We start from the raw sequence: 71,774 nt of genomic DNA, 5'->3' as shown, positions 1-71,774 counted from the left end.
GCACCTGCCAAATCATTTTGCAGAAAAGGAGGCTGGTGTGGTCCTCCTGCCAGTAGCTGCCACCTCCTCCTCCTTGGCAGGGAAGGTCCCCTACCTGTCCAGCATTTCTACTTGAAACCAGTAGACAAATGCATCATAGGAACATATGAAGCTGCCTTATACTGAATCAGACCATTGCTCTATCTAGCTCAGTATTGTCTACATTGACTGTTGAGGATTTCTGGCAGGGGGATCTTATCAAGCCCTACCTAGAGATGCCAGGGATTGAACCTGGGACCTTTTGCTTGCAAGACAGATCCTCTACCTCTAAGCTATGGCCCTTCCACTTTGTCTTCCCCACTGGACCACCACTGCATATCTCCTGCAGAAGAGAACGGTAATGATGATTAATAGTAATAATTAATAGTAATGGTAATAATAGTGGAGGTACCTGCTTCCAGGCTCTGGGGAAAGGAGAGAAACTGGGGCGTGTCTAATGAAGCCCTTGAGGGCCAAGGAGTGTCGTGAGAAGCTCTGGGCTGGAGGGACTGTGAGGCCGACAAAAGGAACAGGGCTTTCAGGAGGAGGGAAGTGACTGGAATAGCAAGTGAGGGACGGGCGTCTTTGAAGGGGACTCTAGTGCTGCCTCCGCGACTGTGTGTCTTTGCTCTGACCTACTTAACGGTGTCATAATCTGATGCAGAAACTTCCTCTAGATGCTAAATATAAGTGGCATTTCCATTGGCTTCCCAACGTTGTTACTCACTTCTAATCCATACCCCCACCCACCCACATACACACACACACACACACCCTCCTACTATGAAACTGCCAACCTGTGGGAAGCAGGGAGAGCAGCCCCCCTCTTACTCCCCAGGGAAAAAACAAGGGATTGGGTGCAAGCAGAAGGGGGAAGAGGGCAGAGAACTGCTTTTACTCAAAACAACATGTGACATAGGAAGCTCTTTTGGAGGTGCTCCTACTCCTCAGTGGTGCCCTGCCTTCCCTCCTTTGCTTGCCAAGGGGCTGGGGAGGGGGAACAGGCAACTTCATTCTTGAAGGAGTGGTTTGCTGTCAATGAAGGATGGGAGCCCTGGAGGTCAGCCCAGCTGATTGGAGCAAGCCAACTGGACCACCAGGTCCCCACTAGTTCAAAGAAGGCAGCCAAGAGTGGGGTGGAACTAATTCTCCAAGGGAAGGGCTTTTAGTGGCCAAGTCGTGACCCTGGGGCTGTTTCAAAGGAACTTGCCATTTCCAGCACAGGAGGAGAAGTATAGATGAGTGAGATTAGTAAATATGTCAAAGCTATGGGGAGCCACTTGCTTGTGGTGGTGGAGACTCCTTGAGTCTGGCATCATGGCTTTTCACTCCCCTCCAGGCTTTTCACACTCAGCCTCTTTGTGCAACATCCCTCAGCTTATAGGGTGAGAAATGCTAGGCTCAAATATGTTGGATGGCAAGGAAAAAATATGATAGGTATAAAAAGGAGAACTCCCTGGATGACAAGATCCAGGTTTGGAGCAAGTACTCTTTGGTCAGAGCTCCCACAGATATTTAGTCACAAAATATGCAGCAAAGTAAAGCATTGAAATATAGGTTGTTAGACTTTTAAAATATGCCCTTGTGAGTTCCAAAAACTTCCATCTTCCCCTAGCATAGAAAAAGGCCACGGTGAGTAAGTTAAAAATGGTTTACTTACAAACTCTTCAAAGACCAGTTTCATGTGTTTTTCCATACATCAGTCAGAAAACACAGGCAGTACAACTTGCTTTAGGTACAGTGGTGAAGGTTCCTAAATTATAGTTATATGAACACAGAATGGCTTGGAGCTTGGAGCAGCCAGTTCAGACCTCTTTTCACGCTGAGCTTCTCAGGTTGAATGAAGGAGAACAATAGGCTTGATTATCTTCTTCCTAAGATGAGGGGGAGTGACTTAGCTAAGTCTGCAGGACAGTCTATGGCACTGACCCCTTTATAAATTAATTAGACTTAAGCATGTTGGTTATATGAGGCTGGTTATCCCGCAAAATCCTCACCTGGTCATGAAACTATGGTTGGAGGCAGCAATTGCTGGAAGCCACTGGAGGGAAGAGTGCTCTGTTGCTTTAATCCTGCTTGAGGGTTTCCTAGAAGAAGCATCTGGTAGGCCACTGTGAGAACAGGATGGAACTATTGACCTACTCCAGCAGGCTCTTCTTAAGCTCTTAAATGTTCTGGGTCTCCCTCTCTGAGCAAATGGCTTGCTCTCCACCTTGCGTGTCTCTCCAGGTGCCTGTGAGTCTGGAAGGATGCCACTCTCTGCTCCAAGGGGGAAAGGATGTTGTGGGATGCAAGCAGCACATTTATTGGAGCCTCCTGACTTGGCCTGGCCAATACACAGAGGGGCTCATCACTGCCTTGCAATTAGCAAAGTACTGGTGCCACACCGAGGTGATCAATTTGTTCCGCTGTTGAGCCAGGCCTCTGGAGTGCTGGTATTTAAGGAGAGAGAAAGGCCTGGCAGGCAATTCCAGTTCTGCCCTGCCCCTGGAATAGGGACAAGCTCGTAAAGTTGGCTGCTATTCAGAAGTTTGTCTCCAACAACCGGGCTTGTGGGATGGAGGGCAGGGGAACAGAGACAGGGGGAACTTCCACATTTTCCAGAATTCCCTCTCATCTTCCCTGCAGCTTCCTAGTCAAAACAACAGCCACAGTGCTGTTTGCTCCCCCCCCCCCACTTCCTCTTTCAAGATGCATCTTCCCCTTGCCCATCCCCTCATCCCTTCTAAATATAACACTGTCTCTGCTTCTGGGCTGACACTCCAGGAGGATGTCATGCCATCAGTCATCCTTCAACTCCTCAAAGGGGCGTGGGTGGGTGGGTGACTTAACCACCACCTGGGGCAGGAGCTCTTTGCAATCTGAAGCCTGAATTCCTGCAACTCTCTAACACCTAAAAAGAAGAAGTGACAAATTCACCCATCTTGTGGAGGGAAGCTTCCTCTTCAAGGGCTAAGGTGTGCTGTACTTCCACACTGGCTTTGTGGGGCTTGCCTCCTTCACCCTCTACTTAATCCAACAAGGTTCTTCCGTTATTTCCCCTTTTTGTTGAATTGTCATCACTAGAGTGCACCAAATATTTGCCCATTTTGGTTTTCAGATTTTTTATTTAAAAAACACTCATTGCTTTTGCCTGTTTTATCACACTACGCATTGTAAACACTACCTCAAGAACTTGGCTTCAGTGTCGGGGTGTAAATATTCAAAATAAATAACAAAGAGAACATGCTGTACCATCTTTAAATTAACATTCAGGAATGAAAAACGACAAAAAGCTCTTTAGTTAAGTTGCCAGCTAGGGAGTTGTTTTGTTCCGGATGTCAGGGTATTTGAAGCACACTATTGTTTGGGGCTGCTGTTCATGTGGGTTGAGGAGTCCATGGCTGAGGAGTCCACATGGCAAGTGCCCACTTCACTCCATTTGCAGCGCTGTCAAGTGCTTTCTGGATCCCTTGAGCACAAAAATCAGATCCTACTTCCAATCTGTTCCTCCTGATAAAAGGAAGCATTTTCCTCCACCCGAAACGGCAAAGAGGCTCTTGAAATTCTACTCATTGCGGAAGGGTTGAAAGGGTGGCGTCCTTTCAGACATTGACCTGTGCTCTTCCTGCTTCACCTTCCTGCCAAGGAAGTTACTATGGCAACAAACCAAGTCAGATCAAACAATGTTTAAATGACATCACCAAGTGGCTTCAGCCTAATCAAAGAGCAGGCTTTGTCCCCACAGAGCAGGCATGAATAGAGTGGATGAAAGGGGCAGGTCAGGAAGATGGAGCCAGGCAAAAATCAAGCAAATCTAGAAATACGCTTAACCTCACAACACCAGAAAGGCTGTCAGTAACATTTACCCTAAAGTTTACATAAAAATGGATTACATGTACGCCTCACTTAACAGAAGATCTACACAACACACACAACACAGTGTGTTGTCGCCCATCGCTTGCCCTATTTCTAGTAACTTCATGCATGAACTGAGCTCTGGTTGGGGCCAGTTGGGGCTCATGGCTTCTGTGACCTCCTTGCTAGCTGGAAGACGTTCCTGGAGTGGGGTGTGGGTGAGTGATTTAACTGCCTCGCAATGACTGTATTTGCAAAACGTTAGGCACTCTGTTGGGCTTCGGACACCCCCCCCCCCCAAAAAAAATCTGGGTCTCACTCACCTGAATTTCACTGTTGAGACTGAATAAGCTGGCTTTGCCTTCCAAAATTTGCATTTTCAGAAAATTTAAAACTGCATGTGTGTGAATTTAAGTGTTCCATTTCATAGGCACGACTGCCTGGTTAGTTTTCATGCATTGCACCTGCCACTCTCATTAATGAATAACCTCAGGCGCCCACTCTTGCCTTTTGTGAACTGATTCATTTATACTCTTGGCAAGGATGACATCTGAAGGTGATGAGTTCCAAAGTATAAGGTAAAGGACATGAAGCTGTGTGTGATCTGCAACATAAAAATATGTCTGGTGCCTTATAGGAAAAGTCCTTGATTTTTATCTCATTTTTAATGATGTTAAAAGTTTTGTGTTAACCTAGTTGGTTGGTTATATAAAGCAACACATGACAATAGAGAAAATGCAAGGCATTTTGGTGTTGTGCACAACGCAACCAGCTGCCAGTATAAATGGGACAGCATTGAGCCCATCACCCGAGAGGCAGTTCACAAGAGGAGGAGAGCAGCATCAGCAGCAACATCAGGGCTGGGTGGAGGCAGCTTGGGTTTGTAGTTTGGTAAAGAAGACCCATGAATTCCCCCCATCTGCTCAGCAATTCAGCAAATAGCTACTGCCTTGCTATAAAAGCTATTGAAATCCCACTGAGTAAAAAGGTGATACAACACTACCTTCTGCATGGATCCACCAGCTTGAACCACTTGCTAATGTGCCAATTTAGTTGTGTCAAAAGTCATGTTCAGGTGGCTAATTGCAGGTTAAACAAACAGTGATATTGCCCATTCTCCATAAAAAGTGCCTCTTGGGTCAGGTCAAAGGATGCCCATCTAGTCCAGCACCCTGTATTCATAGTGTCCAACCAGATGTCCCAATGGGAAACCAGCAAGCAGGACCTGAGCACAAGAGCAACACTCTTTCCTCCTTTGGTTTCCAGCAACTGGTATTCACAACCATGACTACTGCCAATTGCGGAAGTAGAGCATAGCCATGATGACTAGTGGCCACATATAACGGTAGCTTTATCCTCCATGCAGCTCTGCTATTATAGACAGAATTGTGTGTGTGTGTGTGTGTGTGTGTGTGTGTGTGTGGTTTATAAGAGAATTGTCCATCTGTATGTACTACATACTCCCAATTTTATTTAACTGGATACAAAAGAAGGAGCAAGTAATTTCTCCAAAGTGCTGTTCCCACAAACCCACCATATTTGTTTTACTGCTTAGGAAATGTATTCAGCCAGACCATTGATCCATCAAGTATTGTCTATTTTACACTGAACAGCACCATCTCTCCAGGGACAAGAATCTTCCTCAGTTCTACCTGGAGATGCCAGGGATTGAACCAAAGACCCATTACATGCAAAGCCATATGATCGACCGCTGAGCTATGGAACTTTCCCAATCATAAGATCTCTTTAAAAGTTTCAATGACATCAATAAGCCATATGATCGACCGCTGAGCTATGGAACTTTCCCAATCATAAGATCTCTTTAAAAGTTTCAATGACATCAATAAGCAAGAAGTTGAAGATGGGGAAATCCCTCCCTTAAACCATACTTCTGAACGCTGTCTAATGAGGTACCTCTGTGTTTTTCCTTTAAGATTGGAGACTATTCTAGGAAAAGCTGTACTTAATGTTCTCAAAAATGGGGATCAGATTTGACTTCTGTGCCCCAGAATCTTAGCTGTGACCTGACACCTCCAGCAGCTAGTAGAGACTAATTGAATTTGTCTGCATGTAATCTCCATGGAAAGGAATGGTGCCATGGCTCAGGTGGCAGAACACCTGCTTTACATGCAGAAAGTCAACCCCTAAAATCTCCTGGCAGGGGTGAGAAAAACCCTGCCTGAAACCCTGGAGAGCCACTGCTAGTAATTGTAGACCAGTGTTTACCAAATTTGGGTCTCCAGGTGTTTGTTTGTTTTTTGGACTACAATTCCCATCATTCCTGACCACTGGTCCTGCTAGCTAGGGATAATGGGAGTTACAGTCCAAAAACAGCTGGATACCCAAGTTTGGGAAACACTGGTGTAGACAGTGCTGAGCTAGATGGACCTGTGGTCTGACTGAGGCAGCTTCCTCTGTTCCACCTCAAGACTGAGATTCACAGGGGACTTGTCCCTGGCGCTAGCTCCTTAGAGGCCTTGATGGAGCTCATTCCTCATGCAAATACCCAAGAAATGCTGTGGGCAGATAAGAAGCAGGAATCCAAGTAGAGACCTGAACATCAACACATTCATGCAGAAGGAGACACCACTGAGCTGTTCTCAATACGGAGCAGGGTGTGTTCCCACCCCCCACCCCCAGTTGCCATTGGGGATTGAGCCTGGCCCTTTATCCTTGCCAAGTAAATGGGCCACCACCCTTCTCCCAAGCAGCCAGAGAGGTAAGCTATGATCATTTTAGAACGCTGTTTCCACTTCTCAGTGCCACAATGGCTGGAGGAAATACCACAAGGGTTTCAGCTGGCTTTCTTGGGGGGGGCATTAATTTGCAAACATAAATTGTTTGTTACTGCCCGCTGGGAATGGCAACATTTATTTCCTGCTAAGGATTCAGTCCTTCCAGCTCAGGCTGCCTTGTCCAACCCCTCTTCCCTACCGGGCGAACTCACTCTTAAATTCAGTACTGTACAGTCCAAGAAAGAAAATAACAGGCTGGTTTTCTGTTAAAATATGAATTTTATTTGTTTGCTTCAGTTGGGTTTTGAGTGTGTGTGGAGTGAGTGCCAGAGTGATGTTTTTGGGCAAAGGAGGGGCTGCACGATCATCTGAAGTCACGTGTTCTTTGGGGAGCAGAGGGTAAGGAGGAGAAGGCTCCAGTTGGAAAGATCTTCATCCACCTTTTCTGATTCACCTCAAGCATTCCATTGGGTTGTCATCATTAGTAGCAGTAGTATTTCTTCCCCTCCTGCTTTTTTTATTTTACATTTTAATTGCTTTAACTTATTGAAAAAGCTAGTAGCTGGTGGGGAGGGGGGGGGATGCAAGACTGCAAATCCTGCCAGTTAAAACCAACTGTACAAGTCAACAGCAAATGCTGAAAAATACAATTCATAAATACAAACAGGCATTTAAATGTGGGCACCAAAAGTGCCCAGAACACCAATCTCAGACAGGAGAGAAAGAAATCACAGTTTTCATGAGTACATCCCTTAAGACGGCAGCTAACAGCCAGTTCAGTAAATAAAATACAACAAAATAAAGGAAATGTGGTTGTTTTTTTTCCCTAGTCACAAATTATTTACAGATGTGGTCTGAGGAGTAGTCAGAGGATTGTCATGCATTCAACTGCTGCTGGCTCGCTTCTCTCTCTTAGCTGTGGAAAGATAGTCCCATAAGATGAGAGAGGAAACAAGAGGAGGCCAGAAGGGAGCAGGTGCAACATAAGGCAGAGTTGGATTGGGACCTCCAGGATGTCCTGGCTGCCATGTTGATATGGATTGCCTTGGTGTTTCCCTTTCTCAGCACCTTTAAAATTGCAGCTCATCAGCTGGCAAAAGGCTGCACTGCGCATTGCATCTGATGAGCCTGCAATGGTGGCCCCTCTTTCCCCAATAATTCCTCCTCTGAAAGCTGCGCTAAAGGACTGCCAACCCTAGTATACTACACTGGATACAAGGGTGGGGTGGGGTTGCTTAAGGCCCATGGGTTGCATTCAGCATGCCAAGACCTCAGCACCAGATTTAGGCCAGTGCAGGCAGTTTCCCTTGCACAGGGTGCCGAGCTGAGGAAGTTAATAATAATAATGCCTACATTTATACAGGGGCCTACTGAGAAGATCCATTATAAGCAACTGCACCAAAAGGAACAATTGTGAAAATAAGAAATGGTGGGGGGGGGGTTGTCCTTCCTCAAGGTGCCACATTACTAATGTCCCCGTCCCCCCGCAATACCATCTCGCTCCCTTAGACACTGCCCCCTTTTCTTGAAATATTTGAGTCTCACAGTGTGAGGAAGAGGAGTAAGTTGCCACTGGCTAGCTCATGTAAGAGCCTTGGTTGAGCACAACCTCCAAGGCCTGATCTGTTTCTGATGCTTAACATGTTCTTTTTAAAAAAACTTGTTTTCACAAGATCAGACTCTGCACTTTGAATTTGTAACCTTCCATGCTCACTTAGGGATTTATCTTATTTTTAAGCTTGCATCGTCCAAGGTTACACCATCCGTCTTCCATATAAAAGAAAAAAGGTAGGTCTACCTGTGAGAATCTAGTACACTGCGAAAATCCAACTAACTCCTACTCAGAGTAGACCCACTACTCTGTAGATGGGAATAGCTAAATAAAGTCCATTGATTTGAATACACCTTCACTAAGAAGGAGTTATGCTGGATATAACCCACAGTGCACTGCAATTTATTATTATTATTATTATTATTATTATTATTATTATTATTATTAATGTATGTGTGAGAAAACCTCAGAAGAGGTGGAAAGAGTGACAAAGGCAAGGTCCAAAAGCATATTCTTATAGAGGGAGAATACTGATTTCAAGGTGGAAGGGTACTGAAGATCCAACGCCCCCTAGGAAGAATAACAGAGCTTGCTCCATCCAGGCATACCGGTACATTCCACCATCAGTTTTATGGGATCCATAAGTTGCTGGCTGGGTCAGAATAATGGGAACAGAACATGGTAAAAGGGAGGAAGCTGGATGTTGCAAGGGGAGCCTTCCAATGATGCTTAGAATATAAAAAGGTAAGCCTGTTGGATCAGGCCAAAGGGGGCCCATCTAGTCCAGCATCCTGTTCTCACAATGAGCAGCCAACAGGAAATCTGCAAGCAGGACATAAGCACAGGGCCGGCCAGCCCATGAGGTATGAGTGAAGCAGCCACCTTGGGTGGCTGAATAAATGGTGTCCCTCCCACCAGTGGAGAAGCAGCACTGGTAGCTACACTGGTTTCTGGCAAGATCTCACCAAAATCTTGTGAGATCTTGCAACAACTCTACGATAGACGAGACTCTTAATCTCAGGGTTGTGGGTTTTAGCCCCATGTTGGGCAAAAGATTCCTGTATTGCAGGGGGTTGGGCTAGATGACACTTGTGGGTCCTTCCAACTCTACAATATGATTCTAAGAACTCACCAGAAACTTTTGCTGCTGCTAGTATCGCTTCTCTGATGGTGGTTGGGTGGGAAGCTCTTCTGCTTCCCAGGTAAGGGCAGTGAGGTGGCATGGCCGTACATTATCATTTCACCTTGGGTGAAATACAATGGCCCACCTGATTGCAACACAGCTCTCCCCTCCTGGAGTTTCCAGCAACTGGTAGTAAGAAGGATTACTGCCTCAGTCTGGAAAGGCAGAGCACAGCTAGTAACCACTAATAGACTCATCCTCCATGAATTCTTCTTATCCTCTTTTACAGCCATCCAAGTTGGTGGCCATCCCTGCCTCCTGTGGGAGGGCGTTCCATAGCACACAACCAGGGCTGTCTTAAGCATATGCGGCACCAAGGTGCAAAGATCCACCCGGTGTCCCCCGCCAGGTTGCCCAGTCCCAGGCGTGCAGGAGGGTGGAGCCGGCCGGCCGCCTCAGTGTCTTGCTGGTTCAGTCACTCCCGAACTCACGGCACAGAGCTGCCCACAGCAGAAGAGCCCACTGCAGCGCTCCGACCAATGGGCGGGCTCTTCCCTGGACTCAACTCTCAGGCCCCGGACTCTCGGCCTGGCGCCCCTGAGAGCCTGGCGCCTGGGTGCCCCGCACCCCTAGCGCCTATGGGTAAGATGGCACTGCACACAACCAAAGAGGAAGGATATGAACCTCAGCCCATGATGAGAAGAAACTTGTCATGGATTTTGGGGCGTGAGAAGCAGATCCTCTGAGAATCCTAGCATGAAACGCTTCTGATCGGAGAAAGAAAGGAACACAGAAACAAGGCTATGTTTGAACAAGGTTGTCTAGCCCAGCCCACTGCCTCCCCCCATGAGACATGATCTTTATGAACTGCCCCATGAACTCCCCACACTTGTACCTGGATCAGAGGGTGCCACAAGTATGGGATGAACACAGGCTGGGGTAAGAATAATTCAGAAATCAAACAGACTGGTTTCCAGAATTTTCTTGTAATGTAGCACTTTATGGGAAGAGTTTGCTAAGTTTGTATACCACCCTTCATCCAACGACCACAGGGTGGTTCACAACATAAAAAAATACAAGAGAAGAACACAAAATACAGAAATGGAATTGAAACCAAAACAAATCAATAACTCCCCTCTGACAGACACATTTCAAAGGCCGTACGTTGTTAATCAGCTGAAGAGCTGGTTATAGAGAAACATTTTTTACCCCGTGTCTAATGATATGCAATGAGGATGCCAGGCAAGCCTCCCTGGGGAGAGCATTCCCCAAACGGGGAGCCACTGCAGAAAAGGCCCTCTGGATACCTTGTGGAGGGGGCACACAAAGAAGGACCTCAGGTGATGGTCACAGGGTCTGTGTTGGTTCATATGGGGAGAGGCAGTCCTGGAGGCATTGTGGTCCATTTAATACTTTATAGGTCAAAACCAGCACTTTGAATTGAGCCTGGAAACTAATTGGCAGCCAGTGCCGTCAGGCCAGGATTGGCGTTATATGGTCAAACTGCCTTGCCCTGGTGAGCAACCTGACTGCTGAATTCTGCACCAGCTAAAGTTTCTGAACCTCCAGTCCAGGTAAGATTTTGAAGGCTTGGGGAATGAGAGACTACCCTTTTTATGGCCAAACAACCACTTCCTACCCTTCTTAGACATGAAGTGTGGAAGACTTAGGCAGCAATTTTCACCTGCTAGGATTTCTGCTGTGCCTTGAGGGTTTTTGAAAGTCACGTTGTGTTCCTAGCTAGGACTACCAGAGGGCTTGTGCATGGTACTTGTAAAAGGGCAGCATCAGTGGAAAGAGTGACCCTCCCAGGCACCAGATTTTCTTTACAGGTGCCAGCTGCTCCACCCAACCCTACCCCACCGTGTCATTGGCCCAGGAAGCAAACCGCTATTGAACCATGACTGCAAATATGGTTCTTTTCTCCTCTGCTTTTCCTCCTGCCAAAAGTAGGGCCCTGTGCTCTCATTGCTCCATTCTAATTTCAGATTTTGTAGATTTACTACACAAACACACAGGGAAAGCATTCCAAAAAGCCTGACATTTCTCCAGCCACAAAGACAAAGCATTTTCTTTCCCCCTGCCTGCACCACCCCCAAGCCAGCTGGTAGCATTTGGCTGCCTGAGAAATAACAAGGTCAAACATTAAATATTTATACCTTGCAGTTATCAATATCATACCAAGTCATGGCCTCCTTCCAGAACACCACCTGTCACCATTTAGCTTCACATTCACAAAACGGGTGTATAAGCTTTCATGAATGTTGCTGCTGCCATTGCCAGCACCCTAGGCCAGAGGCAAAAATTAAGACATCTTTGTTACCTTAGAGGCATCAGCCACTAGAAAGGCCACCTCAATATGGACTCTTTATCTTTATGCTGAATGGGAAAAGGTGGCCTGGTGCTATGACTGACGCCCCCAGCAAAACTTTACTTGCTTTGGAAGGTGGGCTACTCTTTACTGTTGGGTAACCAGCTTCATAGGGATGCAGGTGGCACTGTGGGTTAAATCACAGAGCTTAGGGCTTGGCGATCAGAAGGTCGGCAGTTCGAATCCCCATGATGGGGTGAGCTCCTGCCAACCTAGCAGTTCAAAAGCACGTCAAAGTGCAAGTAGATCAATAGGTACTGCCCAGGTGGGAAGGTAAATGGCGTTTCCGTGCACTGCTCTGGTTCACCAGAAGCAGCTTAGTCATGCTCGACACATGACCCGGAAGCTGTACACCGGCTCCCTCGGCCAGTAAAGCAAGATGAGCGCCACAACCCCAGAGTCGTCCATGACTGGACCTAACAGTCAGGGGTCCCTTTACCTTTACCTTTAACCAGCTTCATATAACCAGTCAAATTAGTGCATGAAGGGGTTAAAACCATTGAGTAAGTTGTCTTGCCAGGCTTAACTAATGACATTTCCATTCACCCTGGGAAGAAATAGTTAACCCAGTCCTTTGCTCTCTCTCTCTCTCTTGATCTCTCTCTGGAATTCAGTTCTAGAGGTCATAGAATCATAGAATGATAGAATCTTTGAGTTGGAAGGAACCCCAAGGGTCATCTAGTCCAACCCCCTGCAATGCAGGAATCTCAGCTAAAGCATCCATGACAGGTGGCCATTCAAGCTAAGTATGCTCCCTCCTCCATGTGACAGCCCTTAAGATATTTGAAGATGGCTATCATATCTCCTCTCAGTCTCCTCTTTTCCAGGCTAAACATACCCAGATCCGTCAAGCGCTCCTCATAAGGTTTAGTTTCCAGATCATCTTGGTTGCCCTCCTCTGCACACGTTCCAGCTTGTCAACATCTTTCTTAAATTGTGGTGCCCAGAATTGGACACAGTATTCTAAGTGTGGTCTGACTAAGGCAAAATAGAGTGATACTATTATTTTCCTTGATCTGGACACTACATGTCTGTTGGTGCAGCCTAGAATAGCATTAGATTTTTTTGCTGCTACATCACACTGTTGACTCATGTTAAGTTTATGGTCCACCAAGACCCTGAGATCTTTTTCACATGTACTGCTAGTAAGCCATGTGTCCCCCATCCTATATTTGTGCATCTGGTTCTTCCTGCCTAAGTGAATACATTTGTCCCTATTGAAATTCATTTTGTTAGCTTGCACCCACTTCTCCAACCTGTTAAGGTCATTTTGAATTCTGATTCTGTCTTCTGTGGCATTAGCTACCCCTCCCAGTTTGGTGTCATTTGTGAATTTGATGAGCATCCCCTCAATTCTTTCATCCAATTTATTAATAAAGACATTGAACAACAACGGGCCAGAACCCTGCAGCACCCCACTTGTCTCTTTTTTCCAGGATGGCAAGGAACCATTAATCAGTACTCTTTGGGTTCAGTTAGTCAACAGCTACAAATCCACATAACAGTTACTTTGTTCAACACACATTTTACCTCACAAGAATATCAGATCTGTTTGCGAGGTCTGGTCACAAGCTCTGGTCACAAGCTCCCAGGATCTGCACTGAGCTAAGTTTGATTGCTGCTGGTTGCTAATTCTTCCCGCATAGAATCATAGAGTTAGAAGAGACCACAAGGGCCATCCAGTCCAACCCCCTGCCATCAAAGCATTCCTGACAGATGGGTGTCAAGCCTCCGCTTAAAGACCTCCAAAGAAGGAGACTCCACCACACTCCTTGGCAGCAAATTCCACTGTCGAACAGCTCTTACTGTCAGGAAGTTCTTCCTAATGTTTTGGTGGAATCTTCTTTCTTGTAGTTTGAATCCATTGCCCCGTGTCTGCTTCTCTGGAGCAGCAGAAAACAACCTTTCTCCCTCCTCTATATGACATCCTTTTATATATTTGAACATGGCTATCATACCACCCCTCAACCTTCTCTTCTCCAGGCTATACATACCCAGCTCCCTAAGCCGTTCCTCATAAGGCATCGTTTCAGCCTGGCTTTCTCTCAGCTGTAACTCCTCCCGGTCAGATCCTGTGTCCCCACAGAGCAATCAACCACACACACCCTCAGGCTCCAAAAGACACAAGCTCACTCTCTTCAGTCTCCCCCAGCAATCCTTGTCCTTGTTTGCAAGGTCTGGTCGCAAGCTCACAGGTCTGAGCTGGTTGCTCCAGTACTTGTCTTTTACCAACCTATTTTGCTACAGACCAGTCTGCCCATGCAATGTTTTACTGCCGATAAAGCTTTTCCTGACTGCTGTATGGAAAAGCACATAAAACTGACTTTTGAAACTTTTAAAAGGGAACAATTTGGGGGTTCACCAGATTAGCACATTTACCGGTAAAAGGTTTTACAGCCTATATTTCCATAATTTTCTTTGCTGCATGTTTTGCAATTTCTAAATCTCTGCTGAAGTTCTCTCACCAAAGAGTACTTGCCTCAAACTTGAGTCTTGGCTGCCGGGATTCCAACATTTACATATTCCTTTCTTTAGGCCTCCTTGTTTTTTTTTGTCTTTTTCATTTGATCTACAGTCTATTCCTGGCCCTCTTTCTTGCCCCTTGCCCCTTCCTCACCGCTCTGCCCTTCTGTTGCTTCCACATCACAATAGAGCCTCACTTCTAATTCTTGTCATCTTATAAATAAGCTGTCCTCCCTCCCTCCCTTTAACTTCAATTTTAGCTGTTTTTATGAAGAAGTGGCTTGATATTTATGGCACGTTCTACACTCAGAGCTCTCTTTCATTGGCCTCTTTACATATACACTCCATCTTCATGTGAGTGTGAGTGTGTGTAAACCAGAGTTCTCTTAACGATTTGACATCTTCATAACAGGAATAAGGAATAAGAGGAGAGGTCCTCTTGTGGATCAGGAATTGGTTAAGTAGCAGGAAGCAGAGAACCTCCTCCTCGCTCTTCACACCAACCCATGGATCCTCCTCAGGCTTGGCTTGCTTTATGTTGGAATGACTGAAGTGTTGTGGTGGTACCCCCAGCTTCCTTTTTCTTTCTTCACTCTGTGTCCTCATCTCCTTCTCTGCTCTCCTAAGTCTTCTTGTTTTTCTGACCATATCATCAATCATACCTCTTCCTGTCATTCCATTCCATTCCCTCTTATGCTTCTTGCAAAGATAGCCTGATCCCCTTCATCAGCCCGAGAACTGATTGGGCAGCAAACATAAGGAAGTCAAGTGGATTACTGAAGTAATCTCTTTGCGACCCTACCCAACTGGCTCATCTGAGTTGCTGCCCCCCCCCCAAAGCAAAGCACAATCCAGGAACTGCTGTTACAGAAGAAGACATGTAAGGCTTTAGGGGGCACCTCAGCCTTAGCATTCTCAGTGACTCCAACCTCTCCTTGTCACCCTAAGGAGCTGCCCCAAAAATGTACCCTGGGGTGTTTCATCAAAGAGACAGAAGAGACTGGGGTTTTTCCTTCCCTCTGTCATGCTTTAAGCTCCACACTGGACGCAGAGCAGCTGACTCACTGGGCCTCTGAAGTAAAGCAAAACTCCAACCTGAGCATCACATTTGCCATTTCAGCTTATGCACTGTGATGCCTAATGAGATTTCCTGAATGCCTTTGGTTGTTTATCTCATATGTTTGCACAATAATTTAGAAGGGTGATACATTAAGCAGACATCAAAGGAAATGTACGGCAGTCAGATCTGTAGGTGGCAGTAACATGGCTAAGAAAGTGAAGAGGCTCAGGAATTCACATATCCTGCCTCAGAATGGATCACAAGGATGTCCATCTGCATCCAAGCAGAACCTGTTGCTTATCAACCCTCCAGGCAGCTTGCTGGTGATCTAGGACTCCTTTATGTAATGCCTTCTCCCCAGAGATTACATTTTGAATTACAGTTTCTTTGTTCCCATGAGGTTTCTGAAGGTAGGTTGCTTTTATGGGCTGATATTTATTGGGTTTTGTATATGCAAACCAGCCTTGCTGGGCTGGACAGCCCTTCTCCACAGAGGAAGACTTTCCCCCAAGGACTGGGTCTCTATTTCCCCCGTATTTTCATGAAATAAACTTTTCTCCAGGACTTAGTTGGAAGCCAGTGGCCTCCTTTGGGAGTGGGGAGCAATATCCATCTGGATCAGGGTGGTCTAACTTTTCATACCAAGTGGGCCACAAAAAACATTTCAACACAGAACCTGCAGGCCACACAGGGGGGAATGAAGTCAAAATTTGAAACCCACACCCACAAGCCTGCCTTCCCAAAACTGGCTAAGTGAGGTGCTGGGCTTTGGGGAAGAGGCATGAGGCTCTAGCAGGGTCCCAGATCCTGCCCACCTTCTTCCCAAAGCTGGGCAAGTGTTAAGTAGGCTCTGGTAAGGAAGGAGGAGGACTCTGTCAGAGCCCTCATGCCTCCTTCCCAAAGCCCAGCACCTCACCTCGCTTACCTGACTTTAGGAAGACAGTGGGAGGGCTGAGGGGGAAGGGGTCAAATGTTGCTGAGGGCCACAAAAAAAGGCCTCAAGGACCACATTTTGGAGCACCCTGATCTAGATGGTCTATTAAAATAGAATGCATATCCCATGCGCCTCCCTCCAAATGAATCATTCTACAATCAGAAGGAGAGGGAGAGGGAGAATAAGGATGCTGGCACCAGCCCTAAATTCTAATCCATTCTATTTTGTGCCAGATTGTGGCTGCACATTTCAGGGTGAAAATAATGATTGTAGTGTGGATGAGAAGCAGGACTCCCACTTGAAAGAATGTGCCAATGTGTCTCTGATTAACACCTGTGCTTCCTAATCCAGCAAGCACTGCAGGTGTAGAGAACACCTTTCATCTATGGAGCTTTCTGCACAGGATGAAGGAGATGCTGGTCTATCTGCAAGCCACCAGTCTGAGTTTGTGGCAAACATTATTTTCAGATATTTTAAGACCCAAAACTTCCCATGAGAGGTCTAGGTGAGGTCTCTCAAGCTTTTGTCCTACTCAGTCATTGCCTTGGGCAGGCACACACCCTGCCTGCATCAACTGTGCACTTCTGGAAATAAATCAGTTATGAATTTATGCCATTCCCAAGGACAACTTCTTTAAGGCTCTTTTAACTCAGCCAAACCTGCTGCCTCAAGATGCTCTTCCTAGACATTCTTTTTTGCTCTCTACATCTGATTAAGTTTGGCACATCGAGAGGTGTGGGTTGAAGATTAGAGTTTCTTTAAAAACACAGTTCAAGCATGCAGTTCTGGCAGGACAATGTGAACCCAAAAGGAAAGTGTCATGGAAGAAAAGAGAAGTGTAGGAAGGAGAGGGTGAGTCTAGGCACTGTCACACCATTAAATTATGCAAAATGCAGGCCTTTCTTTGTGCTTGTCCTGTGAGACAGGCCATGGTTATTATGGCCATTCTGCAGTTGGGTAAATGGATGCTGATTATAGAATCGGGCTTACCCAACTTTGATGCTCCAGTACAAGCCCTTGGCTGGGCTGGTGTTAAGCCAAGGCCTGACAGGCTGCACAAAGCTCTGTGGCCACTCTGAGCAGCAGGAAAATAATGGGGGAAAGTGACACAGGGGTGGGGTGGGGGAGAAAATAGCATCCTTGTCCTGATATTTAGATTTATAAGTAGTGGCTTCGAACACAATTCTCCCCCTACTATTCTCATTGATTTTCACAGTGATACATTTTTTTTAAGACTTGGTATTATGTTGTATAAAAAGAAAATAATAATAAAATTAAATGGCTTTTCAAATTTTCAAAAAAACTTTCAATAGTTGCACCACAATACATCACACAAGACTTGACAAGCTGAACATTTTAAGCCTCAACAAAAGGGAAATTGAAAAGCACCAGGATTTCCCTGAGAATTGCTTGATGCATATTGATTCAAAAAAAAAAATCCCTTTTCAAGACCAACATTCTTGAGGAGAGAAATTCCTCATTCTACTCTTAAATTGGGCTGGGGCTTCCAGGGGAAGCGAGAGACTCTGGTCACCTTGGACAGCTCCTCTCAGAGACAGTAAAGAAGGTGGTGGTAGCATTTAGGAATTTGCCGTGTGCAGCTCTCTTCTGTCCATTCCCATTTTTTTCTCTCTTTAAGGAATCCCACCTACAATGGTACACAGGCCCAGATGGAGAGAGAAGACTTGCTTCCATGAATGCCACAAAGGACACCCAGCAGCAGATACCTATCATGGCAAGGATGTGAGTGAGTGAGTGAGTGAGTGAGTGACTGCTTTCTTCCTGAGATGTATGGTGTCTTGTGGAGGCCAATGGTGTGTGTGTGTGTGTGTGTGTGTGTGTGTGTGTGTGTGCGCGCAATGTGAGATAACCAGTCTCATATAACCAACATGATTAAGTCTAATTATTGCATGAAGGGGTTAAAACCTTAGAGTATACTGTCTATCAGGGAAGCTCAACATGTGAGGAGATCTGAGCTGGTTGTTGCAGCTCAGACTGCATGGCTCTTACAAGCCACTCTTGATTAATTTAGGAACTTTTACCACTTAGTAACTAAGCCAAGTCTCCTGGCCCTTATGGAAAAGCACATGAATGTGACCTTTAGAGAGTGTGTAAGTAAACCATTTTTAGCTCCTCAAATGTGTGAGAAGCTAGGGAAAGAGAGAAGTTTTGGAACTCACAAGGGCATATGTTAAAGGTCCACAACCTTTACTTTGCTGTATAATTTATGTTTTTAAAATCTCTGCTGTGGTTCTCTCACCAAAGAGTACTAGCCCCAAACTTGAATCATGGCATCCGGGAATTCTACTTTCCCTACCTATATTCCCCCCCCCCAAACGAACATGCAAATGAACACAACACCCCCAGTGTCTTTGCCCACTGCTGCCAAGAACACTCTGACTTTCTATTTCTCCTCTTTGTCCAACAGTTCAGTTCCCTAGAGGGACAAGCAGCTGAGAAATTTCCGTCCCCTCCCAAACCTCGGCCTGCCAAGACGGAAGAGGCTGACTTGCCTTTTGGCTTCCTCCAAACCAGGCCCATTTTCATGGGGTGGTTGAAGTAATATCCCAACACAACATTTTAAAAGAAGCATTTCTCATGCCCCCAAATGTCAAGATATTGTAACAATCCACAGGGAGCATTATATTCACACAGAATGAAAGTAGAAATGCAGATGATAATCCACTCCTTCGCAACAAACCATTGAGGGGACTAGAAACCCTTTTGGGCACAGTATGCACATTTGTCGCCCCACCTCACCCTGAACACAACCAAAGAGGGAAGCGGGGGGGGGGGGGGTGATGAAAGAAAGAGAACTGCAGGAAGAGTCAACTCTGCCCCACCTCCCTTTTAAAACAAAATCTAGACATCCAAGTCCAGCACAATGGCAGATAACTAACACACTGGTGCCTCTGAATCAGGCAGTTCAGAACTACAAAATCCATTGTTTGGAAAGAGAGGTTTTGAAAGCATCTCCAAGGAAACCAAGGGATGCCAAGACAGAGCAGAGAGTGGGATAAACCCATGCATACTGCTGTCAGCACCTGTAGCTCAGGCTCATTCTTAAACAAGGTTATTTAAACTTGCCGGTTTCTGAGAACAGAACCTGCACAAACTCCATGGCTGTCCTGGCTGTTTGCAGGCCAAATTTGCATCACCTTGCACCTCTTCCTTCTGCTGCTCATGGTGGCCATCACCACCCCATGGCATTGCTCTCCAGAACAGAAGCATCTTTCTCCTTGAGCAGGTATGAGGAGTCTGTGGTAAATAGCATTGCAGCCAAAATAAAAATTCATGTGTTTTTAGACAAACAAAAGGGTTAAGACACATAGAGATAGGGCATTCTGTGAAGTCATATCCCCTGCTTTCCTAAGTGGGGGAAAGTAACAAAAGGAAAGTAATCCTTACTACTTACTCCCTCCTAAAAGCTCAGGTTGTTTTTTCCCTTCACCATGTAACTAAAGAGAGGGTGCTTCTCTGTGCTTTCCTGAAAAGATTCCATTTTTTATCTCAACCATTTATTTTGTAATTGAAAAAATATATTCTGCCTGTCTTATTTCACAGCTGCTTACTGCTGAATCGAGTCTGAGACATTCTTAAAGTAAACAATATTTTTATTCTTACATGACAGATTTCTGTGTTATTCTTTTGTTTATAGGGATAAAAGGGGGAAGGTCCAATCAGCTAGAACACCCTGGATAATTATTAAGGTTAAGCAACCTTGTCCCAGAAATTTCCAGATTTTATACCACAAAGGGATGGTAATTTTAAACTCTGCTAACCAGACGATAAACTCACACAAGTGAGCATGAGGAAGGATAAATAATGGAGAATATCCTATCCTATGCTCCAAACGCATCTAACATCCCACAGGCTTACTTTTGTTCAGGGGGTTATAAAGTTTGACTCAGCAAACTAGCCACCCATAATTTGTGGTTGCCACCAGTCCCCTCCCCACTGGTAGGCACAGAGAACAGGGTCACCTCTCATTTGTGTGGGGTGTGGGAAAGGAAAGAGGGCCTGGTTGCTTTTCCCTGCTTAAAAACTGCAGAGGGAAGGAGACACCCAGGGTAGGAGGAGTCTGTGTGGTTCTGGGAGGCCTCATCACCAGATGATGGGGTGCACTGTCCCCTATCCCCCGAATCCATCCAATATTTCCAAACTACAACTCCCAACATCCCTGCCTGCTGGAGCTGATAGGAGTTGCAGATCAGCAACATCCGAAGGGCCACCCCCCATCATTAGAGGAAAGAAGTGCAGCAGAAGAGGAACCACCAAGACAAACTCACCAAGGGATGAGAAAGGTGACCACTGGAGACACCAGGGCAGACCATCAGAGATCACTAGAAGGGAAGAAGAAACTGCCCTGCATTCCTCAGCAGAATTTAGCATGAAATGAACTGGGAATGAAGCCAGCTCCCATTGGCGTGGGGCAAGCAGGGGACTCTGGGGAGAAGGATGTCAGGCTCACCACGCTGGAGGCACCACTTTTCTATTATACGTCCTCTCAACACATACCTCCACACACCTCCACAACAACAACGAAATAGAAGAGACCAAACAAGTAACAAATGAAAAGTTCTTGGGGTTATCCTTGTAAAAAATCACAGTTTGATTTGCATGGGAAGAAGGAAGAAGTCAGCTGATAAAATTAAGAAGAAGATAAAATTAATATAGAACCAGCCGGGGGACAAAGGAGCCCCTACAGAGACTCCTCTGCCTGGGCCACATGGACAGATGGAAGAGGGGCGAGGGGCTTGCTTCATTCCTTGGGGATCATGCCCTTGATAGCCGACTCCCGGTTGACGTACGTCGCCCAGTACACCATGTTGAAAATGGTGAACAAGACCGGAAAGACGATGCGGGACATTTTGTCTACCTTGCTGACACTGTTGTAGGTCTTCTTGTTCTCAGGGGGCTTCTCTTCCAACCGGGCCACCTTTGGGGGTGCAGCAGCAGCAGCAGCAGCCGCAGCCGTGACAGGTGTGGCTGTAGTTGCTGATGCACTCTTGGCAATGGTGGGCAGGCCTGGCTCCTTGGTGATGTTGAGGGCATACGTTGTGCCAACAATGTTGTAGGTGTTGTTGGTCTTCTTTGCCAGCATGACGGGCTCCTTTTTCTGAGGAGGAATGAAAAAGTATTTGGAAACCAGCCCAGAAACAGCTCCCAGAAACACTCACTACTGCAGAAATAAAAATAATAACCAGATGAACTTGGTGCAATTTAAAAATGCACCCTGTCAAACAGCAAACCTGGATCAGAGGGAAGGGGAGCATCTGCTGTGCATGTGGAAGGCCCCTGGTTCAATGCCCAATGGCATCTCCAGGCAGGGATGGGAGAGACCCCCGCTGGAAACCCTGGAGAGCCACTGCTGCCAGAAGTGTAGACAACACTGAGCTAGATGGACTAAAGGTTTGGCTAATTACATGGAAGCTTCTTGTGTTCCTAACTTTTTGGGGAAAGGACCAATGTAGCTCAGTGACACAGAGCATCAGCTTTGCATGCAGAAGGTCCCAGGTTCAATCCCCAATGGCATCTCCAAGCAGGGATGGGAGAGATCCTCAACCTGATACCCTGAAGAGTATTGTCAGTGTATACAATGCTGAGTCAGATGAACCAACTGTCTGACTCAGTATAAAGCAGCTTCCAATGTTCCTAGAGTAAACCACGCCTGTGAGCGGCAAAAGCCCCAAGTCCTTGCCAAACATGGCACCTCCAACAGGAAATGTATGGCTAATGAAATCGCAAATCATGTATGTGTGCTGCCTCACACCACAGGGAATCTGCAGGTAGGCCTATTCTCTCCCCCTCCCCCCCTTTTAGAACAGGAGCAGTATCTATGTGATTTCTCAACCCCTTTACACAGCAGGTCATCTGTGTAATTCTAGGTGACATTTTACACATTGCAGGGCTTGAGATCATCTCCACTGATGTGGGAAGCCAACTGGCCTTTCACAGGTGAAAAAATGCTTCTGGGTTATAGTTATTCTCAGAGCTCCTTTGATGATGCGTAAAAGCCATACAGGATAAGCAAAGGGGGGATTAGGGGCAGCAGCAGCAATGGTCTCCCCCATTCTCTCTCTCTCTCTCTCTCTCTCTCTCTCTCTCTCTCTCTCTCCCTCCCTCCCTCCCTCCCTCCCTCTCTGGGCTGCAAAACATTGGTGTTTAGCTCTGTTTGGAGTAAGGCAGAGGTTCTCAAACTTTTGGGGGCCAATCCCCCTTGGTTCCAATAATTCACCCCTAGTGCCCCCTACCCTACAAAAGCACTATTCAGAGTAGCAGTTTGCCTAAGTCACTAAGGAAGATAACACCACCATGTAAGTCAAAACAGTGACAATTAATTGCACATTTATTCAAAATCCAATTAAAAACCCTTTTGTTTAATTAATTCAACAAAACTGATGAACTTGATCCAGTGATAGCAGCTTTCCAAAATCCGATAGTCATTTACTCCTCCTGCACCCCCTGCTACCCCCTAGGGAATCCCACCCCCCAGGGTGTGCTACCACCCACTTTGGGATCAACCAAAGTAAGGTTTCAATGCCTATTCTTGTACGTCAAGTTCTGATTCCTCTCCCTCTTTGTTTCTCCCCTGCCCCCACCAATGACTCCCTCTCTCACCTTCAATTCCTGGGCCTCCAGAACCTTCTTGCCATCCCAAGACCAGCTGCGTTTTGTGAAGTAGTTGACGGCAGCAAACTCAATCAGTGCAGAGAACACAAAGGCATAACAGACAGCCATGAACCAGTCCATGGCCGTTGCGTATGCCACTTTGGGCAAGGAGTTTCTTGCACTGATGCTCAGGGTAGTCATGGTCAGGACCGTGGTGACCCCTGTGGGAACAGAACCAGAAAAGGCACTGCTGAAATGGGGCCACAGGAGGTTTTCTCCCTCTTGAGGGCAGTGGGGGATCCATTGAGCCTCCTTGGGCTGCTTTGTCACAGCAGCCACTGCCCTAGATGCCCCAAGAAAAGGTGAAAGGAGCCAGTGCCACACCTGAGCACAGTCCCATTGTCAACACCAGTGGAGCTGTGTCTAATTATACAATTATGTTGCAGGATTAAATTAGCAAGACATTTAAAATAGGGCATTGGGGAACCTGTAGGGGCCCTCCAGGTGATGTTGGACTACAAATCCCATCATCATCACTATCTCTGACCATTAGCCACTCTGGCTGCTGGGAGTTGGAGTGCAGCAGCATCTAAATGGAACCCACTTGTTAGCCACCCTGGTTTAAAGAAGAGCTAGTTCAGCATCTTGTTGTCACAGCAGCTAACTGGATCCCTACCTGCAGTTTGCAGCAACTGATAATCAGAAGCACTACTGCCTCTGACAGTGGAGGTAGGAAATAGCCATCATGGCTAGCAGATATTCCTGGGGGAAACCTCAGAGTTTAAGCCTTATGCAAATGTCTGTCATCCACATGAAGGGACTGTGGCTGACAGGCAGGGAGGTCCTTGCTGCTGCTGCTGCTGCTGCTTGCTGCTTCTCTCCAGCACCAGTCTTGATTCTCTCCCCTGCTCCCTGTTTCCTCCAGTCATCCCTCAGACCATCCTCCTTCAGAAGCTCACCAAACACTGTCCGTGCTGGAACACTCTCTCTGTTGAGCCAGAAAGAGACTTGGGAGAGGATGACTGTCATGATGCAGGGTAAGTAGGTCTGGATCACAAAATACCCAATTTTACGCTTAAGGTGGAAGTAAGTTGTCATCACAATGTAGGTTCCTGCAGAGATATGGAGGGGTGGGGGGTGGAGAGGGATACAAAGGTTTTTTAAATTTGCCTTTTTATTTTATTTTATTTTTTGCATCCTTGCCAGTAAACATGATTGTTGAGATACAGCCTGCAATGGAAAGCAATCATTTTTGTTTTTGTTTTTATTTATTAAATTTGTCAGCCACTTTATCTTGCCCAGGGCAACCCAAGGCAACTTACAACCAGCCAAACAAACAAACAAACAAACAATCCATATAGATTAAACACCACACACATTAAAAGCAATGGGAGGGAATACATTTAAAGCACCCCACCCACTTCTAAAAGGCCACAGATAGTTAAAGGCCAAAGGCCTGATTGAAGAGGAAAGTTTTTGCCTGGCGCCTGAATATATGTAAGGAAGGAGGAAGGTGAGCCTCCCTGGGGAGAGTATTGCACAAGCAGGAGCCACCATTGAAAAGGCCCATTCTTGCACTGCCACCCTCCTCAGGGTTGGCCCACCCAGAAGGCAAGGTAAGGGGACCACCTTAAGGGGATCTACAGATCCAACCTCCAAGGAGTGCATCACCAACTGCTGCTGCTGCCGCCACCGCCACTACCTCTGCCTCTGCCACTGTGGCACCAATGGCTGTGGCATGCTCCTTGGAAGCTGGATCTGCTTCCTCCTTGGCAGCACCTTCCCCAATGCCACATCTATAGTGGCCAAAACAATGCACATAAAAACTGACCCTGCAATTTTCACCTGAGACCATTCTCTGAGTGCCCCATCTATGGGAGGTCCAGAGGGTAGGGACAGAGGAATTGGGCATTTTCAGTTGTAGCCCCCCCCTTGTGTAATGCTATCCCCAGGGAGGATTACCTGGTGCCATCATTACATAGCTTTAGGCGCTAGGCAAAAAAACAACAACCCATTCCTCTTTTACCAGGGCTTGGGCTTTTTAGTTTTGTAAGCCTCGTTAAACAATTGAGATGTTTAGTCCAGCCTTTGTGGTTCCTGCTCATTATGGAGAATCATAGAATTGTAGAGTTGAAAGGGATGCCCCAGGGTCATGTAATCCAACACCCTGCAGGAAACCATCCAAGGAGACTCTCAATTACCTGTGCTGGATTCAATGGAGTCTCTCCCCACATTGTGGCCAAGGAGGTCGTACTGATTCAGGCGGGAGCCTTCTTCGGCCACCTCCACTTTCCCATGGGTCCAGGTGTAGATCACCTCTGTCTTGGTGTAAGCATCTGTGGAGAAAGCAGAAAGGATGGGATGGAGGAGGTTTAGCTACACCCTGGCAGCTCCTGCCCAATGAGGAGCATCTCCAAAATGGTGCCCAGAATGGCTTCCAAAGGTCAACCCCAACTCCAGGAAAAGAGACACCCATTAGAAAGCTGTATCTGGCACAGAGACGCCTGACTGAAACCCTGCACTCTCTCAAGGTGTGGGAGGGAAGGAGGCTGCCACCTGGGATCTTCCACGCCCTGCAAAAGACTAGTAGTGGTTCCAGCAGCTTCCATTCGCCTCTCTGATAACCAGGCTACTGGACCACTGGAGATATTTCTGGACTGCAGCCCATGCTGAAGCATCACTTTGGCACTCAAGTTAGCCAAAGCAGGTGGAAAATAATAAGCCCACAGTCAGAGGCTTGTCCCAGAAGGCAACCTCAGTGGGGCCCTGCAGGCACTGGAACACCTCCTTTCCATGGGGCTCTGAAGCAGCAGAAGCAGCAATTGGAAAGGACCTGCTGACTTGGGAGGTTCAGTGGTGCTGCTCATGGGTTGCTCCAATTAGACCTGGCTGCTCATGGCAGACAAACAGTGGCCACAAAAGCAGCAAAATAGTGTGGCCAAATGGGGACCCAAGGATCAAAGGCTCCATGTCAAAGAGATACCAGATGTTTCCCAGGCTGGCCACACCTGTGGGAACCAGACTCTTGACTCGACACACCACACAGTGAAGCTGTCAGAGGGGTACTGAGTTCTGATTCCTCTCCCTCTTTGTTTCTCCCCTGCCCCCACCAATGACTCCCTCTCTCACCTTCAATTCCTGGGCCTCCAGAACCTTCTTGCCATCCCAAGACCAGCTACTAAATATATTTCCACTGGTTGAGCAAAGGGGAGCAGGTCCAGGAGCTCACCAGGTCCAGGAGCTCTCAAATCCAGTATGGCAAACCAACATTGATCCCATTTCCATATCATGTGCCAAGGAAATCTTCCCCTAGCTGGTTGATCAAATATCGATTTGGGTTCAATATTTATTTATTTATTTATTTATTTATTTATTATTATTATTATTATTATTATTATTATTATTATTATTATTATCACAACATTTGCAGTTATTTTATGCTTTCCTTTAGACTGGTCTGTATGTATGTGAGCTTGTGATAAAGAGACATGTGAAATAATAGGGAGCGGGAGGCACTGTGGTCTAAACCACTGAGCCTCTTGGGCTTGCCAATCAGAAAGTGGGCGACTCAAATCCCTGTGATGGGGTGATCTCCCAATGCTCTGTCCCGGCTCTTGCCAACCTAGCAGTTCGAAAGCACACCAGTGCAAGTAGATAAATAGGTACCGCTGCAGCGGGAAGGTAAATGGTGTTTCTGTGCACTCTGGTTTCTGTCACGGTGTCCCATTGTACCAGAAGTGGTTTAGTCATGCTGGCCACATGACCTGGAAAGCTGTCTGCAGAAAAACGCCAGCTCCCTCAGCCTAAAGCAATATGAGCACCACACCTCATAGTCGCCTTTGACTGGACTTAACCATCCAGGGGTCCTTTACCTTTACCTTACCTTATATGTGAAAGAATTGTTTTAGAATATGATGAGTGGATTACAATAATTCAAAAATACAATATTAGAAAGAATTAAGACAATTAAGGGGAGCATGGTATTCTACAGGAAGGGGTTTTTTCTAGAGACTGCTGTCCTACAATCAATTTTCACCCAATTCTGTATAAGATGGAGGTGTAAACCTCAAAGGTAATTGAGAGAGCGGTTGCCAAACAGCTTGGCAGGTTTCTGAATGAAACATCAGCTCTGGATCCATTTCAGTCTGGCTTTTGCCCTGGTTATGGGACCAAGACGGCTTTGGTCACCCCAACAGATGATCTCTGTAGACAGCTGGATCAAGGTGGGTCGGGACTGCTGATTCTTTTAGATTTGTCAGCAGCCTTCAATATGGTCGATCACAAACTTTTGGACCACCGCCTTGCCGCCGTGGGGATTCAGGGCACAGTCCGACAATGGCTGCACTCCTTTATGTCAGGTTGGGGACAGAGGGTGGCACTAGGGAAGGAGTTGTCGCCGCAACACTCCTTGGTGTGTGGAGTCCCGCAGTGCAAAATCCTTTCCCCGATGCTTTTCAATATCTTTATGTGCCCCCCTGCCCACATTGTCTGGAGTTTTGGGCTGGGTAATCATCAATATGCTGAGGAAACCCAGCTTTATCTGTTGATGGACGGCTGCCCTGACTCGGCCCCAGACACACTGACCAGATGCTTGGAAGCTGTGGCTGGATGGCTGTGTGGGAGATGGTTGAAGTTAAATCCTTCGAAGACAGAGGTCCTCTGGCTGGGTCATGACAACATGGGGTTGGGGGGCCAGCTCCCATCTCTTGCAGGGGCTCAATTAGTGCCAGCACCTTCTGTCAAGAGTTTGGGTGTAACCTTTGATGCCTCCCTTTCCATGGAGGCACATGTTGCAGCCACAGCAAAGGTGGCATTTTTCCATCGCCGCCATATCAAGCAGTTGGTCCCTTACCTTTCTCGCCCTGATCTGGTCACAGTGATCCATGTGACGGTCACCTCGAGGCTTGATTATTGTAACTCGCTCTACGCGGGGCTGCCCTTGAAGCTGACCCAGAAACTCCAGCGGGTGCAGAATGCCATGGCGAGGCTCCTTACGGGGTCCTTGCCACGTGACCACATTCATCCAGTGCTTTACCAGCTGCACTGGCTCCTGGTGGAGTACAGGGTCAGGTTTAAGGTCTGGTTTTGACCTTTAAAGCCCTATGTGGCCTAGGACCCTCGTACCTACAGGACTGCCTCTCTTGGTATGCCCTGCAGAGGACCTTAAGGTCCATAAATAACAACCCGAGCCACAAGGTGGTTAGATTGGTCTCAACTAGGGCCAGGGCCTTTTCAGTACTGGCCCTGACTTGGTGGAACACTCTGTCACAAGAGACCAGGGCCTTGCGGGATTTGACATCTTTCTGTAGGGCCTGCAAGATGGAGCTGTTCCGCCTGGCCTTTGTGTTGGATTCAGTCTGACTCTCATGTTTCCCTCCCCTTATGGTTTTGATTTATGGGCTACTACTAAAATAAGGCTGCATTTTAAATTTTAAATTGTATTTTAACCTGTATTTTAATTAACTGTTTCTTCTTTCTTTTACATTTTATTGTAATTTTATTGGTGTTAGCTGCCCTGAGCCAAGTTCTGGCAGGGGAGGGCGGGGTATAAATAAATAAATAAATATATTATTATTATTATTATTATTATTATTATTATTATTATTATTAAGTTCATTTATCTGTGAGGAAAAAATTACCTTAAAATTACAGCTTCACTTTGGAAGGCCACTTTGAAAATAGAGGTTCATAGCAATGCAAGATGTCGCATAATCTCACACTCTCAGGGATTTTTGCTCACCTGATAGTTAGCCTGCCAAGGACCCATACCTGCTGTCTTCAAGCCAAGAATGCAAAGGCACTTTGCTTGTGCTGTCAGGAAAGTACTTACAGCTCCCAAACTTTAGTGGACAGGCATGCACATCCATTGGGAAGTCCTCCAGGTGCATCGGACACTCCGCATGAATGGTCAATCTACAAGACACAATGACCACTGCCAATGGAATCTCCAGGTGTTTAACCCACCTGTTGCAAACCCTGTTCTCCCACTGCAAGCAAGGAGTTTCCTAGGCAAACTGTTGGCCAAATGGACATTTCCTGAGAGCGAGTTGTGCTCCTGTAGCCCACTACTTTCTGAAATGATCACTGTAATCCAAATGCTCACATCCACACATTTCCATGGGGGGTTGCAATGCATACACAAAGGGACACAAAGCCATTGCAGGATTGGGAGCCATTAAACTCACAATTGCGCTCATTTCACACACTAGCAAGGTTATGCTTAAAATTCTACAAGGCAGGCTTAAGCAGTATGTGGACCCAGAACTGCCAGAAGTGCAAGCTGGATTTCAAAGGGGCAGAGGAACCAGAGACCAAATTGCAAACATGCGTTGGATTATGGAGAAAGCTAGAGAGTTCCAGAAAAAACATCTACTTCTGCTTCATTGACTACGCAAAAGCATTTGACTGTGTTGACCACAGCAAACTATGCCAAGTTCTTAAAGAAATGGGAGTGCCTGATCACCTCATCTGTCTCCTGAGAAATCTCTATGTGGGACAAGAAACTACAGTTAGAACTGGATATGGAACAACTGATTGGTTCAAAATTGGGAAAGGAGTATGACAAGGCTGTATATTGTCTCCCTGCTTATTTAACTTATATGCAGAATTCATCATGCAAAAGGCTGAACTGGATGAATCCGAAGCCAAAATTAAGATTGCCAGAAGAAATATCAACAACCTCAGATATTCTGATCACACAACCTTGATGGCAGAAAGTGAGGTGGAATTAAAGAACCTTTTAATGAGGGTGAAAGAGGAGAGCGAAAAATATGGTCTGAAGCTCAACATAAAAAAAAACTAAGGTCATGGCCACTGGTCCCATCACCTCCTGGCAAATACAGGTGAAACTTGAAAAATTAGAATATTGTGGAAAAGTCCATTTATGAAAGCAATTGTTTTCATTAGCTACTGGAGTTTAATATATGAGATAGACTCATGACATGCAAAGTGAGATATGTCAAGCCTTTGCTTGTTATAATTGTGATGATTATGGCGTACAGCTGATGAAAACCCCAAAGTTGAAATTGTTAAGTAGGGGTTCTCATCAGCTGTACACCATAATCATCACAATTATAACAAATAAAGGCTTAACATATCTCGCTTTGCATGTCATGAGTCTATCTCATATATTAGTTTCACCTTTTAAGTTGAATTACTGAAAGAAATGAACCTTTCCACGATATTCTAATTTTTCGAGTTTCACCTGTAGAAGGGGAAGAAATGGAAGCAGTGAGAGATTTTACTTTATTGGGATCCATGATCACTGCAGATGGTGACAGCAGTCATGAAATTAAAAGACTCCTGCTTCTTGGAAGAAAAGCAATGACAAACCTAGACAGCATCTTAAAAAGCAGAGACACCACCTTGCTGACAAAGGTCTGTATAGTTAAAGCTATGGTTTTCCCAGTAGTGATGTATGGAAGTGAGAGCTAGACCATAAAGAAGGCTGATCAGTGAAGAATTGATGCTTTTGAATTATGGTGCTGGAGGAGACTCTTGAGAGTCCCATGGACTGCAAGAAGATCAAACCTATCCATTCTTAAGGAAATCAGCCCCGAGTGCTCACTGGAAGGACAGATCCTGAAGCTGAGGCTCCAATGCTTTGGCTACCTCATGAGAAGAGAAGACTCCCTGGAAAAGACCCTGATGTTGGGAAAGATGGAGGGCACAAGGAGAAGGGGATGACAGAAGAGAAGATGGTTGGACAGTGTTCTTGAAGCCACCAACATGAGTCTGACCAAACTGCAGGAGGCAGTGGAAGACAGGAGTGCCTGGCATGCTCTGGTCCATGGGGTCACGAAGAGTCGGACACGACTAAACGACTAAACAACAACAACAACAAACTGCAAAAAAATACCAAGAACATTCTGCTGAAGCTTTATTCCTTGTGAGTTGGAGTGACAAGTCTTCTACAAGACTAAGGGAGGAGATGGACTGAACCAGGGATTTTGAACAACATCCTGCAAATCATTAAGACCGTCAGTAAAATGAGAAAGTGCCTACTAAGTCAGACCAACGACCCATATGATATGATTATGCTGACAGCTCAGACAGGGAAAGGCAGAGATCCTCCTCACCCCATTCTGTGCCTCAGGTTCCTCTAAGCTGTTGGAATTGATCCAGTGGTTGCATACTTTATCATATCCTCCTATTACCATTGAGCTGTGATCTCCAGAAAAGTTGCATGGCAGCTGACTCTTCACAGTGGAGCCTAACCTGCACTATCTGTGACACACTCAGGTTTGTTGTAGGGCTGTGAAGATGCTTGGGCAGCAGGAGATGCTAGTCAAGCTGCAGGAAGGCCAGAGGAAGATGCCCAAGGGGAACCCTCTGGTGCCCATTTCAGCTGAGAGACTCAATCCCTTCCAGGAGGTGGTGGCGGGTGCTGAGTAATGAAGACATGCCTTTGGGAAGCAAAACCACCACCTACCTCATGGTGTAGAGGAGGGTACCATTGTCCACCAGTCGAAGAAGCTTGTTGGGTGTGGTCATGTTGTGAGCCACCGATTTCTTGCCATTGTGGAAAAAGGTGTCCGGAGTCCAGATCTTGCTGGCCAACAGGTTGTTGAGGGGGAGGATCTTCATGGGGCCATCAAACTTAAGCCTCTCATCTCGCCAGGACTGCCGGAAGAATACATCAATTGTGTACTCCTGCCAGAAGAGAAGATGCAGGTTTAAATTTTAAATAGTTATTTTGCAGATGGTTCACTACATATGCAGAAATAGTTCTAAAAAATACAATAAAATAAATCCTTGTTACAGTGGCCTTCACAAAGTTAAAATACTTTGGTCTTAAATGTTTTCAGCCAGGCAGATTCTTGTTCCATCTATCTATGGGGCAGGGGAGTTCCCCATCTTATATACTTACCCACAGCAGAATTAGATCCACTGGTGAAAGATATAAGAATATAAGGACATGAAAATATGAGAAGAACTCTGCTGGATCAGGCCAAAGGGGGTCCAACTAGACCAGCATCCTGTTCTCACAGTGACCAACCAGATGCCCATTATGCAAGCGGGATCCAAGCACAAGAGCCCTCTCCCTGCCTGGGGTTTCCAGGGAGAGGGGGAGAGAGAGAGAGACAGAGAGATTCCTTTCCAGCATAATTGTTGTGGGGCCACTTTCTGCCAGAGATCCTGGAGGGGAACTGAGATAGTCCTTGGCATTCTGAGCCCAACAATGTGCTCACATCCTCCTCTTCCCACCGACATGGGAACCAGATGTGTGGTGAGGTCTGCCCTCAGCATTTCCACTACTTCTTTTGGACCTCTTTCCCACCCTCTCTTTCTTCCATTTGCCCCATAGTCTTCCCCCCTCTGTACCTCTCCTCCAACATGCACTCATTCCCACCCTGCCAAGCTTTGCCTGCCTGCCTGCCTCCCTGCTGCTGCTGTGTCTGTCTCTAATCTGCTCCTGGCAGCCCCCTTCCCTCCCTGCTGCTAATCTTGGCTCTTCTTTTTTTTTTTTTTGCCTTCTCAGCAATGCCCTAGCCTGCCTCCAGGAGGATGACATAGATCTGCTAGTAGAATTTAGTCACCCCAGAGCAGATCTACAGATTAAGCTGCTTTCACAGCCCTGCTCTCTACCCAGGAGCCTGGAATGCAGACAAGGGAAGGGGGTACCACAGATCTCCAAAAAGACAAGTCTCCTCTGGAGGAAATAGTGGCAGTTAAAAGTGACACAACACAGTACTGTAGAAGGATCATCTATTGAGGGCAGGTGTGGACTCAGGAATAACTTAAGAAGAGCCTGCTGGATCAGGCCCATGGCCCATCAAGTCCAGCTTCCTGTTCTCACAGTGGCCACCCAGATGCCAAGCACAGGGGCAACACATTTCCCCATCTGTGGTTTCCAGCAATTGGTATTCAGAAGCATTACTGCCTCTGACCATGAAAGCACAGCCATCATGGCTAGTAGCCATTGATAGCTCTCTCCTCCTTCATGAAAGTGTCTAATCTTCTTTTTAAAGCCATCCATGTTAGTGACCATCACTGCCACCTGTGAGAGTGAGTTTCATAGTTATGTGAAGGACTTTCTTTTATCCATCCTAAGTCTTCTAAGTTTCAGTTTCATTGGATGTCCAGGAGTTCTAGAGTTACGAGAGAGAGCGAATTTTTTCTCTGTGCACTTTCTCCATGTCATGCATCGTTTTATAAACTCCCATCACATTGCCTCTCACTTGCCTTTTCCCTGAACTAAAAAGTCTTCTTTCTTCTTAGGGGAATTGCACCATCCCCTTGACCATTCTGGTGGCCCTTTTCTGAACCTTTTCCAATTCCATAATATCCTTTTAGAGGTAAAGCAACCAGAACTGTACAAAGTACTCTAAATGTGGCCACACCATAGATATGCAAAATGGAGTTATGGTATTTGCAGTTTTATTTCCAGTTCCTTTTCTAATGAACCATAGCAAGGAATCTGCCTTTTACACAGCTGCCACTCACTACATATAGAGGAGGAAAGGTGATTGCAATTCCTCTTTTCAAGTCAGGGCTCATCTTCACTTGCCTGTGGTCTTCATTTTTAAGCAAATGTCTGTGCTTTAAAACTCCCTTTCCTACTGCTTTCTCTCTCTTTTGGGTCATGGTGCTTTCCCCAGGAAAACCCAATCTTTACCGCTGAATCAGAGCAAACAGCAATCTGCGGGAAACCCGAATTGCCATTTGATCTGATTTAGCATTAAAGAGTGGGTTTTCCTGGGGGAAATGGTGCGGCAAAAAAATCCAAGCTCTCGGAAACAGACTAGGAAAGTGTGGACCTATGTCTAGAAAGCATGGGCAAGAAGGTAAGTGTGGATGAGCTCTTTAGTTAGAACTAAGGTGTTTGATACTATGGTTCAGAGCACCTGCTATAAAGATTGGAGTTGTTTCTGCAGACAGGGCACCACTGATTAATAGGCAAATATGTCTGACAAACCAGATATGGCTGAAAGTGGAAAACATACAGCTTAAAACACACACACACACACACACACACACACACACACACACACACTTGAACAGGAGAAGTAAGTGGATGAATCATAACAAAACTGGCCCTGAAATTGGAACTGTACATTCTACAAGCATTGCCTTCTTGAGCTGCAGCCCAAAATAGGAGGTAAGGGAACACCCAGCTACTTAAAATGAATTTGAATCTCCAGGGCTTGATGAGCTTGCAGTTGTAATCTCAGAGCCTCTGTCTATAATCTTTGAGAATTCTTGGAGAACAAGTGAGGTCCTTGCAAACTGGAGGCAGGCAAATGTCTCCATTTTGAAAGCAGGAGGGCGGGGAGGGGGGGGACCCAGATAACTACTGACAGGTCAGCTTAACATCAGTTCCAGGAAAGGTCCAAGAACAGATAATTCAACAGTCAATCAGTGACCACTTAGAAAAGGATGTTGTGATTACAGTACTAAGACTCAGCATGGGTTTGTCAAAAAGAAATCATGCCAGACGAATCTCATTCTTTCTTTGATAGAGTTACAAGTTTAGTGGATCAGGGGAATGTGGTGGACATAGGGTATCTCAGTTTTGGTAAGGCTTTTTATGAAGTCCCCCATGATATTCTTGCGCAGAAGCTGATAAAATGTGGGCTGGATGAGGTAACTGTTAGGTAGATTTGTAAAAGGCTAACTGACAGAACCCTAAGAGTGTTCATTATTGGTTCCTCGTCATCCTGGGAAAAAGTAAAAAGGGGTATTGCAGGGTTCTGACCTGGGCCCGCAGTAGTTCAATGTTTTTTATATGTCTTGGACAAAGGAATTAAAGGGAAGCTCATCAACTTTACAGATGACATCAAACTGAGAGGGCTAGCTAATGCCACAGAAGACAGAAATGGGATTCAATATGACCTTAACAGATTAGAGAACTGGGCCCAAACTAACAAAATGAATTTCAATTGGGACAAATGTCAGGTTCTACACTTAGGCAGAAAGAACAAGCTGCATAAATATAAGATGCAAGACACCAGGCTTGCCAGTTGTACATGTGAAAAGGACCTAGGGGTCTCAGTAGACCCCAAGGGTAACATGAGTCAACAGTGTGATGCAGCCGGGGGGGGGAGCTAATGCTATTCTAGGCTATATCAACAGAAGCATTAATCAAGGGAAGAAATAGTACCAGTCTATTCTGCCTTGGATGGACCATACCTGAAATACTGAGTCCAGTTCTGGGTGCCACAATTTAAGAAAGATATGGACAAGCTAGAAAGTGTGCAGAGGAGGGTGACCAAATGATCAAGGGTCTGGAAACCAAGTCTCATGAGGAATGGTTGAGGGAGCTGAGTATGTTTAGCTTGGATAAGAGGAGACAGTGAGAAGATATGATAGCCATCTTCAAATATCTAAAGAGCTGCTGCATGGAAGATGAAATAAGGTTGTTTTCTCCTACTCGGGAGGGTAGGACCCAAACCAATGCACTCAAGTTGCAAGAAAGGAGATTCCAATTAACCATCAGGAAGAACTTTCTGACAGCAAGAGCTGTTCAACAGTTGACTGGATTCCATTGGGGAATTGTGGGTTCTCCTTCTACTGAAGTTTTTAAGCAGAAGTTAGATGGCCATCAGTCATGAATACTTCAGTTGAGATTGCTGCATTGCAGGGGGTTGGATTAGATGACCCTCGAAGTCTCTTCCAACTCTACAGTTGCATGATTCTATGATTTTACTTATTTTACGTGTTTTTACATTATATGAATTATAAAGAGGTTGGATAAAGTTTAAATGATCGCATTTTCCCTTTCATGTCTCCTCAAATAAAAAAGAATATACTGTAAAAGACACTGCCCTTTCCCTCTGCCTGTCCAGCTTTGGTCCTGGTGGACTGCTTGCATCTCAAAAAAAAAAGATCCTGGGATACAGTAATCTAGTAACACATGTGTATATGCAAAGTTGTATCAAGGCCCTACAACCTGCAAAAGGCAGTTAACTGAATACCATTCTTTTTTGTGCAAATTATTTTAATTATTAGAATGCACATTTTAAAAATAATAATAATACCCCCAAATAAAACGTTTTCGGTTGGTAGAACATGAGACTCTTAATCTCAGAGTCATGAGTTCAAGGCCCCATATTGAGCAAAAGATTACTGCATTGCAGGGGGTTGGACTAGATGACCCTTGTGGGTCCTTGCAACTCTGCAATTCTGTGATTCTATGTGTGAGCGTGAGAGAGCAGGTCCCAACTCTCCTCTGAATTTCATACTCTTACCCTACCCCTCCTCTCAGTTACACAAACACTGAAACTGAACAGGAAGGGCAGCAAAGTTCTTTCCAAGCACTCCCCCCCCCCCCAATGATTCATCATTGGCACCAAGGACCCAGCAACAAGTTCAGGCAAACAGAACCTTCAGCAGCAGTTTCTGTGGCAACGCTGGTGCAGCTGGTAAGTGCAGATTATGCCCAAGACATGACCAGTTGTTGTTGTTGTTGCTGCTGCTGCTTCCTCCTCCTCCCCCATCCAGGGCTGCCCTGCTCTTCCTCTTGACAGATGCTGGGCATTCTGTCCCCCCCCCCAGAAGTCCCTTTCCTTTTGGAAGAATGGAAACACCCCAATGAGCAACAAGTCAGTACTTCTTCATCTCTGATGCTCCCTGTGGTGGCCCCTGAACCAGTACAGCTGCTTTTGAAGCCTCCTTCCTGTAACTAAGACCTGCTGACCCCAATTGGAGCATCCAGGACCAAGGCTATCTCAGCAAGCAACTTCATCTGAGGAGTCATGGACAGACTGACTCCCTGTTCTCCAGCCAAGGAAGACAGTGTGACTTCTTGCTCCAGTGCTCCAGCCACCCACTCACCTACTCAAGGTCTCTGTCACACTGAGTTCTTCTCCCTCCCCTCTCCTCCTAAACAGGAGGTGATGGACCAGGAGCAAGAACCTGGGGTTATAGTAGATAGCTTGATGAAGATGTCAGCCAATGTGTGGCAGAGATGAATAAGGCAAATTCCATGCTGGGGATTGTTAGGAAAGGGGTTGAAAATAAAACTGCCATTATCATAATGTCCTTATACAAATCATACAATCTTAGAACTGGAATGGATCCAAGGGTCATCTAGTCCAGGGGTCAGCAAACTTTTTCAGCAGGGGGCAGGTCCACTGTCCCTCAGACCTTGTGGGGGGCCGGACTATATTTTGAAAAAAAATAAATGAATGAATTCCTATCCCCCACAAATAACCCAAAGATGCATTTTAAATAAAAGGACACATTCTACTCATGTAAAAACACACTGATTCCTGGACCATCTGCATTTAGAAGGTGATTGGGCTGCATCTGGCCCCCGGGCCTTAGTTTAGGGACCCCTGATCTCGTCCAACCCCCTGCAATGCAGGAATCTCAGCTAAAGCATCCATGACAGATGGCCATCCAAGCTCTGCTTAAACACCTCCAAGGAAGGAGAGTCCACCACCTCTCATGGATGTCCATTCCACTGTCGAACAGCTCTTACTGCCAGAAAGTTTTTCTGAATGCTTAGTCAGAATTTCCATTCTTGTAACTTGAAGCCATGGGTTTGAGTCCACTTTCCATAGCAGGAGAAAACAAGCATGTTCCCTCTTCCATGTGGCAGTCTTTAAGATATTTGAAGATTGCTATCATATCTCCTTTCATTCTCCTCAGTTCCAGGCTAAACACACCCAGCTCCTTCAAGCACTCCTTGTACGGGTTAGTTTCCTGACCCTTGATCATCTTGGTTGCCTTCATATGCACACATTCCAGTTTGTCAACATCCTTCTTAAACAGTGGAAGCCAGAATTGGTTCTATTACTTTCCTTGATCTGGACACTATACTTCTGTTGATGCAGCCTAGAATGGTTAATTCAGTGTTACTGGAGCTGCTACTTTTCCACTTGCTCTGGCTTCTGACTCTTTCTCTGTCACAATTTTTTTTCTCTCTTCACACCAAAGCAAAGACATCTCATCCAAGCCTAAATGAAAACAACAACAACAACAACATGTCCAGTTCATCCAAAATAACAAGGCACAAACAAAGTTTTATCATGGCTTGGTCAGGGTAGCTGATCAATAATCCCTGTACTAAAGGGGTGTGTGAGTGGGTGTTTGTTGTGCGGGAGGGAGACCAGCCATGCCATTGGATGGAATGATGTGACTGGCTCACGCAGCTGATTTGGGTTGTCATCAAAAGGTAATTCTTATGCCTCTTTTTACTATTGGGTGTTGACTGCCAGAAAAGGGGAAATGTATCTGTTGGATCTCAGGTGGCAAAATAACTCGACTGGCCTTGCAAGGTACTACTTCTGTGCATTTTGGTTGGGGAAGGGGCATTTGCTGCCCCTCCTCAGGCAACAACATGCCTTGAGTCAGCCCCGTGCCCTTCTATCTAGAGGGAATAGTGTCTGCAGCATTTCTTCAATTCGGATGCCAACTCCCACAAAAAAGAAAATACCCAAAAGGCACCACATTTCCCATGCATGGATGACATCTGTGGAACCAAAACAAGCTTGTGTGGATGTGACCATATTATTCTTTAGCAGCCCACCTTGTTCTGAGCCCCTTTTTCAAAATCACACAGCAGAGGAGGAGGAAACCCCGTTCTTCAATACCTCCCATTTCCCTGTTCTCCACAGTTCATTATACAAGCTTCCTAATTCAAATATGCTCCACCTTAGAAGTAATTATGAGAGACTCCCTGAGGCTTGGATGACTGAATATATTATGGCTCTTTGCTTTGGTGTGAAGAGAGAAAAGCAAGTGTGACAGAGAGAGAGAGAGAGAGAGAGAGAGAGAGAGAGAGAGAGAGAGAGAGAGAGAGAGAGAGTCAGAAGCTGGACCAAGTGGGAAAGTAGCAGCTCCAGTAACACTGAATTAACTCCTTGCCCCAGAGGAAGAGGGCCTTCCAAAGCCAGAATGAGCCCATTGATGGGGAACTCCTCAAAATGGGATATTATAATACAGTACATTATTTCCCAGCCCTGCTGGGCCAGTCACTCCAATTACTGCCTGATCCTTTGGAGTCCAGCTCCCATGACTGAGCAGCTTCACATTTTACATCCATGGAAGATCATAAGAAGAGCTTGCTGTATTAGGTCAAAGTAGGCCCATCTCATCCAGAATCCTGTCCTCAGAGTCACCCAAACAGTTGCCCATTGAGCACAAAACACTCTCCTCTCCTGCAGTTTCCAGCAACTGGTATTCAGAAGCATCACTGTCTCCAAATCTGAAGATGCAGCATAGTCATCATGGCTAGTACCATTAGTAGTCTTATCCTCCATTAATTTGCCTAATCCTCTTCTAAAGCCACCCAAATTGGGAGGAAATCACTACCTCCTGGGGAAAGGAGTTTCAATAGTTTAACTGTGTTATATGTAGGACGACTTCCTTTATTCTATCCTGAACCTTCCAACATTCAAATTCATGGGATATCTAAGAGTTCCAGTGTTATGAAAGAGGGAGAAAAGCTTCTCTACCCACTCTCTCCATGCCATGCCTGATTTCATAAACTTCCATCATGTAACATCTTACTTGCCTTTTCTCTAAACTAAAAAGTTTGTTGTTGTTGTTAGTTTCTATACCAAGGATCACGGAGTGGTTTGCAATATAAAAACACAAAATGCATACCCTAGTAACAAACAAAAACAACATCTCCATTTAAAAGCCCAAAGATTGTTTAATTAGCCTAAGGCCTGGGAGAAGAGGAATGTTTTTACCTGGCACCTAAAGGTATGTAAGCAGGGCACCAGATGAGCCTCCCTGGGGAGAGCATTCCACAAGCAGGGATCGACTGCAGAAAAAAACCTTCCTTACCTTGCCAACCTCCAGACCTCCCATGGAGGGGGCACACAATGAAGGGCTACAAATGATTATCACAGGGTCCAGGTTGGTTCATATGGGGCCAAGTGGTCCTTGAGGTATTGTGTTTAGTGTTTTATAGGTCAAAAGCAGCACATTGAATTGGGCCTAGAAACGAATTGACAGCCAGTGCAGTTGGACCAGGATTGGCATTATATGCTCAACCCGTCTTGCCCTGGTGAGCAACCTGGCTGCTGATCCAGCTGAAGTTTCCAAACTGTCTTCAGAGGCAGCCCCACATATAACACATTGCCAAAGCATAGACCACAGAAGTTAGACTATCCTTGTCCAGATATGGGCACAGCTGGGCCACCAGCTGATGCTGATGGAAGGCACTCCACGGCACTGAGGCCACCTGAGCCTCAAGCGACAGCAAAGGATCCAGGAATACCCACAGCTGTAGAAAAATTGAATGAATCTCTCTCAAAGAGATTTTTACTGCTTACATCTTACATGATCCTTTTGTAAGGAAACCAAGCTCTTTATTTTTAAGTCATGGGGGGATTCTTCTTTATTTTACTGCCAAAGGATGGAGGCTTATTTGCTGTAACTCCTGAAACTCTGTGCATAAAAAACTTCACTTACTTGCAAAGCCAAGTGTCTTTATTCTAGCCTTAAGTATTTTCATGGGGAACATTTGTTTAAAGGTGGTTGAGGGCAGATGTAAATCTAATCAAATTTTAATGCGTTTGGAGCAATTACCATTCTGCTGTCTCTGTTACAAGAGAGTAAGACTCTCTCTTCCCAAACTCTCTCTCCAACATCACCCCTGTAGTATGTGGCTATCCAGCGACTAGCCAGGCTTAGTGACCTATCACTTAAAGTCACCTGGAAACAAATAACTTCTTATTGACAAGAGTCCCGGTATTTTGTTGTCCCTCCTGAAGCTGACGTCAGAAGCCAAAGGTGACTATGGAGACTAAGTTTTGCTACCTTAGTATATGCCCAGTTTTAATATTCTGATTTAGCATTTTATCTTAAATTTGACTGTGCACACTCATTATCACTCTCCTTTCCCTATTTTATATAGTCTTAAATCAGAAGTTGGGACTTGGAATTCTGCTGCTTGTCTTCCTCTTCCTGAGCAGCCCACCAGAAGGGCTGTGGAAATTGCATCCCTTGCCCTAAATGGCAATATACATGGGCTGTGGAGAGCACAAGCAGAATAGGACACTCATTACTACTGGGCTACCATAAGAATGGTCTAGACCAGGGGTGGCCAACTCCCAAGAGACTGCGATCTACTCACGGTGTTAAAAACTGGCAGTGATCTACCCCCCTTTTGGGGGTTCAGGTCAAAGTTGTTGAGTTTTTTCAGGGAGGAGATAAAAAATGTTGAGCTTTTTTAAGGTGAGCCACAGTTGTTCAGCTCCTTTGGGGGGAGCCAATGATCTAACAGTGATCTACCGCAGACGTCCAGTGATCTACCTGTTGGACATGCCTGGTCTAGACTGACTCCATCAGGCACAAGTCTCACCAGCATTGACTGGTGGCTCTGTTTTGATCTTCCTGTGGAAGACAAATCCAGTTGCCAAGGAAGGAACAGCCACTCCCTATAGTGTCTCTCCCCTCCCCCTCCCCCAGTTCAATGTGCTTGGAGACCTCCAGACTAGCATGGTCACATTCAGAACATGAAAGGAAAACAGGGCACATGTGTCCGTGAAGCACGGAGCCCATAAAAAGCACCTCTCCTTGTGAGGAGAGTCCCCACCCCCAAAGCTTGCATCATCCTTTATTAATTGGGGAATCCCAGGAAGAACTAATTCCTCATCAGCATTTTCATTGATAGGCCCCTCGGTGGTTTGGGATTTTTGGGCACAGAAGCAACTCTGTGTGCTGCTTTCTGACAATGATTTAGGCTATTTCAATTAGGCATGCAGTCGTGGAAGAGAGGCCTCATTCAGTCCTTAGGAGTTCTGCCAGCTGTGTCCCCTCAACCTTCCAGCCATCCCTCCCTTCACATTTTCCTTACAATAGCAAACACTTTGAATCTCCTCCTGCCCTTTTCTTCTTTGCTGCCAATGGAATAAGGATCAGCTGCAAACAGGTGGCTCTTCTAGTGGGCATGCCTGGTAGAGAAAGCGGGAGCTTCCTATCTGCCCAAGAATAAAAAGGTGCTTAGCTCCCATGACAGCTTGTCCTTCATTTCCTTTGCTACCCACTTTGGGAGGGAACAGGGTTGGGGATGGCTATTTGGAGAGGCTGAGAGGACACACCAGCCCCACTGACCTGGGAAAAGCTGATACTTACACTTTGCCATCAGCAGCTGGTTACATGTCCATTCACCCCCACAAAGGGACCTTGCCTGCCACGACCAGATGCAAAGGTCTGGAAGGATAAGGATTCATGCAGGATAAGGCTATCAATGACTACTAGCCATGATCGCTATGTTCTACCTCCACAAGTGTGGGGAAATGATGCCCCAGTCAAAATATAAAATTCCATGTTTGCTAGGTGACCAAAAGGCTAAGGCACATGGAGTTCCCTGTAAACTCCTAGAGATCACTCTGTGAGGTCACATCCTCTGCTTGGAGAGGCAGGAAAGGTAGCAGTAGCAATATGATTCTTATTCCTTCCTTCCTGCTTGGAGAACATTCTCTTTCTCATCATGCAACTGTAGGGATAGGATGCAGGGTCTGTGTGCTCCTAAAATCATGTATTTTGTAATCTAGGAGTATATTTTTCCGGACTTATTTCACTGTTATTTTCTGCTTGAATCAAGTCTGCAACTTTTTTGTAACTAAACAATATTTTTATATTCTTAAATCACAGATTTTTATGTTGTTATTTTGTTTAGAGGGATGAATAAAGGGAAAGATGCAGTTTGCCCAAGACATCCTGGATAATCATAGAAAGCTACACAGTCTTTTTTCCCTAGTTTCCGTGTTAATACCGCGAAGGATGGGATTTTTAACTTGGCTAAACTAGATGCTAATATTATTCAAGCATGTAATAGGAAGGATAATTAATAAATAATTGATCCTATCCTACCTTCCAAAATCCATCCCAACAGCACCTACCATGTCTGTGTCCGAGACGGGCCCAAAACTTGTTACATAAATGTTGGTCTTGACTTCAGTTACTGTATCTAGAAGAAGCGAAAAGGAAGAAAGCAATTAGGGGTGATTTGCATGGTGAATATTTCCATGTGTAATTGCTGCCTTAGCTTTGTTTGAAATCTCCAGGCTTGCTGCTTCCCTGGATTACAGTGGAATGATCCACTCTTGTGTTTAGCTGTGGTAGACACTGAACAATGACCAGTTCCATAAACAAACACAAATGGAGGGGGGGTTGAGCCTCTGCTCAGGGCCCTCGGGCTTTCATCAGGGATGACTTCCTCCAAGTGCCTTTAAACAGCACATAATGCCTTCTGCAAAAAATGGAGTAATTTTGAGCTTAGACTCCATGAGCTCCACAGTGCCTTTGGAGAAGCATTTAAATGAAACACTCACTCAATTCACAAAACAGTGATTTTATTAATGCTTTGGATTTGTTTGTAAATGCAAGTAGTGGCTCTCTTCACAGGCTCCTCTCTCAGCTGAGGTGCACATATTTGCAAATCCTGATGCAATGGGCAGGTCCTCCCAACAGATGCCTCCCTCCCTCCTTCCTCCTCTCCTCTGGTTGCTCTCATTCACAGAAAAGGACACCTCTAGCCCCATAATATCCCAAGACGCTAGTGAGTTTTGAAGTCTCCTGAACAGTGAGAAATGAAGTTAGCACCACTTGATTTAAAGGCTTAGAGCTGTTTGTTGACATGGGCTAATCTGTTGCCAAGCCATAGTTCAATTGAAATAACCAAAGCTGCACAACCCTCAGGGCTGCCTGCCTGTCTGGAGCTGAGAGGGCTCAGACTGGGAACATCTGAGTCTGTGTAGGCTGAAGTTGTACCTTCCTGGACAGGGATAACCAATCTGCATGGTGGGCAGGGTGAGAATACTGAGCTGCCTGGACAGGTGGCACAACATGAAGATCATGAAGAAAAGGGGTCTCCGGGTGCACATCCCCCTTAGAGCTGAGAAGGGGCCCACTGCACCACCCTTCTCTGCTCAGGGTAGACACTATGCCTTTATGATGTCAGGAGCCATTATATCAGTGCCTAGTCTCCTCTCAAAGCTACTTGCCTGCCTAGGAATTAACTTACCCCATGCTAAGGAAAAGACAAATCAAGGCTAGGTGCAGAGGATCAAGAATGATCGAGGCATGCAGAGCTGAAGCACAGCAAGCAGAGCTTCCATCTGGAAGCACAACTGAATGAGGAGGGCAGAGGAGAGCATAGAATCATAGAACTGTAGAGCTAGAAGGAACCAAAGTGACATATAGTCCAATCCACTGAAATGCAGGAATTGCAGCACTATCAAAATTGCAGCACTGTCATAATCAGGTGCTTTGGAAGACCTCTGGGGACAGAGAGAGGTGGGGAACTAGTACTGCAGATAGATCTTATGGGCCCCAGGAAGCAAATTGATGTGAACTGCAACCTCCAGAATAAGTGGAAGAACCAACACTAAACAACCAGGAACCAAATATAAAGGAAGACTTTTTAATTTCATAGATGATTTACATATAATATACTGTACTACCATGAGGTCAACAGTCAACATGATTTTCTTACTGCAGCAGCTGCAGGAGGAATGCCAAGGGCAGAGACGCCCTTCTACAATGCCTTCATAGACCTGATGAAGGCCTTTGACTTCATCAGCTGAAAAGGACTCTTCACATAAATCAGTAAGATAGGATCCCCACTTAATCTTCACAAGGTGATCATGTCCTTCCACAAGAAAATACACAGCACTATCCAGTACAAGGGTCCATCCTTGGATGCCTTCCCTATTAAGAGTGGTGTGAAACAGGGTTTTCTAACAGTAGGAGCTGTCCAACAGTGGAATGGACTCCCTTAAGAGGTTGTGGACAGAGTGTTTAAGCAGAGGTTGGATGGCCATCTGTCATGGATGCTTTAGCTGAGATTCCTGTATTGCTGGGGGTTACACTAGATGACCCTCTCAGTCCCTTCCAACTCTACAACTTTATAAGGGGTGTGTGTGTGTGTGTGTGTGTGTGAGAGAGAGAGAGAGAGAGAGAGAGAACAGTGCTTTTTGTAGAAAAATAGGTGCTGGTACTCATCATGAAGTTGTTACAGAAAGTATCACACTTTTTAACCCCAAAAAACAAGGAGGTGCCAGTACTGCGTACCCTTGAGTACCTCCTGGAAAAAAAGGTAGTTAGTTAGATTGATCCAGAAAAGAAATTGTGGAAAATCCTTCCAACTCTACAATACTGTGATTTTGTGATAGGTTCCCACAAAACCCTGGTGGCTCCTCTTGGCCACAGTTCTGTAATGCCCTAGTGTGTCTCATGTATTGTCATTTGCTGGACTTGCATTTTGTCTTCTGGGAGCTCTGAGTGCTCATTTCATGAGTTCAGAGACCAGCATCACACTCCGAACCATTTATTCCCAGTCTAGCTGCTGCTGATGTAGCACAAAATGCAAAGAGCACATGGGACAGACACTCTTGCCCATAGCTGATTTTACATCCTCATTGATCCCCATTTCAGCACAAACCAGATAGGAAATACCCAACCCATACGGATGCTAGATGTGGCAATGAGATGCTGACTGGTCAGTTGTAGCAGGCGGCACCTTGCTTTCAAGTTCCCTGAAGGACCCACCAGTGGCGGAGCTTCATGCTCTGGCACCGGGGGGTGGAGAGCAGGTGGGGGCAGGGCTGGCGCGTGTCCCAGGGGCATGGCGCACGTCCCAGGGGCATGGCGTGTGTCCTGGGGGCGTGGCATGTCGCCTGCGGGGGTGTGGCACCCAGCACGTGGGGGCAGCTGCAATGGCACCCCACTGGGATCGCGCTGCCGGGGGCAGTGCACTCCCCCCACACTCCTTTTCCTCCATCAGTGGGACCCACACCTTACTGCCACTTGCTACTGGAGGTGGGGAGACAGGAGCATCTTCCTGGTCTGCCTAAGCAAGTGAGCATGTGCTACAGTTAAAGCTCAGTGGCAGAGCATCTTCTTTGCATGCAGAAGGTGCCAGGTTCATTCAGCAATGGCATCTCCAGGTAGGGCAGGAGGGACCCTGTCTGAAACCACAGATGTCTGATACCACAGGTGGCAGTCATTGTAGACAATACTGAACTAGATGGACCAATTGTCTGACTTGGTTCAATGCAGCTTCCTATGCTCCTGTGAGCAGGAAGCGAAATGCCAATGCCTGAACTGAAACCTCTGGTCTTGCTGCAGGAGGGCTGATAATCTCTCTCTTCTTTCATACCTTTATCTCCTTCCCCCATTCAGAGGTAGATTTAGAGCAGCGTGACTGCTTGCACTGCACTGGGTGCAAAGCCTACGGGATGTTGCAGGGCGTCGCAACTATGACGTACCAAATTGAGCAGAACGGAAGGCAAGGGGCAGGGGTGCTGAATTTTGGCCTCACACAGGGCACTGCTGAAATTTGAAAAGTCCACCCCTACCCCATTCAAGGGCTCTGCAAGGAGAGCAAGCCAGCAGAGAGTGTGCATGAATGTGAGTGTAAGGATGAGGCAGGCACATGAAGCAGCCTCTGTTGGATCAGAAACCGACATTTCATTATCTTAACTGTTGGGCCCAAGGACTTCAAGCAATCGGCTGGAGAGGATCCCAAAAAACCACAAATTCCCAGCAAGAGACTCCAGGGAGCCGCTAGGATCAATAGCCACTCCCAAGGAGGAGTTGCTTCTGCCAAACTGGGGGAGCCCTTCCCTTATGCAAGCAGTCCAAGGAGGCTGTGGGCAGGCAGCTTTAAGTGGAAATGCAGTTAGATTAAGTGGAAATGCAGTTGTTTGTTTGTTTGTTTGCACCCCACACACCTTTTCCCCTGCTGTGACATCAGGAAATGCAATCAAACTTGCACAGACAACTAGCTGAAGTAGACTGACCTCCAAGCCCAGGTCTCAGTCGGTTGTCATATCCATCCAGCAGCCGGTCCAGGATGCGTGTGAAGATGGTGATGTTGTCTTTGTTGTCATCATCGATAATATCCGGGCCATGCTTTTGAGCGAGTCTGCCATATCAAGGGAGAACAGGAGGGTTAAGGTCTGTCACTTCTCCAATGATGCTCTCTGTGTGTGTGCGCGCGCACACACACACACACACACAAATAAATATCCTATCCCTGGCCTGCACTGACTTTAGGCCTTCTCTAGATTTTTCTGCTTTTTTACCTTTAATGGACCTGGCCCTGCCTCCACATGTCCTTATGTTAACTCCAACTGGACATAGAGTAGCTGTTAGTCACAAGAGGCCCCTCCAGGCATCCTTTTTAATTGCACATTCACACTGCTTCACATTCCAGTCAGTGCCTTTCCCATAGCGGTAACCTTATAACTTTTTTTACACCACATATGCTCTGGTTTCTTTCCCTCTCGCTTTTCTTGCTCTATAACCCCTCTGGACACCAATAATGTGTTAGCACCAAGCAAGCATTGCAGAGCCACTGATAAGGCAGAATAAATTCACCACCAACAGTAGCCTTGAGGGGCCCAAGGTTAGAGGTTGCTTTGGGAAGGCATAGTGAATCAGTCTAAGGCCACCTCACAAGATGGGGCAGCTGTTACTCCTTCCTCCACACCTTCCATTTTTCTCTGGATTGGCTATTTGGAGGGAGGGTGGCACATGGACATATCTGGGGGGGGGGCAGTTGCCCTCCTTAGATCCACAAATATTTTTGAAAAGCATTGAAAGTACTCAATTAACTAACTAAGGTTCTGCCCCCACTCCCAGCAGCCTACCCCCTTCCCTGGTAACTTTGGTGGATCCCCGGATCCCCTAAAATAAGCTCGTGATCCTTGGCTCCCACACCCTAAAACAAAAATCCTGGCTAAGCCCATGTCACAGCAGCAGACACCATCAGTCCTTGGAGCTGTATTTGGCACAGAACTTCCACCTGCTGCTCCCTTGCAAGGAGCTAAGGAAAAGACAACAGAGCAAGGGCAAGCAGCCCCAAGGGCAGAGACAGGTTCAGGTGGCTTGAGAGATGGGTGGATTGGCCAGCAGTGGCATCAGGATCTCATTGGGGTGCCATAGGCAGATCAACTAAAACAGAAACTAGATAAATGGCTTAGAAGCAGCATCTAGTTATGGTAGGTGACCAGAGGCGGAGGCTGGGAGATGGAGGCCATGGACTCTGCAGGGTCTTCTGCTGAAGCTCTCAAGAGCAATGCCAAACTCAGAGGTGAAGGGAGAGGAAATGGTAGGAGGAAAACTAGCAAACTCCCTTGCCTCACCACAGCAAGCAGCTGTTGGTCCTCTTCCTCCATCTTTTACTTCCAACTATTCTTCTTTCCTCCAAGACTTGGGCACTGAATACTCCTAAAGTTCAGCTCACTTGGTTTGTGAGCTGTGTCCTCAGGGTGGGTCACAAATGTAAAACCAATCAAATACAATAAACAGTGCTTTAAAAAAAAAAAAAGTTATCATTTAAATGATGTACTGGATGTACAAAACCCAGGGTGGCAGCCGGGTACACTTGCCCGGGGCTTAGAGGGCTAAGCTGACCAGGGACCTTTCATGGACTGGCAGCTTTTTAGTCTGAGTTTATAATTCTTTTCTAACAACACACCAAGCCTGGGTTTCAGACAAGCTCTGCACAGACCTGTACAAAACCCTCATTGTGCCTTTAGTGGCTGTTGATTCAGACAGTTGTTACAGATGCTCTGAAAGGGAAGAACTTTCACTTCTTAGTTCGCTTTTGTAGAGGAAGGTCTGGTCAGATCCTATTTGGAACTGAGGTCATTCCCTGCAATTAGCTTAGAAGGAACATTTTTTTGGGGGGGGGGTCTCCAGTGCAATGTACATGTTCTGTCTCATCGTTCTGGAGGGTTGAAGCTGCAACACTAAAAGCCTGATTTCTAGTACATGTTAAGCCCACATCTGGAGCATGCAGTACTCGTCAGTAGGGCCCTTTTTGAGCACAGCTGCCAGGCAAGGATAGATGGGGAAGTTGATCTCTTGGGTAACCTGGTCCAAAGTTGCTTAGGGCTTAAAATATTAAAAATTAATCTCTATCAATGCACATTGCACTTTATATAATGTTGTGTGTTTTGTGTTTTTATACTGTAAACTGCCCTGTGATCTTTGGATGAAGGGCAGAATATAAATTTAATAAACAGTAGACATAACCACCACCATCACCACCATTTTTCATTAATTCATTTGGATGTTAGATCTGTCAACCAACCACTTTGTCAAATGATTACATTCAACTATTTTCCTACTAGGAGATTTGTGATAAATGAGAAGGAAAAGCAGATGAAACCGTTGCTACCAGGCTATGAGCTGTAGCTGCCAAGTCTTTGCTATGCTGGGCCAGCTGAGAAGAGGATTGGGTCTCCTACAAAAGTGCTGACATAACTGTAACTCTTGCAGTTGTGTCTTGAGAAATGCTAATGTGTCCCATCACTCTTGGATGCCTCTGCTTGCTCCAAGTGTGCAGGTAGAGAGAGACAGGAAGGTGCAGAGTGTTGCATTTATGCTGGAATCTTCTCTAGGCAGAAGAGGATGCCCAAACCTGTTTGTTCACACAGGAGGAGAGTGCTTGTCACACTCATTTCTTGCCTTGGCCTGCAGCCTCCTCACATGCTCATCTTTCTGTCCTGTGTCCCCCCCCCCCCAAATCCAGGCATGTGGATTTTCATTTATTTATTTGTCATATTTGCTCTTCCCCAGAGATAGGCGTGGTAGGGTCACGTGGCACCCTTTTTACATGTTTACATTACAGAAGTCTCACTGAGAATTGTGAAGTTGCATTTCTTACTGTGTTAAAATGCAGTCATCACACAAACTGATTACAAATTAGCAAACCATCAAATCAACGAACTGTTGGGAAATAATAACCTAAGAATTCTGTGTACATTGCCTACCATGACAGTAGAAAGGACTATGCCACCCAAGGGCAGCTGCCAGACAAACTAGCTCACCTTAGCTCATAGGCAAGTACAACTTGTACTCTGTATTTGTATTTGGGTGTGTGTGTGTGTGTGTGTGTGTGTGTGTGTGTGTGTTTGAAGGAGTTCTGTTCTGGCACATCATGAGCTGCTTTTATCATTTGCAACCCAACTCGGATCTGTTCTCTTAGACAAAAGTATCAAAGAAATGTACTCAAGAAATAACGTTTGTGCTACCATCTTCATGCAGGCACCAGTAGCATGGGAACACAATTTAATCATTTTATTTAATATATACATCTAAGTGGTTTACTAGAAAAATGAAAAGCAGCAATAAAAACAGTTTAAAACATTTAAAGATATTTAAAATTAGCAGTAATACATATATATATATATATATATATATATATATATATATATATATATATATAGGTCAACAGCTACATGCTTTAAGCAGATGCTGAAGAGAGCACAGAGAAGGTGCCTACTTGATGTCCAGTGCAGGCCACCATGAGTTGGAGGTGCTGGTGTGAGTTTGTTTTTGTTTTGTTTTGTTTTGTTTTTTGCTGAATGAGATATGAAGCTAAAATCCTTGTGAATGATGGACCCATACAGTCTTCTCTGACCTGGCACCATCCAGGGGTCCATGATGGCTGGGGCTGTTGGCAGTTGGAAGACATCAGGTTGGGGATAGGGAAGACTGTTGTCCTAGGCACTCTAGGCCAGAACTACCACTCCTCAAAGGGTTTCCCAATGTCATCACTTAGACAGGAATAGAAAGCTTCTGCCTCCCCCTTAAAAGGAGGGAGAGGGGAGGGAAGTCAGGCAAACGCTCTCTGGGCAGGTCTCCCAAAATGGAAGGAAAGGGGCACTTGCAACTCCAGGTGATTCAAACCACCGCTCTCTGTCTCTATGGTTGCTGGCTGCTTTTTGTTTGCTCCTTGGAGCTTTCCAGGTACCTGGTTAGTCAGCTGCCTGCAGCTGCCCGCTGTGTGTGCAGGATTTCATTTTGTACCCTGGCACTTCAACTGCCTCTGGAAAAGTCCTGACCATTATGGCATCGGGAAGATCGCCTTGGCAAATTACTCAGATCAACCATTCTCTAGCACAGTCAGGAGAAAAGCTGGCATGGAGAGTGGCTGTGTGGGGCAAAATGGGATTATTGTTAGATGCCTTTGCTGCAGGATCAAGATGGGGATTTTCCTGGTTCCAAAGAGCCATGACCAAGTCTTAGAGAGACAGAAGGTGAAACCTAACCAGAATCCCAAAGACTGCCTTACAGCCTCCCTCACTGCAACTGGGTGTTGCAGGTACGGTGAGGGAGAAGAAATGCCCCCGACCCTTCCTCACTCCCTCTGTGCTATATAATAAAATCCCAGCCTCTTGCCACCTTACCCTTCTGCAGGGAGAGCATAAACCAGCAGCAGAATCCCAAGGCTAGTCACACAGAGCGGGGGTATGGCCCAGACCCTTGTCAATGCCATCACTTCAGGGTGCAGCAGTGCTAGCCAGCAGAACGTCCACACCTGCCAAGGAGGAAGAGAAAAGAAAATGGTCAAGGGGACCAGCCACTCTCTTTGGTGATGGAGGCATTGGGTGCACAAAGGCCAGCTTATGGTGAAAGTCCCTGAGGTGCTTTATGGGCCTATGACTAAACAGCTGATAGCTGCAGCAGGCTCAGAACATCAAGGGGGAAGGAGAGCACCAAGAAGTGATGGACGCAACTGGGGCTTAGCCTAGCCAAGCTAGCTTCACCATGGCCACCTGTGATAGGAAGTGTGGCTTACTGATCTCAGCCGACTGGAGCCTCTGTAGAAAACGTGCCTGCCTTTTTTGGTCTAGATCAGGAAATGAAAGAGGTCTTTCCTTAAACAATATCTGTGACATCTCATCCTACAAAATGACATGACTCAGACATCTCAGTGACCACGGAGGTTTTGAAATGCCACATAAGCAAATGCATGTATTTATAAGAGCAAAGGCCACATCTCATCAGGACAATGACCCCAATACTTCTAGCACACTGTCACTGCATTCTGCATAACATGCCCAGCCCAAGTGGTGACTGTACACCGAAGCTCCTCACAACCAGGCAAATTCTGGCCCTTCCTTTCCTTGTGAGATGATTTCAGTCAAGGGCTCACGGTCAGTGGCTCTAGTCCAGTTCATTCCTGCTGTTGCTCTCCTGGTCAGTGAAAATAGTCAGCATGTCATATGAGAAGGTATGTGGTTTTCCTGGTAGTAGTGACAGCAACCACTATGAGGAAGGAAGGAAGGTGAGAAAGGGAGGGATCTGGGCTGCCATGGTAGATGGTCACAGTTTAGTTTTGGTAGGAAGTGTTGGGTTTTGGAGATTTTTATTTCCTGTGTGTGTAAATATGCAGCTGGTGAAAAGGCCACAATTCATATTGTGCTGGTAAACATTTTGCTACTGGGCTGCACCAGGCCATGTGGCATGACTTTGCCATATATGCAGCATTTGCACGACTGCTTTGCCCCGGGGTTGGGGGGGGGCACTTGTCCATTTCCCCAAAAAAGAGGAAATGCACCACTACCACCAACACTACCATAATAAAAAGAGGACATAAATGTGCAGATGCAAATTTAGAAATATTTCATTACTGTAATTTAAATAGAAATTCAATACATCCAGGGAACTGTGTGACTGCTCAGTCTGTGGTCTAGGTGTTCCCAATCAACTGGCACTGTGGAATCAATCTGCAGTTTCTGCCTGCATATGTCTATGGTGGTGAATGAGGCCAGTGGGATGTGAAGTTGCTGTGTGGAATAGGGCAGGTGGGGAGGAAAGTGAGGGAGAAGCTGCTGGGTGAGGTGCAAAGTGGAAGACAAGTTGTGAAGGTTTTCATGGACTGAACCAACTGAAATAGGGGAGGAGCGGGAGCAGAAGTAGGATAATGTGACTAATATATTATGGATGTAACCTTCCAATAGCAAATTAACCAGCTAAAGTATTTGATGGGGACAAGTATTAATGGATGGAAGCACACTGGTAAGACTGAGACTAAACATCACATACTTTATTAAAAAAAAAAAAAACCATTTTGGCTCATTTGAATTTCTCCTTTAGGAAATATTGAGGAAGAACTTTCCTTCTACAAATGTAGTAGGAATTCTTCTTAAAATGTAGTAGGAATTCTTCTTAAAAATAAAATGAAGAGTAAGCTCTCTTTAAGTGCAGGGTGGTATTTTGGTTTGTAAAGGTGAGATTCAGCCAAGTTAAGCCTGTTTTGTGGGGTTTGCAACCAAAATGTAGGCAAGGACAAGGCTATATAAGAACAGGACTAGTAAACGAAGAGTTCTTGAACTTCCTAGAGAGGACACTTTGTGTGTGGTCACTTTTTTCTTTTTCTTTTTGCGTGTGCTAAATTTTTAGTAAGCTGAACGTCAAACTATCCAAGCAGTGTCCCCAAAAAAGAGGAGGAGAATAATACATCGTATGAAACAGCAGCACATCATAAAAACAAATTTTAGATGTATTCACAACACTGGTTGCAGACAGATTAACGACAATAAACCAGTTACAAGTACGTAGCCGTGTTGGTCTGCCATAGTCAAAACAAAATAAAAAATAAAGAAATTCCTTCCAGTGGCACCTTAGAGACCAACTAAGTTTGTTCTTGGTATCTGAAGAAGTGTGCATGCACATTGCACATGAAAGCTCATACCAAGAACAAACTTAGTTGGTCTCTAAGGTGCCACTGGAAGGAATTTCTTTATTTTTTATTTTGTTTTGACAATAAACCAGTAAAGCCTGTGTTTCACTACACCACCCCACATCCCACACATGTCCCATTAGAGTGCCCTTGCAAATCTGTGGTAATGCAAAAACATAGTTCTCTCTGTGCTCCACAATTCATTACTGAGATAGTTTGGGGATCAGATGAAAGGAGGCATTTGAGTTTGCCCAAACCAAACATCAACATTGAGATCCTAGAACGGAAAGGACTGGGGAAATTAAATGTGGCCACTTTCTCCCACCCTTCCACCCAAGCTCAATTGTTCTTAGGTGGAAGAAGTGATGTTCCTAAGCAAGAAGGACCAGCAGCAACTCCCAAGACAAACTGGGGAAGCCTTGACTGCCTTTTGGATGAAGGTAAAGGGACAGAGTATCTCACCCATGATTGAGTGCACCCATATCACAGATGATGCCCTTAACTGGGACAGGTATATGAAAGACAAGTGCTGTTCTTGTTTTTTAAGGAAATAAACTGTGCTGCTTTTATATTATTTTATATTTTCCTTCTCATTTCTGCCTTTTCTCTCTCTACCTGATTTCTCACTGTTATTCTCCTGAAGGCACTCTTTAGCATGCCTATCTCTAAGGAGGTAATTTATACCAATTCACCATGTCTCATAACCTCACACTAAAGTAAATGAACAACAAAAAAGACAACCCCAGATTTTCTAAACAACCTTTTGAAATTCTCAGAATTTGGAAGCCCAGCTGCACAGAGCTCATCTGCTGGGGAGCGGGGGGGGGGGCTGCATCAGTTCTGGTGATGGGTGAGGTTGGGGTAGGGTGAGGGAGGGAGGGAGGGATAGAGACCACAGGAAAGGCAATTTGGGGAATACTGGCATGCAAAGCTGCAGTGTTCATGACAGCCATTGACACAAGAACATCCTCCACAAAGAATGTCACTCAGGACCGGTCCATTCAGAAGAGCATCAATAATGCAGGTCCCCAAGAAACTCAACACTTGTAGTTTATGCTGAGCCCTGAAAAGCTGTATAACAAAATGTGGGGAATGATGCTAAGGAATGCTAAATGCTGAGGAAGCCGAAATCATGCACCCAAGTGGATAATATTTGCACCCTATAATTTTGTGATTTCCCTACAAGTCCCAACCACTCCCCAGGGGTCGACTTTGGTAATATGGTGCCCTGTACAAGGCCAACATTTAACACACACATCCAACTTTCCTGTATCCTTCTCAAAGCTGGGCAAGCGTTAACTATGCTTTGGGAAGGATGCAGGAGGACTCTAGGACCCTGTCAGAGCCCCCACACCTCCTTCCCAAAGTAAGTGCTTACAAGGCTTTGGGAAGGAGGCAGGAAGGTGCCCTCTCTGTTCGGCACCTTGTGTGTGGGGAACTGGTCATGCTGCCCTAAATCCACCTCTGCATCCCCCTGAATATTTTTTTTTAAAAAACCCACACTATTAGTGCCTTTCCTTGTCTAACAGACCCACAAATCTAGTTAGCAGAGCCAGAGGCAAAGCTGTATCAAGAGGTGATGAATTGCAAAGGCTCATCATCACACTTCAAGGGAGTCTGTAAGGCGAGCTGGGGAGGAGCAGAGCTTTCCTCCAAGCCCACCAAGGTCCAGCTTTCCTTCAGCAGGAGCACCTGTAGTGGGAAGATTATGAGGTTGCCCTCTTTATTCCTTTCTCAGCCTCTCTAGTAGGAAATGAGATTTGGAGGGAGTAGCATTACCTGGAATTTGTGACAAGTGAATGCAAAAGAGCACAAAAAGAGCCCTGCTGCATCAGGCCACCTAGTCCAACATCCTGTTCTCACAGTGGACACCCATGAGAAACCCTCAAACAGGACCCAAACCCAGAAGCATGACTGATGGTGGAGGCAGAGCAGAGCCATCATGGCTAGCAGCCAAAGACAGCCTTATGTTCCATGAAAAGTGAGTTTTGGTACTCATGGTAATTAGTCTTAATAGGCACCTGATCAGGGGAAGGAGGGCTTTGTCTGACTCAGGAATCCAGCTGAGTGAGGTCCCCCAGTTTATTCCCATTACGTGCTACCTTGGCAAACACAATTAGATGAATGAGTTTACTTCTGTTTAGGGATAACGGAGACCTCTGACTATGTGGGTGCATTTAGCAGATGCTGTTTGTCATACAACCAAGTAAGAAATATGACAACAGTTCTTTTTTCCTACGCTTCCTCACTCTTACATATTTCAGTTTGTTTTAGTTTTGGACCAAGCAGAACAAGAAGAACTAGATACTGGAGCATCATGCCATCCTTAAAGTCTTTGAGATGATGTGCCTATTGACTCTATATGTAGGCAGTGGTGGCTGGTATGGTGGAAGGCAAGGAGACCAACCACAGGTGGAGCCAAAGCCAATGGCAGGCAGAGTCAACTTAGGGTTTGTCCACACTTCATCTTGTCCTGCTGCTTTCTCCCCAAGGAAAACTGCTCTGGAACAAACAGAAATCCGGGTTTCCCCACGATTGCCATTTGTTCTATCACTAAAGAGTGGGTTTTCCCTTGGAAAGCAGTGGGGTAAAGGGGAAAACAGCTCAGACTCATGCTTTCTGGGCATGGGAGAAGCAGAAGTGTCGACAAGCCCTAAATCTAGTTTTGTTCCCATTTTCCTCCTCCCTGCTGAGTTCTACAAGGGTAACGCTGAGACAGAGGAGGAGGTGGAAGAGGAGGTGTCATCCTCTGGACTGGATAGTTAACTGAGACTAGTGAGGCAGTGCTCTATCTGCCCGAATGGAGCTGCCCCCACTACACTTGCTGGTGGTGACCAAGCAGTCTGCAGCTTCCCTTCCCTTGTCAGACCCTAAGGGAACCCCACACAAGAATTAAAGAGCACCCAGCAACTGGATATATCCCTGGTACTTAAAGTCACCCATGAGCAGAAATGGAAATAGATCAGAACCATCTGGCTTCATTTTATCTTGCATCCAGCTCAAAAACATCACTTGAAAGGTAGCAACTGTATCTATGCTGAAGCCACCATGCACCTTGAAATCTTTTCATCACATCAAGCATAGAATCCGGTCCCAAAAATAAAAGCAGACAAGGCACATTGTGACTGTAATGCCTTTAGCGGGAATTGGATGCCCAAACAGAGCCTTTATCTGGTGACACCTGCCTGAAGGTGAGGCCGATGTGCAAACCAGAGGCTGAGCAAACAGCATTTTCACCAAACAAAAATAAGACACCAGTGTGTGTCCTTTTCTTCCTCCAGGAGAGGACATTGATTCCCAGCCAAGTCAGTGGATCAATCTCCACCTGGGCCAACTGACAGCAAAGCAACAGCAACTCTGCACAGGTCCCAGAGTGCAACCGCTACTCCAGGACTCCAGGGGATTGGGTGGGGGAGCAAACACAGGCCAGCCAGACTCACAACCCCTGCCACTGCAGACAAGCAGCTCTGACCAAAAACCACCCCACCCACCCCCATGCTTCTGTACACATAGCAGTCATAGTTCATGCTCACAAATAATGCTGAGCTACCAGATGTTTTGCCCATCCCACCAGCCCCTCCATTTTTGCTCTTGACCTTCCTTTGAAAGGATGCTTAATGGAAGGGAAATGGCACATGGTGGATAAAGTCCTGCCCCTCTTGCGGTTGGAACAATAAAATAAGCAGGTCAGTTGGGTGGGGTGGTGGGGAGGGGGAGCCATAGCCTCCAAGTCCCCCACCTACCAACTCAAGGGATCCTCTGCCAGCTCTGTAGGGGGCAGAGGGGTGAAGCACCTTCCCTGAAGCTGAGCCAGGCAAGTGGGTGCTTGACAAAACGAGAAGCACCCCTTTGAACTGGGGCTCTGATCCCAGCTCTGATTCATTCCCCAGATGTGGGGGTTGACCAGGAGCTCTTTTCCAGAAGAGCATTCGCTGGTGCCCTGGAAATGGGGTTTGGCAGAGAGGCAAAAGAGGTGAGAGTGGCAGCGGTGGCAGCAACAGCCTGTAATAAGAAAGCAAGCAAGGAGGAAAGTGGGCGTCTTCAGCAGCTGGCTTATTTACTATGCGGTCTCCGTCTGTGTGTATAATTATGCCAGGATTCAGTCTGTACATCGAACTACTTGTTGTAAACATTTGGCAGGGATATACCCACAGAGAGAGTAGGATGGGTTTTCTTGCTGGAGAGACACAGCAAAAGGAGGAGGTTGAGGGGATTTCAAGAGGACAGCCAGGGGCATGCAGGGTGGAATGGAGAGAGAAAGAGAGAGAGAGAGAGTTGGATAAATGATTGAATGGGAAGGTAGGCAAAGGGAGCCAACACACAGCAATGGGAAGGTGAATAAAGGCAGCAGAAAGAGCAGCTTCAGGGAAGAAATGCATCAGCAGGCAAAAAGCAGAAAGCGCTGGATGCAGCAAGAGCCGCCCGCCCCCCCTCCCGCCCCTGTGGCCAGGCCAGCCACAGTCCTCCAAGGCAAGTTGCTATTTTGTGTGCTCCTCAGTTGTAAGGAACAAACCTATGTATGCTACCCTCTGCAGGGAAGGGAAAGGTCATATCCTCCAGATGGACGGGCAGGCATTCTGGGTGGCCTGATGTGCCTGTGTTGGTCGATGGCAAGAAGGGAAGAGAAGAATGTGTCCTCTGCAAAGAACAGCAGCCTCATGCAAAGGCACAAAGTGAGAAGCAGTACGTTAGTGGGTGTATGTGAGAGAGAGCACAGGCAGTCACACATTGGGGACCCCCCTACTATCCTATTTGTGGTGATAAATCAATGTCATTGTCCAAATTGATCACTTTCTGGCTAACCCCTTGCTTATTTCATCAACAAATAACACACCAGCAAACCCTGCTTTCTGAATCAGGTACTTCCTGGTACTATTTAAGGGCTAGCAGCCCACACCAGCCCTACCACTCAGTGCCCATCTCTCCAAAGTCTCAGTAGACCTCAGGACACACCACTACTCTTGCTGCTCATTTGGCCCTGGAGCTGCCAGAGGACAGGGCAATTGAATCCTGGGTTGCTGGCTCCTTTACCACACTGCCCATGGCAAAGCCAGAAGGGGCCTGGGACTTCCTGAAATTTGCACCAGCTTTGGAACTTCCACTGTGAAGGTACAGACCTTTGCCCAGGCATCCATGCAGAACCACTTGAAGTCACTAGGCTCTTTCGCATTCACAAGGCCTCCAGAATCCCGATAAGAAAATTGAATGGAGAGAAATGCTGTTGGAAAGTTCATTTGTTTCTGCTCAGCCTTTTCCAGTTTGCTACTGGGGCAGCAGGAGCAACCTCAGCTGGCACACTTGAGAGTCCAGCCATCCAACTCTCTCATCAGTCACCTGTGTGAAGCTGTGAAGTCTGGGCTGCTGCTGCTGCTGCTGTTCTCTACTCCATCCTGGGTGTCCCAAAGCTATTTTTAATTCCCTTGGAACCTGTCTGTGCTACAGCTTAAGGTCACGGGCACATTCATCCCAGGACTTTCACACACACCCCTTCCCGTCCCTCTGCCCCTGCCCGCAAACGCAGCCTCCAGAGGCCTGGCTCTCTTGTCCCTCCCTCCCCCCACACACACACCTGCAGAGCTGTTGCCCCTTTCCTCTCCCACCCACTCTGCCTGTATCCTAACCAGCCTCGCCCACCCACCATCCCCTGCCCTTCAGCCTCTGCTCACCACAGCTCCCACCTACGGCTAAGCCTTTTCTTCTCTGGCAGGGAGCAATGGTCCGGAGAGCCTGCGGCCCTCACAGTTCTCACTTCAAATCTCAGCGGTCTCCAAATCCCAAGACAGGGAACGTTTCTGGACTGGGGAGGGGGCGGAAAGCGCCACGGCAGGCGGTGGGCTCAGTGGCGTCATCCACTTCCTGCCTTTGCCTGCTCCAGAGTCGTCCTCCCTGCGAGGCGGCTCCTTCATCCATGCAGCCCGGGGCTATACTGACTGAGAAGAACCGAGAAACACTCCCTCCCCGTCCTTTGCAGCAACACATTAATCAGCCGTACCCAGAGGGCTGTCCGGCTGGGTAGACGCAGAGCGTCCTGGAAGCTGCGGGCGGGCAGGCGGGGGGTGGGGGTGGGCTCCACTCCTGGGCAATCCAGACAGTCCCCCTCACCAGCCGGCGGGCCTGCCTTTGGAATGAGGGGCGGGTGAGCCCCACTGCATGCGTTCATCTCCTCCCTGGATCAGCCACTGCTGCCACAGTCAGCTTCCCGCCACCTGAGACAGAAGCGCCAGACGCTCGGGGGCGCAAAGGCAGGTCCACCGGGCCCTTGGAAAAAGCGTCAGCCAGGAAGATAAAGACGCGCCTCCCATTCAGGACCGTGGACAGCGCCGCGCCACACGCGCAGAGACCCTCCCAGTCTCCCTCGCAGAATTGGCGGGGCCCCTGCTTTTTGCTAGAAACCCTCAGCAGCTCGACCCCCAAACTAGCCGACGCGCGTAAATCCAAGGCTTGTAGCGCTACGCCTCATATTCCAACCAAGGAAAGGAATGGATAAAGCGGCTGCCGCGCGCCTTTGTCCTCTTGGCTAACACGTTCTAGCAAGAGGCCGGCAATGTGCGTTTTACAGGCTGCGTTGGGGCCACATCAAGCTCCAGAATATTTTCAGGGCCGCCCGCAGCAGCAGGAGAAGAGCCGGCCTTTGTGTGTCTCCCCGCGCCCCTGCCACACACAACCTCTCTTTCCTCGACCCCTCCCCAGTTTCCAGATTGATCTTCTCCTTTGCAACTTTGCTGGGCGTTTGCTGCTCCCGCTGCACAGCGGGAGAGCAGAGAGGGGCCGCAAGCCAAGATTCTGCTCGCCTTTTGGCTTCGGGACCGGGAGAGCCAGATAGTCACCGCACTCGATCGCTTCTCTAAGGGCCAGCCCTTAGCTCTGCCGAGGAACCCACGAGCCCACTCCCACGCAGAAGAGGAGCAAATAAAGGCGCTCCTGGTCGTGGCGAGGCTAGGAAGAGCTCCGACGGCTGCTTGCAAGCGGGTGGCTTATCCCCCGCGACCCTCGACGCCAGCCCCCTCCCAACCCCGAAGAGCAAACAACCGAGGGCCAGGTCCTTACCTCCTGCGGAGCTGCTGCTGGATCCAGAAACCTACTGGAGTGGCACTCGCGGCTGCTCTCTCTCAGTCCTGCCTTTGCGCCCCCGAGAGTCTGGCGCTTCTGTCTCGGGTGACGAGGAGCGGACTGTGGCAGCGGTTGATCAGATCCAGGGGAGGAGATGAACGCATTTAAACCTTGGGTGTTTCGGCTGACGCGTGAGCCTCGTGGTCTCTCCGTCTTCCAGAGGGTTGCAAGATCAGCCTTCTATCGCGACTCTCTGCTCGCTGTTACCCTGAGACTGACAATATGAAGGAAAGCAAGGCAGCCTCCTCCCTCCCCTCCTCCTCCTTGGAGGAGGGTTTAGCAATACTGTATCTCCCTCCCGTCTTCCCCAAAAGCAACAAACAGAAAAGGCGCATCAATGGCGCACCATCTACTAACTAGAAGCAAAGCATGGGGAGGGTCTTCTTTCCAATCGCTCTTTTTTCTGCCCACCCCGCTAGAGGCAGGCGGCTAGCCTCATGGTGGGTACCGCATGGCCCACCTGGGACCTCCGTAGACGAGAGAGATCAGCAGGGGTGTCTGAGCCAGTCCTTCCAACAGGTTCCTTCACCGTTTCAAAATGTCCATCAGTAGACCCTGAAGTGTCAGCCAGACCCCACAGACCACCTTATCTTCCATAAAGGAGATGCCACTTGTTGCCCAAAGGCCTGGTGGATGGGGAAAATCTGCCTTGAATGTGTGTGTGTGTGTGTGTGTGTGTGTGTGTGTGCAGAAGCAGGATAAATAAAAATGAATGTTATTAAAAGCAGGGCCAGATAGAGACAGGGTGTGGACTGATGAAAGAGCAATCAGTGGCACAAGGAGGAGGGGAACTGCTGGAGGAGGCTGTGGATTGCCCTGGTGGTCAGGATCAGGGTGACTGTGGCTGCAGTCTGTGAGAACATAAGAAGAGCCTGGCTGATGGATGAGGCTAAAGTTCTCACAGTGGTTGAACAGATGCCCCCAAGGGAGGTCCACAAACTAGATCTGAGGGCAGCAGCCACTCCCTCCCCAAGATCAAAGCCAGAGCAAAAGCAGCAGCTTCCACTGGAAAGGCTGAGCTGACAGGAGGATACAATGCAAGGAAAGGCCAATGCCTTCATGCAAATCATACAGAAGAAGATGGTGTACAGTGCTTTGTTGCCTAATCTCAAAAACAGCATTTTAGTTCTTTACTTCTTCTCTCAAAACACTGGAACATGGACAATGGAGGAGGGTAAATCCAACAATAGTAGCCACCCAATATCAGTTGCCTGGGAGCAAGATCAAGAGCAGGAGTGGAGAATTGTACTCATATCCTTATGGGCTTCACACTGGGGCACATGGCTGGCTAGTGTGAGGACTGGGTGCTGGACTAAATGGACCCCCTTTGATCTGACTCATGGCTCTTCTTGTGTTCTTAAGGAGTTGTAAGAGCCAACCAAAGGAGAAGCTTCAGAGCTTATCATAAGCAGAGCTTGGCAACAGTCAGCACATTGTTAGATGCCAATGTTTACATGGGTGGGAAGATGGCCCCATCAGCCATGTTTAACTACAAACAGTGGAATTGCTAGAGAGAGGCTGCTGAATGTAAAAACAAAGCAGAAGCAGAAGGAAGAACATAAAAAGACTGCCCATAGGGGCTCACAGCAGCACCAAGTCAACCATGACATGCACTAAGGCTTAATCCACCCTAATTGCTCTTTCCTGAAATCAGCAAAACTTAATGGAACCTGAAATAAGGCAGCCTAAGAAAGAAATTTCAAGTGACTTTGCTGTAAAGAGCAACAACTGAAAATATCTTAACCATGTCAGACACAGAAGATGTTGGGGGAAATGAGGAAAATTGACCTATGTTAATGCTGATACTGATGGGAAAGAAAGGTTCCCCTCTCCCACCTCAGCTCCTTCCCCACAGAAGTGGAGCCACACCTCAGTCATTTCCACATGGGTTTCCCACCTCAGCAGAACCAAAGAAGGGAGATGGCAAAGAACAAGGCATCAGCAACTAGGCAGAGCTGGGTGCCTGGATCACTGACATTTGTTCAAGAGTTGAGCCCTTAAAGAACTCAAACGTGACATCACACAGTCATAAAAATATCCAGTGCAGCATTAAAATCAGACTCTATCTTGGGTTCCTGGAGGATGATCACTATGAGTCTTCCCAGGGTGTTTGGTGTGATGACAGCATTAGGGGTAACCAGCCTGAACATAAATATGGTCACAGAGGGGAGCAATGAATGGCGCTCAGCAACCTCTTTGGACAGGGGGGACTTTTTAGCCTGGCCACCTGCTGAGTCCCTTGAGCACCTAGTGGATTTCCATCCATCTACAACAGATTAAGTGTCAGATTGAACAGAAACAGAAACTGCAACTTCTCTACATAATGGCAAAAAAGAGACCAGAGTTGGTTTAGGGATCCCAAAATGTTAAATGGGTCTCACTGACCAACCCCAGATCCCTCTATCTGTCTGTCATCCAGTGTCCTCTGCTTGGGTAGAAGTATGTCCTCCTCCACCCCATGTGGGAATGTATTTGGATCTTGGGGTATGGGAAGCCCTCCATGCCTGAGAATGCAAAAACAGCAAAGGCTTTTGTTAGCCACCCATCCTTCTTTCCTGCCAGGTGTGGGAAGTGGGGACTTTAAATATGCTTGACCGTGCACACTCCTCTCTTGGTTGAATGTAGTCTTTGCCACAGATGGTCCCTAGGTGCACTGCTGCTGCCTGCCCTGAAATGCTCTCCAATCAACTGCAAAATAATTGCCTTTCCTTGGCAGATGCAAGACACAGGAGACTCATCACAGCATCTGTGCCAGTCCCCAAGGGGCCAGCAGTGCATATGCAGGGGTCAAGCTCTCCCTTGGGCCCAGAGATAGATGCTACTGAGGTTGAGCACAGCAGCACTGGAAAACCTCTTGGAGGCAACAGCCTCTGAGGTCAGCTTTGCCATGTGCAGGTTTCTGCAGGATAACAGTCTCCTGGGGTTACTATAGGCCCTGAGAAACTGAGCAGGGCCCAGAATGGAAAATAGCAGTGCACACGCACAATGCAGCACTCCTCTGAAAGTAGCAGTGGTGGCAGGGGAAAGAAGCACCTTGCCCCAATCATGCAATGCAGCCAAAGGCACCAAACTCAGCCCCATAGCTATGCCTAAACTGCGACAAGAAAGAATTGGGGTGGGGAATTGCAAGGAAATCCCTCCATTTGAATTATATTGCATATACTGTATCCTGTTCCATATTATAAGTTCCCATAAGTGTACCCATGGGGCAAATGATAGATTTGTCCCAGGATAGATTTTCCCCAAGGAGCAGATTAACTCCTCTCCCCACCCTTTCCCTAAAAGCCTGTGGGGTTCAGGGTAGGGGTGGGTGGGGATCCTATTTGCTTGCAGGGACCATAAAAGGCCTATAGCTTTCCATTTTTTTTCCCAGGGACAGGTCTTGTTTTTTTCAGGAGTTGTCTTTTTCTTTTCTTTTTAACTTACAGACAGTGGGACACCCCCACTCTCTCAGGGAAGCATTTACAGAGAGCCACCTGGACCCAGATTGACATTCCTTCCCTGCTAGATAAAATTAGCCATGGTGGTGGAAAGGCTTGAGCCTACAGGTAAAGCACCTTGTCCAAATCATCCAACAAAGTTGCTTCAGATTTTCTCCTTCCATTGAGAGGAAACTGTCTTGTTTCTGGCCAGGCCAGTAGATTATGCAAGCTGTGCTCCTAGTTCCCCTTGGCCCAGGAATGTGCCAATGACTTTCCTACTCTTTGCACCCCCTTGGATTGTGGGCCATGGCTGGGTTGTGGGCAATGGAGACTTCTTCTGAGTGGAGCAGCTCCTCAGAATTCCACAGCTAGCTGGCTGGCTGACTGGCTGGCTGGCTGGCTGCCACTACCGAGTCAAGGACAATGTTCCACAGACATGGGGAAGGCAAATGTTAGATTTGTAAACCATGTGAGAGCCACCCATGAAATAATGTCAGAACTCCAGATAGTGCTATGGGGCCCTTCCCAGTGAAATCCATGGCTTGCTTGTGGCTGCATCATCTGGGACAGGGCCCTCCCCATAGTGCCTCTGTCTGCCATCACACGATCCTAGCAGGGGCTGGGCTAGCACTGGGACCTCTACAGAAAAGAGCAGACTCATATGTGACACAGCAGGTGCCTCTTGCCTTTCTGTCACTGACACCTTTTTTAGACAAGCAGGTCTCAATATGACACACAGTCTGGACTTGTTTTCACTACTTTTTCTTAAGCAGCATTCAGCAACTAATTAGCAGATTGTTTTAAAAATAACCTCTCAGAACATTCACACCCAAGTGCTGGAAATTTGGGTCAGTTCAGAGACTTGTACTTTGGTTAGAACATAGAAGAACATGTTTGGCTTTTCCCGGGCATGGAGGCCACAAACGTGGTCCTGGCTCCTCACTCATGGGGCATCCTGTAAACCTCAGTCACCAGCTTGCCCTTGGCATGGGGCACTCATAAGAAGAGCCTGCTGGATCAGGCCAATGGCCTATCTAGTCCAGTATTCTGTTCTCACTGTGGCCAGCCAGATACCTGAGGAAAACCAGCAATCAGGACCTGGGCACAAGAGCACTCACCTGTCCTGTGGTTTAAGGCAACTGCTATTTCAAAGCATTGCTGCCTGCTGCTTCCAACTGTGGGGAGCAGAGCATAGTCATCATGTCTAGTAGTCATAGATAGATCTCTCCTCTGTTTTCTGTTCTGCATGGTTTGATCTTGGCGGATAAGGAGAGTTGCTGGGCGAGTTCTCCTTGGGGGTCCTTCCTTCCATCTCTGATTCTAGCACCAGCTGAAGTTCAGAGAAACCACTGAGTCTCTTGGGTTTGCCAAACAGAAGGTTGGTGGTTTGAATCCCTGTGACAGGGTGAGCTCCCGTTGCTCTGTCCCAGCTTCTGCCAACCTAGCAGTTTGAAAGCACACCAGTGCAAGATAAATAGGTACCGCTGCAGCAGGAAGGTAAACGGTGTTTCCGTGCATTCTGACTTCTGTCACTGTGTTCCATTGCACCAGAAGCAGCTTTGTCATGCTGGCCACATGACCTGGAAAGCTGTCTGTGGACAAACTCCCTCGATCTGAAGCGAGATGTGCCATACTCCAAAGTTACCTTTGACTGGATTTAACTGTCCTTTTACCACCAATGTCCACACTCCCATTTTCCCCTCTTCTTCCAGCTTTTCCCTGCCTCTCTGCCTTGCACTTTGTTGGATGGATTTGGTTGAGTAGTAGAAGATACTTTATTTATTAATTATCCTTCCTCTTCTCACTTGTGTGAGAATGCAAATACCTATTTAAGCAGAGTAAAAATTGTAGGAATGATGTTTAGACACTAGGAGAGGTTATATTGGTTCGTTATTATCCTTCCTTGGTCATGTTTGTGAGATCAGCAGAATACCATCCTTTGCTGCTTAAACTTGGAAGCTAAGACAAGGTTGATTTAACCTTCTGCAAACAATAACCCAGGATGCTGGTATTACCCCTTTTCTCCCCCTTAAAAACAATAATCACACACACGTTGTTTTATGAATAAAAGTAGTGTTTACTTACCTAATCTAGGTCTTGAAGTAGTAGTTACAGTAGCAGAATGAAGGAAAGTTTAAATCTACTATCTAAGTTACAAAAGTACAAGATAGAACCTTACAAAAGAACAATATGAGTGGACTCTCCATGCCCTTACCACAGAAAAAAGACTGATACTGATGAATTGGAAAAAGAAAAATGCGGCTCACTTCTACAATTGAATTGAAAACTTATACAAACTTGCAACATATGAACAACTTGCGCATAAACGCAGACTTGCCATGCAGTGGCGGAGCTTCATGCTCTGGCACCGGGGGCGAGAAGAAGGCAGGGGCGGGGCTGGTCACATTCTGGGGGCGGGGCGCACTGCCCACAAGGGTGGGGCATGCGTTCTGGGAGCGGGGCACGCAGCGTGGGTGGGAGGGCAGCCGAGATGGAACCCTACCGGGATTGCGCTGCCCGGGGCACCCCTACCCCTATGCCCCGCTCTTCCTACGCCAGTGTTGCCATGGACAAATTCAATGATATTTGGAATCCATTCTTACAAATACTGTAATAGGTTAAGATCTGGGAAAGTACAATAATAACTTTGTAAAGTAAAAAAACAACAAGAAAAAAACAAGGTGAAAGTTCAAAGATGGTGTAAGAGCTGCAGAGCTCATACATGGTCAGTATGGAAGCATGATGAAGAAAGAGAGAGATGGTAAGCAAGCAAGGAAGGATGAAGTGTTACCACTTCTTGCCAAGGCAGACAAAGGAAGTGATCTCACAGAGTTCTCTCCAGCAGTTTTTTGGTTGTGTGTGTGTTTTTCCAGAAAAGCTCTATGAGCCTCAGCCCCTTCATGTGTGCATCTGGCAAAACATGAATTGCTGGTTTGACTGCAACAACGTCCCACAAAAATCACCACCCATGCTCAGCTTATCTCTAGAAGCTATTAGGGCAAATTTGCATAGCCTTCTAGAGCAATGATGATATCCAATGTTGCATTAGGCAGGCTTGGATTATCTTCTCCCTTTTTATGTTTCCCTCTTAACCAAGCAATCACTCTCAGCCTCTTTAAGTAAAACAAGAAAATGAAAAGGTCCATCATATCAGTAAAGTCTTGCCGGAATTCAACATGAAAATCAGGCAGGCAATAATTCTTAAATTTTATAAAAGTCCATAGTCCAGTTCAAAATGGCATGTGCGATCTGGAGGAGAGCTTACAGACATCATACCCCATTGCAGGTAAGGAAAAGAGTGAGTAATGACAGGTAGGAAGAGGTAGGGATTAGTCCATTGTCTGTTCCCACCACTAGGTTTGGGGGTATGACTATGATATCCCCACTATAAAGGTCCTCTCTATACAGGTTCTGAAACTCCATGGTGCCATTGCCCCTGTTTGTGACTAATAATCATGCATTCGTGATTTTGGCTGAACATCCTCCCACACACAAGAAGGCCTTTGCCCTTTCATCAAGGCTGCATCACTTGGGATACATTCTTCAGTGCAGTTCTCCGCTACACAAAGGCTCCTGGCTGGTCTGACATCTGATTTCGGCCACCCACGTGGCATCTCCTTGGCTTGCCTTCTTATTTGTATGGATTCCTTTCGGAAACAGCTTGAACTGCTTGCTCTCTCAGAGCCAGGTCACCCTGACAAATTTCTTCACATGTTCGTACATGCGGCCAAACAACTGTGTGTAGAGGGGCTGCTGGAAAGAAGGGAGTCCAGAGACATTTCCATGACTGCTCCATTTTTCTCACAGCAGCCACATTGATGAAGGTGCCTGGCATCATTGGCATGAATGTGGTTCCTTAAATGCCTGCATGATTCTATGGAGGAATCTGGCACGTTCTTAATCAGTTCTAGAGTTTTATATGTCAACTTGGTAGAAGTGCATAAAATTTAGCATGGTGGGGAGAAAAGGTTTTAAATCTGTTTTCAGTCTATCGTTATTCTAACTTTTCAATAGTCTTAAATTATTGTTCCTTTTTCTTTGTGGTGATTTTATTGCTTTTGGAAACTGCTTTGGTGTGTGTGTGTGTTTTACCAGTATTTACAATCAAGTGGTGCATAGATAAACAAACAATAAAGAAAAAGTCTTGCTTAAAGAGGCAGTAATGTTTCTGAATACCAGTTCATAGAAACCAAGGGGGAGGGGGAGTTCTCTTGTGCTTAGTTCCTGCTTGTATGTTTCCCTTTGGGGTACCCAGTTGGCCACTGTGAGACCAGGATGCATTATTGGCCTGATCCAGCAGGGCTCTTCTTACGTTACTCTTTTGCTTACCACTGGCTTTTCTAGTAGAATGAATGAAATGAAATTGCTGAAGGGGCAATTGTGCAAAAGTCAAAGCTTTGGATCAAGCAGTGACATATCATGGGAAAGGACCACAGGGGCATTTGCCCCACATGCAAAATTGTTAGGGGCACAAAATTTCAACTCCTGGTGCTGCCTCAATACAGCTGCATGCTTCCATTGCTTGTCTCTGTTGAAAATGGCTTCTCCACACAAATCAATAAGTGATCTCTTCAGACCACGGAATGACTTCGTATCTCTGCAGTTGCAATCTCCTGGGTAACATGGATGCCATGAGGCAGTTGAATGTGTATGAGTACTCCACCTGTTTCCCTCCCACCCACCTACCCCATCCCTCCATGTGGCCCCAGATGCTGGCAACCCATGCTATGCCACTGGAATCAAATCTGATGGTTACCTATGGCTGACTGTGGCCCTTGCTTGCTGGCCAGCCCCTCAGATCCCTTAAGAAGAGTATGGTTGTAAGGAAGCAAGACAAAAGGCCAGTGGTTCTGAGAGGTCATTTTTCTTCCCAGCCAGTAAAGGAAATCATCCAAGCATTGAAGAAGCCAAAGACCTTTGGCACCTGGGTGTTTTATGGTGACCCATTTAATAAAGGCACAAAAGCACAGCTCTGAAAGAGTGGTGAGGAGGCTGCCAACGTGTGCAGTAACAGCAGCTCTGCACTGGCAGGAGTGCCGGGAGAGGCTTAAAATTTATATTGCAGGGGGGATTCAGGAAGCCATGTGCATAGTGAAGTATGGTTCCACTGTTGTTATCTCTTTACAGACGACTCCGGCTCTCTCACAGAGATGCAAAATCCTATATTTTCTTTTGCCTGTGGTGGGGCCTGGCAAGGCCTCTGACATGCTGAGGGAGACCTCTGACTCACTGAGCATTGCCCCCTCCCACCACAAAAGAGCTGCATCAGCTCAGAGCTCATCTTCCTCCTGCCCATACGTGCATGCGCACGCGCATGCAAACACACACAGCTGTAATTGCTTTTTGCTTCTGAATCAGGGGATGCGCTCATCGTCAAAGGCAGCTGCTGCCAAGGGCTTCATTAGCCAGTCTCCATAGTAACCAATCTACAGCTCAACTCAAGGAGACCCCCAGCTCTCCTTGCCTGGCTAGAAGTCAGATACCCAGCTCAATGTCCCCATTCAGAGGAGCAGATATTCCACAACTCGCAAGCACTGTGCTTAGTCAAAAGATCACACACTCTCCAGCTCCAGATTAACAGGACTGTAGGGACGACAGAAGCAGCACACCCCGATTCTACAATCTCCTCCTCATCAGCATGCCCTGGAAAGGTGGGGATTTCCCCTTCCCTGCAGCTTTACACTTATGGGGTTTGACCAATTCCATCTCTCCACTACACTTTTCCCAAACGAAGTTCAACATTTCACTGGTTTGTGATTAGCAATGCCGTGGGGGTAGGGATGGGTGATTAAAGCAGCATGGTTCATGGTGATTTATTTCCAGCCATGGAGACATTCCGGTGGGAAAGGGAACTGGCTCTGGACTAGAATACCCCTCCTAGCTAAGCTTTCCTTTCTGCCAGAGGGTCCCACCCAGGGCCACACCCCAGCCCAATGTAAGGATCCAGTGACATCAGTGGTGATGGATGGGTTGAAATCTATTTTAAATCTGTCAAATGGGAGACTGAGCAAGCTTGTTTTCTCCTGATCTGGAGGGTAGGACCAAACCAGTGGCTTCACATTACAAGAAAGGAGATTCTGAATATACATCAGGAAGAACATTCTAACAGTAAGAGCTGTTCAACAGTGGAATAGATTCCCTTGGAACATTGTGGATTCTCGCTCCTTGGAAGTTTTAAAGTAGAGTTTTTAAGCTGTTGGTTATCATCTGAGGCCCTTCTTCATGTGCCTCCTCTGTTATGGTACATATTTTTGTGGTTTTATATTGTAATCCATCCTGTGATCCTGAGATGAAGGACTAGATAGATAGACAGATAGACAGATAGATATAGCTATAGATATAGCTATAGTTAGATAGAGGATAGATGTTGTTGTTGTTTAGTTGTTTAGCCATGTCCAACTCTTCGTTGTGGGATGTAAAACACAGGAGCAGTCAAACACAACATTGCTAGAGTAGACATAGAAAGGGAACTCTAGGCCAGCCAGTAGGAACTTGCTGTTTCCCCTGGGCTGGGATGACTTCTTCTGTGTAACAGGAGATGGGTGTGGTCTCACCTGGGCAGGTTAACACAAAACCACAGGGACCACACTCCATCTTCCTCTTCTCTTTTGGACGCCGTTCTCAAAGGAACAACATCACTATGAGGGTCTCTTGGCTTCCAGCCAAGAGAACACAAAGGGATTGTTTTCCCCTTATGGAACAGTCTCCTGAGTAAATGTTACTTTTACTAAGTTTAAGCCTGCCTCTGGAATCCAATTGTGAACAGATGATTTCTTGTGAGTAAACATTTTATGCTTTTATAGAAGACTGTGTATTGTCTTATTTTGAGAGGAATTAATACCAGGACATTTATTACAGAGGTTTTAACAAACCTGATCAAGCTATCCGCTGCATGTGTGTTTAAAAGGGGAGTGAGAACTCTGCTAATTTCTGGGACTTGTAAACACAAGTTGGAATAGGATATCTTAAACAATATATCCTCTCCTGCATCCCAATACATTCCCACATTCGTGACCCCATGGACCAGAGCACGCCAGGCACTCCTGTCTTCAAATGATAGATAGATATAGATAGATAGAGATAGATGATAGAGATAGATAGATAGATAGATAGATAGATAGATAGATAGATAGATAGATATTCCCAAACCTGGATCTTGCAATCATATATATATATATATATATATATATATATATATATATATATATATATATATATATTTCTCCTGCACCAACTACAGGCACTGTGTTGGGCTCCTCTGAGGCTTCCTGGAAGTGTCTGGTTGAAGTGAGAATCAGTGCAAGATTGGCATCAAATGTTCCAAACAAGGAACAATGCTTTACTTCCCAGACAGCTCTCCTCTGCTCAGCAGGCTGCATCTGGTAGGGTGTTAGTGTCTAGAGTTTATACAGGATAGGTTTGCCATATGTCTGGATTTTCCCTGACATATCCAGAATACTGCAGTCAGCAGCAGTGTCTGGGTGGAAATCAGGAAAATGTTGGCAGTGTCATTTTTGCTGTTTTCCCATAAAAATAGTTCAAAAACAGCGTGTGTGGGGTTTGTTTTCATTTTTTGCAATCTTCCCCCAAAAGCTCCACAACTTTGCCAAGGAAAGCTCCAGAACTATTAGGGGAGGCTAGTTCCACAGGTGTAAAGAAACAACAGAATATTTTGCAAGGGCAATGCTTCAAATGTGGATATCAGTGGCTCCTTTTGAAACTAAAAATCACTCTCTCCACCGTCTCTCCTTCACACTGTTCAGCTTAGAGGATCACTCGATTATCAGGATTGAGGGCCAGTGCTCAGCAGTGGTGGCAGCAGTGACCATGTTGCAGGCCCAAAATGGCCTATTTTCTGAGTTACGTCAATAAAACTCAGAGACAAGAGGAGTCAGGAGTCCATTGTTGTTTATTGCAAAGCAATAGGTTACAGTCGAATCTTTTCACAAACCTGCAACCCCGCCCAAGGGTCTAGGCAGGGGTATTTATAACATTTCAAACAAAGGATTTCAATTTAACCAATCATGTACATCATTGCTACCTAAACCTTGATTCTCAGTGATCTGTTACATTTTGTTAGTACCCTGTTTCTCCTAAAATAAGACATAGCCATAAAATAAGCCATAGCAGGATTTCTATGCATTTGCGA

The 71,774-nt window shown here is 46.5% G+C and overlaps 1 protein-coding gene across 2 annotated transcripts; it reads right to left on the bottom strand.

Annotated features, from left to right (window-relative positions):
- Positions 1-18,890: 18,890 nt before the first annotated feature.
- LOC117040273 (gamma-aminobutyric acid receptor subunit alpha-3-like) lies at positions 18,891-60,381 on the bottom strand. Of its 2 annotated transcripts, none has more exons than XM_033137948.1 (10): positions 60,141-60,381; positions 50,815-50,945; positions 46,414-46,538; positions 42,511-42,578; positions 31,137-31,357; positions 28,536-28,618; positions 24,907-25,041; positions 23,665-23,817; positions 22,715-22,926; positions 18,891-21,212 (listed from the first exon to the last, which is right to left on the bottom strand). In XM_033137948.1, the coding sequence occupies exons 2-10, from the start codon at positions 50,901-50,903 to the stop codon at positions 20,856-20,858; spliced, it is 1,443 nt and encodes a 480-aa protein (XP_032993839.1). In that variant the 5' UTR covers positions 50,904-50,945; positions 60,141-60,381; the 3' UTR covers positions 18,891-20,855. The 2 variants fall into 2 exon arrangements, with proteins under 2 accessions (XP_032993839.1, XP_032993837.1); XM_033137946.1 differs by lacking the exon at positions 60,141-60,381 and adding an exon at positions 59,086-59,147.
- Positions 60,382-71,774: the final 11,393 nt, after the last annotated feature.

Source organism: Lacerta agilis, chromosome Z (genome assembly GCF_009819535.1).
Source record: "Lacerta agilis isolate rLacAgi1 chromosome Z, rLacAgi1.pri, whole genome shotgun sequence".
Lineage (NCBI taxonomy): Eukaryota > Metazoa > Chordata > Lepidosauria > Squamata > Lacertidae > Lacerta > Lacerta agilis.
This window is presented reverse-complemented; position numbering and strand designations above follow the sequence as displayed.

Excerpts from the sequence above, each read along its gene's own strand:
- LOC117040273 (XM_033137948.1), bottom strand. The coding sequence starts at position 50,903 with ATGGCATTGACAAGGGTCTGGGCCATACCCCCGCTCTGTGTGACTAGC. Across the intron at positions 46,539-50,814 it reads TATGCTCTCCCTGCAGAAGG|ACTCGCTCAAAAGCATGGCC; the intron begins GTAAGGTGGCAA and ends TTGATATGGCAG. Across the intron at positions 42,579-46,413 it reads ACTGAGACCTGGGCTTGGAG|ATACAGTAACTGAAGTCAAG; the intron begins GTCAGTCTACTT and ends CGCTTCTTCTAG.